At 39.9% G+C, this 72,089-nt stretch overlaps 1 protein-coding gene across 2 annotated transcripts; it reads right to left on the bottom strand.

Annotated features, from left to right (window-relative positions):
• Positions 1 to 17,015: 17,015 nt before the first annotated feature.
• On the bottom strand, positions 17,016 to 68,407 carry ARHGDIA (Rho GDP dissociation inhibitor alpha). Of its 2 annotated transcripts, none has more exons than XM_053705858.1 (6): positions 68,317 to 68,407; positions 63,348 to 63,551; positions 38,142 to 38,225; positions 36,685 to 36,761; positions 35,985 to 36,048; positions 17,016 to 18,366 (listed from the first exon to the last, which is right to left on the bottom strand). In XM_053705858.1, exons 2-6 carry the CDS (start codon positions 63,535 to 63,537, stop codon positions 18,167 to 18,169), a joined length of 615 nt encoding a protein of 204 aa, XP_053561833.1. In that variant the 5' UTR covers positions 63,538 to 63,551; positions 68,317 to 68,407; the 3' UTR covers positions 17,016 to 18,166. The 2 variants fall into 2 exon arrangements, with proteins under 2 accessions (XP_053561833.1, XP_053561841.1); XM_053705866.1 differs by having other exon boundaries at positions 68,246 to 68,318.
• Between the last annotated feature and the right edge of the window lie 3,682 nt (positions 68,408 to 72,089).

Genomic DNA, 72,089 nt, shown 5'->3' with positions numbered 1-72,089 from the left:
ATAAATGTTTGAATACATATATTTAGAACTTTATAAATAAAGTGCCCAACCATAGCTTAGAGTGTCACAGAAAATAAGACTTACTTACCCCAGGACACTCATCTACATGTTTGTAGAAAGCCAAACCAGTACTGAAACGAGAATCAGTAGAGGAAATGGTAAATATAAGAGTATATCGTCGATCTGAAAAGGGAGGTAAGAGATGAATCTCTACGACCGATAACAGAGAACCTTATGAAATAGACCCCGTAGAAGGAGATCACTGCATTCAATAGGCAATACTCTCTTCACATCCCTCTGACATTCACTGCACGCTGAGAGGAAAACCGGGCTCCAACTTGCTGCGGAGCGCATATCAACGTAGAATCTAGCACAAACTTACTTCACCACCTCCCTTGGAGGCAAAGTTTGTAAAACTGATTTGTGGGTGTGGTGAGGGGTGTATTTATAGGCATTTTAAGGTTTGGGAAACTTTGCCCCTCCTGGTAGGAATGTATATCCCATACGTCACTAGCTCATGGACTCTTGTTAATTACATGAAAGAAAATCCGCCTCCCAGTTGTCCACCCCTGGGATGTGGATTGCCGACAGACAAGGATGGACCTCCGACCACTGAATTATTTTGGAAACCTCTGTCATCGCCAAGGAACTCCTTGTTCCTCCCTGATGATTGATTTATGCCACTGACGTTATGTTGTCCGACTGGAACCTGATAAATTGAACCAAAGCTAGTTGAGGCCAGGAGAGCATTGTAGATCACTCTGTTCCAGAATGTTTATGGGCAAAAAAAACTGTCAGAGACCATATCCCCTGAGCCCTTTGGGAGCCCCAAACTGCTCCCAAGCCCAGCAGGCTGGTATCTGTTGTCAACACCTCCCAGGAGGGTCTGCGAAAAACTCGTTCCCTGGGAGAGATGGTCTAGAGACAACCACCAAAGAAGGAGACTCCTTTGTCTCCTGTGCCAATAGAAGTTGAAGGGACAAGTCCAAATACTTTCCGTTCCATTGTTTGAGCATGTCCAACTGCAGAGCTCTGAGATGAAAGCGAGTAAATGGGACGATGTCCATTGCCGCTACCATTAGACCTATTAACTCCATGCACTGGGCCATTGAAGGACGAGAAGATTGCAGAGCTCGACAAGTATCGATAATCTTTAATTGCCTGACTTCTGTCAGAAAAATCTTCATAGACAGAGAGTCTATGATGGTCCCTAGAAAGGTCACTCTTGTATGAGGAACTAAAGAGCTCTTTTCTAGATTCACCTTTCACCCATGTGACCTTAGGAAAGCCACTACCAGGTCCGTGTGTAATTTTGCTAGATGAAAGGACAGCGCCTGAACTAGAATATCGTCCAGATACGGCGCCACCGCAATGCCTCTTGAAGAAGCACCGCAAGAAGTGTGAAGATTCTGGGAGCCGTGGCCAGACCGAAAGGAAGAACCATAAACTGGAAATGCTTGTCTAGAAAGGCAAACCTTAAGAGCTTGTGATGATCCCTGTGAATGGGAACATGCAGGTACGCATCCTTTAAATCTACTGTTGTCATAAATTGACCCTCCTGGATAAAGGGAAGGATGGAACGAATAGTTTCCATCTTGCAGGACGGTACTCTGAGAAACTTGTTTAGACTCTTGAGGTCTAGAATTGGTCTGAAGGTTCCTTCTTTCTTGGGAACCACAAACAGATTGGAATAGAATCCCATACCTTGAACTTGAGGTGGAACGGGAACGATCACTCCCAGAGCTAAGAGGTCTTCTACACAATTTAAGAACGCCTCTCTCTTAGTCTGGTCTGCAGATAACCTTGAAATTAGAAACCTGCCCCTGGGAGGACAAATCTTGAATTCCAGATTGTATCCCTGAGACATTATTTCTATAGCCCAGGGATCCTGAATGTCCTGAACCCATGCCTATGCGAAAAAAGAAAGTCTGCCCCCTACCAGATCCTGTCCCGGATCGGGGGCATAACCTTCATGCTTTCTTGGAATCATTGGCCGCCTTCTTAGACTGCTTACCCTTGTTCCAAGATTGGGCGGGTCGCCAAGTAGATTTAGCATGTTCCTCCTTATTTGAGGAATAAGAGGAAGAGAATCCCTTGAAGTTTCGAAAGGAACGAAAATTGCTTTATCTTCCTTTTTGTATATTCTTCTTATCCTGAGGGAGAAGGTGACCCTTACCTAGGCCAAACAAGGTCCTTCCCCTGTAAGGAACAGCTAGAAGCTTTGACTTAGATGAAACGTCTGCAGACCAAGGTTTCAGCCATAAGGCCCTGCGAGCCAAGATAGAGAAGCTTGACATTTTGGCCCCCAACTTAATAACTTAAAAGGTGGCATCCGAGATAAATGCATTAGCTAGTTTAAGAGCTTTTATCCTGTCCTGGATCTCGTCCAGGGGAATTTCTCTCCTGAGGGCATCAGTCAGGTCATCAAACCAGTAGGCTGCCGCACTCGTAATGGTAGTTATACAGACCGCCGGTTGCCACTGCATACCCTGGTGTACATAAATCTTCTTGAGTAGACCCTCTAATTTTTTGTCCATTGGATCTTTAAAGGCACTGCTATCCTCTATAGGGATAGCAGTTCTCTTAGCCAAGGTTGAAACAGCTCCTTCTACCATAGGAACAGTTTGCCAAACCTCTTTAACTGAATCAGCTATAGCAAAACATCTTCTTGAAGATAGGAGAGAAAGGAATACCAGGTCTCTCCCATTCTCTATTAATAATTTCAGAGACCTTCTTAGGAACTGTAAAAACATCTGTAAAGGAAGGTACCTCATAATATCTGTCTAATTTGCTAGACTTTGGAGGGACAACCATCGCTGTGGAGTCACTATCATCTAGGGTAATTAAAACCTCTCTAAGCAAAAGACGAAGATGTTCCAGTTTAAACCTGAAAGATACCACTTCTGAGTCCGTCAAAGGTAACACCTCCTCCAAATCTGAGATTTCTCCTTCAGATGCTAGAGCAGGAATCTCTTCCTCAGATCTGAGAGAAGAGACTTCTGAGATAGCTACAACAGCATCAGAAACCTCGCTAACTGCAGAAATGGACTCTCTCTTGCGATGACCCTGCAATATTGGAAAGGCAGACAAAGCATCAGAGATAGTAGTAGACATAAGAGAAACTATGTCCTGTAGTGAAATTCCAAAAGGAACTATAGTAGACGTGCAGGGCACTGCTGGTGAGGGCGATAATTTTTGGGACACTTGGGGAGAAAGTTGATGCAGAAATTGACCCTCATCAGAGGACTCTTGGACAACATCTGTCTGAGAGGAGATTGGCTCAGCAAAAAGTTTATCCCTAAAATTCACAGTCCTTTCTATACATGTAGGACAGAAAGGGATTGGTGGTTCAACATTTGCATCAAGACATAAAGCACATGTAACAGCTTGCACCTCATCTTGATCCATCTTTTCACATAAAATATTCATATTGAGCAGAAAAAATACTGGGAATAGCAATAAAATAAAATTATCAAAACACGTTACTGTCTCTTTAAATTTAAACTGTTTTTCTCTCTCTTGACAAACTGCCAATTTTGCTGTAGCAATAAAATGGTAAAAAAAAAGTAATAATTAAACCTCTGCACCACAGCAACCTGCTGAGGGGCTCCTACCTTAACCAATGCTACCGGATCCCAGAAGACAACGATCTGTTACTGCAGTCTGCCAGAAAAACCGGACTAGGAACGCATCTGTGCTAAAAGCACATGAAAGGTGTCTACATGCTGCTCTAACCCAGAAAACCCCAGTACAGCACATCTGAAGTCCTGCAACTGCTTGGAAATAGTGCTACAAGCAGAGGCGCCAAAAATCAGGAAGTCCCGCCCTTCGTGGGCGTGCTGCAAGTCTATGTTTCCCTCTTAGAGAAAAAACTAAAGTGAAACCTCCATTGTAGTAAAAAATGAAATTTATGCTTACCTGATAAATTTATTTCTTTTACGATATGACGAGTCCTCTGATTTCATCCTTACTTATGGGATTACGCCTCCTGGTCAGCAGGAAGTGGCAAAGAGCACCACAGCAGAGCTGTATAAATAACTCCTCCCTTCCCTCCAGTCATTCGACCGAAGTTAGGAAGAGAAAGGAAAAGCCAAAAGGTGCAGAGGTGACTGAAGTTTAACAAAAATAAAGACCTGTCGTAGAAATTGACAGGGTGGGCCGTGGACTCGTCATATCGTAAAATAAATAAATTTATCAGGTAAGCATAAATTTCCTTTTCTTTTACAAGATATGACGAGTCCACAGATTTCATTCTTACTTATGGGATACAATACCAAAGCTATAGGACACGGATGAAAGGGAGAGACAAGACAGGAACCTAAATGGAAGGCACCACTGCTTGAATAACCTTTCTCCCAAAAACAGCCTCAGACGAGGCAAAAGTATCAAATTTGGAAAATTTGGAAAAAGTGTGAAAGACGACTTAGTTGCAGCCTTGCAAATCTGTTCAACAGAAGCATTATTTTTAAATGTCCATGAGGAAACCACAGCCCTAGTGGAATGGGCCGTAATTCGTTCTGGAGGCTGCTGTCCAGCAGTCTCATATGCAACACGGATGATACTCTTCAGCCAAAAAGAAAGAGGTAGCCGTAGCTTTCTGACCCCTACGTTTTCCATCAAAAACAACAAATAATGAAGATGTCTGACGAAAATCCTTAGTCACCTGCAAGTAAAACTTCAAGGCACGGATTACATCCAGATTATGTAACAGACGTTCCTTCTAAGGAGGATTAGGACACAAGGAAGGAACAACAATTTCCTGATTAATATTCTTATTAGAAACAACCTTAGGAAGGAAACCAGGTTTGGTACGCAACACCACCTTATCAAAATGAAAAATAAGATAAGGAGAATCACATTGTAAAGCCGACAGCTCAGAAACTCTACGAGCAGAAGTAGTAGCAACCAAAAAAAAAACTTTCCAAGATAATAACTTAAAGGGACAGTCTACCAAAGAATTGTTATCGTTTTAAAAGATAGATAATCCCTTTATTACCCATTCCGCAGTTTTGCATAACCAACAGTTATATTAATATACTTTTTACCTCTGTGATTACCTTGTATCTAGGAACCTTCTTCCAGCCCCCTGATCACATGACTGACTGTTTATTATCTATTGTCTTAAATTTTGGATTGCTTTGTGCTAAATCTTAAATAACCCCCTGTGCCTGAACACAGTGTTATCTATATGGCCCATGTGTACTTTCTGTCTCTTTGTGTTGAAAAGAGATTTAAAAAGCATGTGATAAGAGGCAGCCCTCAAAGGCTTAGAAATTAGCATATGAGCCTACCTATGTTTAGTTTAAACTAAGAATACCAAGAGAAAAAAAAGCAAATTTGATGATAAAAGTAAATTGGAAAGTTGATTAAAATTAAAAGTCCTATCTGAATAATGAAAGTTTAATTTATACTAGACTGTCCCTTTAATATCTATGAAATGCATAGGTTCAAACGGAACCCCTTGAAGAACATTAAGAACTAAATTCAAACTCCAGGGTGGGGCAATTGGTCTAAACACAGGCTTGATTATAGTCAGAGCCTGACAAAAAGACTGAATGTCTGGAACATCTGCCAAACGCTTGTGTAGTAAAATCGACAAAGCAGAAATTTGTCCCTTTAAGGAACTTGCTGACAACCCTTTCTCCAATCCTTCTTGGAGAAAAGATAAAATCCTGGGAATCCTAACTCTACTCCATGAGTAGCCCTTGGAGTCGCACCAATAAAGATATTTACGCCATATCTTATAATAAATCCTTCTAGTGACAGGCTTACGTGCCTGAATCAAAGTATCAATGACCGAATCAGAGAACCCCCGCTTGGATGAAATCAAGCGTTTAATCTCCAAGCAGTCAGCTGCAGAGAAACTAGATTTGGATGATGGAAGGGTCCCTGAATGAAGGTCCTGCTACAATGAAAGCTTCCACGGGGGCAGAGAGGACATGTCCACCAGATCGGCGTACCAAGTCCTGCAAGGCCACGCAGGCGCTAATAGAATCACAGAAACGCTCTCCTGTTTGATCCGTGCAATCACCCGGGGAAGGAGAGCAAACGGTGGAAACACATAAGCTAGGTTGAATGACCAAGGCACCGCCAAGGCATCTATCAGTTCGGCCTGAGGATCCCGTGACCTGGATCCGTATCTTGGAAGCTTGGCATTCTGACGAGACGCCATTAGATCCAATTCTGGTCTGCCCCATCTGAGAATCAGGGTGGCAAAGACCTCCGGATGGAGTTCCCACTCCTCCGGATGAAAAGTCTGTCTGCTTAAAAAGTCCGCTTCCCAGTTGTCCACTCCTGGGATGTAGATTGCTGACAGATAAGAGTGAGCCTCCGCCCACCAAATTATCTTGGATACTCCTGTCATCGCTAAGGAACTCCTCGTTCCTCCCTGATGATTGATGTAAGCCACAGTCGTGATGTTGTCTGAGTGAAATCGGATGAATTTAGCCGAAGCCAACTGAGGCCAAGCCTGAAGCGCATTGAATATTGCTCTTAATTCCAGAATATTGATTGGAAGCTGATACTCCGACCGAGTCCACACCCCCTGAGCTTTTAGGGAATTCCAGACCGCACCCCAGCCTAGTAGACTGGCGTCCGTCGTCACTATCACCCATGAGGGTCCTGCGGAAGCACGTCCCTTGGGACAGATGATCCAGCGAAAACCTCCAAAGAAGAGAGTCTCTTGTCTCCTGATCCAGATCTATCTGAGGAGACAAATTTGCATAATCTCCATTCCACTGCCTGAGCATGCTCAGTTGCAGCGGTCTGAGATGAAAACGAGGAAACGGAATGATGTCCATGGCCGCCACCATCAATCCAATTACCTCCATGCACTGAGCCACTGATGGCCGAGGATTGGACTGAAGGGATCGGCATGTATTCAGAATTTTTAACTTTCTGACCTCCGTTAAAAAGATTTTCATGGATACAGTGTCTATCAGAGTTCCTAGGAAAGGAACCCTCGTCTGTGAAATTAAGGAACTCTTTCCTAGATTCACTTTCCACCCGTGAGTCCTTAGAAAGGAGACGACAACGTCGGTATGAGACTTTGTCAGCTGATAAGACGATGCCTGGATCAGAATATCATCTAGATAAGGCGCCACTGCAATGCCCCGCGGTCTGAGAACCGCCAGCAGAGACCCCAGAACCTTCGTGAAGATCCTGGGTGCCGTGGCCAACCCGAAAGGAAGGGCTACAAACTGAAAATGTTTGTCCAGAAAGGCAAACCTCAGGAACTGGTGATGATCTCTGTGGATAGGAATGTGTAGATATGCATCCTTTAAGTCCACGGTAGTCTCATATTGACCCTCCTGGATAAATGGAAGAATTGTCCGAATAGTATCCATCTTGAAAGATGAGAAACTTGTTTAGACTCTGTAGATCTAAAATAGGTCGGAACGTTCCCTCTTTTTTGGGAACCACAAAAAGATTTGAGTAAAACCCCTGCCCCTGTACAGGAACGGGACAAATTACTCCCATGGTAGAGAGGTCTTTTACACAACGTAAGAACGCCTCTTTTTTTTTTTATCTGGTCTACAGACAATCGTGAAAGAAGGAACCTTCCCCTTGGGAAGGAATTTTTGAACGCTGATAACCCTGAGACACTATATCCAGTGTCCAGGGATCCTGAACATCTCTTACCCAAGCCTGGATGAAGAGAGAAAGTCTGCCCCCTACTAGATCCGGTCCAGGATCGGGGGCCGCCCCTTCATGCTGTCTTGGGAGCAACAACAGGCTTCTTGGGCTGTTTACCCTTGTTCAAGCCTGGTTAGGTCTCCAGACGGCTTTGGATTGAGAGAAGTTCCCTTCCTGCTTGGTGACAGAGGAGGATGGGACTCCTTTGAAATTACGAAAATTACTCTGTCGTCCCTTTTGCTTAGATGTTTTGTCTTGAGGAAGGAGATGATCCTTACCTCCCGTAATATCAGAAATAATTTCTTTCAAATCAGGCCCAAATAGGGTCTTTCCCTTAAAGGGAATAGTCAAATGTTTCGATTTAGAGGACACATCCGCAGACCAAGATTTTAACCATAAGGCTCTGCGCGCTAAAATGGAAAATCCTGAATTCTTAGCTGCCAATTTGGTGATCTGAAAGACAGCATCGGTAATAAAAGAATTTGCCAACTTAAGGGCCTTAATTCTATCCATTATTTCCTCTAAAGGAGTCTTTAGAGACTCTAAGGCGTCAAACCAAAAGAGGCAGCCGCAGTTGTGACGGTTACAATGCATGCCGTTGGTTGTAAAATAAATCCTTGATGGACATATATCCTTTTTAGAAGATCCTCCAGCTTTTTATCCATAGGGTCTTTGAAAGCACAACTGTCCTCTATAGGGATAGTCATACGCTTAGCCAGAGTAGAGATAGCTCCCTCCACCTTAGGGATAGTCTGCCAAGAGTCCCGAACGGAGTCAGCTTATAGGGTACATCTTCTTAAAAATAGGGGGAGGGGAGAACGGTATACCCGTTCTTTCCCATTCCCTAGTAATAATTTACGAAATTCTCTTGGGAACCGGAAATACATCTGAATAAGAAGGTACCTCTAAGTACTTGTCCATTTTACTTAATTTCTCTGGTGGGACCACAATAGAGTAACAGTCATCCAGAATCAATAAAACCTCAAGCAGTAAAAGGCGGAGGTGTTCAAGTTTAAATCTAAAAGACATGAGCTCCGATTCTGTCGGGGGCAAAGCACTACCTTGATCAGACAGTTCCCCCTCAGACAGGATCTCCCTACCCCCCAAATCAGAACCCTGGGAAGGTACATCGGAGATAGCCATTAAAGCATCAGAAGTCGCAGGGACTACATGAGTCTCTGTCCTGCTGCGTTTGCCTTGTAACCCTGGCAACTTAGATAAAACTTCTGTAAGAGTTGATGACATAACTGCAGCCATATCCTGCAGAGTGAAAGAAGCAGACGCTGTTGTACTTTGCGTTGCCTGAGAGAGTGGTATTGGCTGTGACACTTGGGGGGACAGCTGCTGCATATTCTGAACCTCTTCAGCATCCTGAGCAGCATCCGCTACAGACAAACTTTTATTAAAGAAAATGTTATCCCTGAACTGTAAAGTCCTTTCTGTACAAGGAGGGCAAAAAGTAACAGGAGGCTCCACATTTGCATCAATGAATTTGTATCAGTAAAACACACAGTACCCCTTGTAATTGAAAAAGAAAAAAAAACTTTAGCCAGCAGAGCACCCTGTAACAGCGCTACTGCGGCGCCTACCTGCCCCCACGCTACTGACACAGATAGTGCACAAACTCTCTAACGGTGTCGACCGCTTGCTCAAAGTTACACCATGCGGTCCAGACAAGCGCTGAGAGTAACGTCCTTATTCAACACTCCGTGAGAGACAAGTGCGCGGCTTCAGATACATCTGGTCTGAATCGCGCAAAGGAAGCCCCGTCTCTGAAAAGTCCCGGAGAACAACGATCGTCAGTGCACCTAACACACACACATGCTTCTAATAAAGCAGTACTTGTATTTGCCAGCACAGATTAAATACCATCAAAACAAAACCCCAGCGTCATAAAACAGCCACCAACAATCGCATCAGGAGCCCATCCAACTTCGCAGCCCCACTATGCGATCTTACCCCAACAAACTGTAAACTCCCTATGTTTTACCTCAGAGTTCAGTTTGAGAGTCAGGGGTACCAATACAGCCCACCATCTGAGATAAACTTCCAGCCCCAGAGACAAAACGGCTGCACATACCTGGAAGCTGGGTAACCGCTTAATTAGTCCCACAACCAAGAGGTCCTGCAGTATCCTCCTGAAGATCTGTGGAGACAGAGGGTCTTAGTTACCACATGCTAAGACCATTATCTGAAGGGCAGCACACATCAATGGGAGGCACAGAGAGAATATGGACCCTCCAGTTCCCAATGCTTTGAAGCCACCAGATTCTTCTCTTTTGATAACTGAAGAGACTGATCTGGTTTAGACACCCTAAGAAAGTAGCACACATAGGCACTACAGAAAAAATAATAAACTCTTGATTGAAGAATCTAAACTAACACCTCACTTTACCTCTTCCTATCACTAACACGGGCAAAGAGAATGACTGGAGGGGGAGGGAAGGGAGGATATATATATATATATATATATATATATATATATATATATATATATATATATATATATATATATATATATATATATATATATATATATATATATATATATATATATATATATACACACACACACACAGCTCTGTTGTGGTGCTTTTTGCCACTTCCTGCTGACCAGGAGGCGTAATTGCATAAGGATGAAATCCATGGACTCGTCATATCTTGTAAAAGAAATACAATTAGCAACATAACTCCAGCCCCAATGCCTGCACCAAATCACTGCCCGCACCAAATCACTGCCCAAATAAGACTTTTATTCTGAAAGTCTGACACTGTCCCCACATAAATAAGGCTTCCCATTAACCCCTTATGTGCCATAGTGCTAAGTTAAACACTTAGACTCCTTAAATCCCAGAAAAGGTATCACTTACCTCAAACACTGCCTGGCAGTAGGGCAGTTCCCAAGACTGAGAGGTCCTCTCCCTCACATTGGCCTGAGAGATAAAGTCATGCTGAGTCAGAAAGAATCTCAGGCTGAAGGAAATGGGGCAGCTGAAAATGTGAGGCGCAGTGAGAATTATGTCCCACAAGTTCCCATAGCTCTAAAGCCACAAAACTCTACTGTAGAGACTGATATGGACCAAGACTACACCCCAGAACAAAGTAGCACTCTCTGGCACTATTCATAAAATAAAAAAACTCTTGATTGAAGAATCTAAACTAACACCTCACTTTACCTGCTCCTATCACTAACGTAGGCAAAGAGAATGACTGGAGTGGGAGGGAGGGGAGGAGCTATTAACAGCTCTGCTGTGGTGCTCTTTGCCTCTTCCTGCTGACCAGGAAGTGAATATCCCATAAGTAATGAAGATGATCAATTAACTCATTGTGTCTTTAAGAAGAAAAGCTGACTGGAAAATATCACAATATCTGTATTAAAAAGTAAGCTCACCATTAAAAAGTAAGTTATAGCGCATTTACTATAACTGATTAATTAAACTCCATCTAATATATAAAAAGTTTAGTATTCTGGATCTCTTAATACAAAGGGGAAGGTTTACTATGACTTAATTGCTGAACAATTACCTTTAGTATTGGCAGGGTATTGCATCTGCCAATTAGCTCACTGGCCAAGTCTGATTTAGACCAGCAAGTCTCTGCAGCTCCTCAGGGACACGAAACCCAAATGTGTTTTTTTAGGATTCAAATAAAGCACAAATTTAACAATTTTCCCATTTACTTCTATTATCAAATGTTGCTTCATTCCCTTGGTATCCTTTGATGAAGGAGCAGCAATTCACTACTAGAAGCTAGCTTAACACTTCTGGTGAGCCAATGACAAGGGCACATATGTGCAGACACCTCTCAGCTGCTAACCCTAATAATGTTTTGCTGCTCTTAAGCCTACCTAGGTATGCTTTAACAAAGCATACACCAAGAGAACAAAGCAAATTAGATAATAGAAGTAAATCAGAAAGTTGTTTAACCTTTCATGATTCAGACACATGTAAGTTTAATTCTGAATTTAATGCAGAAGTTAAACAAAATTGCAGGATCAATGGTGCCAACATTACAATGCTGTAAGAACAATTCATTTTTTGCTCTACAAAGTAAAAATTAATCTTTCAAGATTCTGGTAGAACCTATTTTATGCTTTGTCTCAAAAATTCTGAAATGTACAAGATAGCTGTCATTTTTGGCAAAGTGGCTAAAAACATAAATTATGCTTGCCAGATAATTTCCTTTCCTTCTGTATGAGGTGAGTACACGGCTTCATTCCTTACTTGTGGGAAATACAGAACCTGGCCACCAGGAGGAGGCAAAGACACCCCAGCCAAAGGCTTAAATCCCTCCCCCACTTCCCTCATCCCCCAGTCATTCTGCCAAGGGAACAAGGAACAGTAGGATAAATATCAGTGTATAAATGGTGCCAGAAGAACAAAACAAAAATTTAGGTCCGCCCAACAAAGAATACGGATGGGGGCCGTGGACTCTCCCTCATCCAGAAGGAAAGGAAATTATCTGGTAAGCATAATTTATGTTTTCCTTCTTAATATGAGGAGAGTCCGTGGCTTCATTCCTTACTTGTGGGAAACATACCCAAAGCTCTAGAGGACAGTGAATGAAACGGGAGGGTAAAAAGCAAGGCGGACCCTATTCTGAGGGCACCACAACCTGCAAAACCTCTCTCCCAAAAGTTGCTTCAGCTGAAGCAAAAACGTCAAACTTGTAAAATTTTGAAAAGGTATGTAAGGAAGACCAGGTAGCCACCCTACAAATCTGATCCATAGAAGCCTCATTCTTAAAGGCCTAAGAGGAAGCCACAGCTCTAGTTGAATGAGCCTTAATCCACTGTCTCATAAGCTAAGCGAATAATGCTCCTTAACCAAAAAGACAAGGAAGTAGACGAGGCATTCTGACCCTTACGCTCCCCAGAATAGACAACAAACAAAGAAGAAGTCTGTCTAAACTCCTTTGTAGCCTGGAGATAGAACTTCAAGGCCCGAACCACATCTAAATTATGAAGGATTAGGACACAAGGAAGAAACCATAATCTCCTGATTGATGTTGCGATCTGAAACCTTAGGAAGAAAACCTAACCCAGTACAAAGAACAGCCTTATCAGCATGGAATACTAGGTAAGGGGGCTCACATTGCAAAGCAGCCATCTCAGATACTGTGCGTGCCAAGGCAATAGCCAGTAGAAAAAGAACCTTCCAAGACAGTAATTTAATGTCAACCCTCCACCTCGATCAACTCAGATAAGGAGCACTAGTAGGTAGCAGCTCTAGCAACCGCAGCAACAGCTGCTGCCGGTTGAAATATCCCGTATGCTGAAACATCTTTCTTAATGGAGTTTCCAGCTTCTTATCCATGGGCTCCTTAAACAACAAACCATCCTCAAGTGGGATAGAAGTGCGCTTAGCAAGTGTGGAGATAGCGCCATCCACCTTAGGGACGGAACCCCACAACTCCAATTGAGAGTCCGGAACCACAAATAGTTTCTTAAAAGGGGAAAAAGAACCGAGCCTTTCCCATTCATTCTTAATAATGTTCGCCATCTTTACAGTAACCGGGAAAGTCTGTGGTACAACCCTGTCCTTGTAGACCTTATCTAATTTAGGAATACAAGGTTTCACAGGTAATTTAGGTTCTGGAACCTTTAAAGTAACCAAAACTTCCTTTAGCAGAACGCGTAAGTGTTCAATCCTAAATCTAAAGTCTGGTCCCTCCGCAGCTGGAAGCTTAGAGGCAGCAGAAGTATCAGGTGTCTTCATCAGCAGATATTCTTGTATCAGATAAATCCAATAAGCTAGTAGATGATCCCTGGGAAGGATAGCAATATTTGACCTTTCGATTGTGCTTAGCAGGGCGAGGTAAAGCACTAAAGGCCGCAGACACTGCCTTTTGTAACTGTTCAGTAAAGTCTTGGGGTAAAAGGGCCCCTCCAGACGGAGGATTAGGAGTGCTACGGGAAGCTGCATGTGTATTAGGAGATTACTGTAGGGTGCGCACCTCACGGGACGGAGACTCTTTAGAGGTGCACGGCTAAGTAGTACTAAACATATTCGATTGATATAATTACTTTATCAAGGCACGTGGAACATAATTGAGAATACGGGTATACCGTGGCCTCCTCACAATATAGACAGGCATTAGATTTAGGTAAAGAGGGAGTACCCTCTAACAGAGTCCTCCATAGCTTGCGCTTATCAATAGGACAATAGAAAAGATAAATGGCACCTTTATACCCCCAATGGCTGGAGCACTCACCACTTCCTATGACCCAGGCCCAACAGAGAAACTGCTTTGTCTACGTAAAAACCACACGGTCAGGAAGGAGAGGAAATCGGTGAGACCACACCCGGTCACGTGGTGCACCATGCAGGACTGCCCCTGGTACAGCTAAAAGCATGCCAAGCCTAAATCTGTATGCTTCAACATCTGCCTGAGCCTCATCTCATGTCACAGCATAAACACAATATTTACAATATGTGATTAATCTCCCCTGTTCAATAATCCCCTTCCGGAAACATTAACCCTTGATTAAATTTAGATAAAAGGAGTCACACTGTGACCCTGTCTTCTTGCGTTATCATATGTATAAAAAAAAAATAAAAGAAATGAAACAATGTTTCTGGAATCTATGCTGTGGAACAGAAACACAGCCCCTCAAGTTTGACAGTCTTGTAGCATCGCTCCTGACATGGACTTGAGTGAAAAAAAGCAGGCAGTAAAACTTGTCAACACTGATTGCTTAGGAGCTGTTAATACGAGTCTGGATGGGTTCGCAGAAAGACTCTCCCTGCATCTCCAGACTAACATTCATCAATGCTCTCACTGAGGCGCTGACAAGGGACAGTACACTGTAAAATTGTTTTTCCATAAATGTATTTTAAATGACTTGTTATACCAACTGCAGAGTATAAAATATTTGAGAAATTGCATTTTCGGATTTGTGTATCTGAAGTAGCTGGTTTTGTGCTTTGAAACCACAGCCTATAACAATGGGTTGAGCTTCAGGTAATATCAGATCTCATTATGTTATCACTTTTATGTACACACACTAGCTTCCTTATCTTATATTTGTCTGGAACACCAAAGCTCAATACATAGAGAGAACAATGGAAAATTATCATTTTATTACTTAACTATCATGCCCCCCACTGAGGGTGTAATCTCTTCTGCTGGCTGTGTTTACTTAGGCTTGTCAATAGCGTATACGCCAGTATCAAAACTTTCAGTATAGGTTGGGAAACCACAAGCTAAATCAGCCATTTCAAATGCTGAAATATGAGTAAAGGAGCTACTTGCAACCAATTTAATACACTAGCAGGTAAAAAGGATCATTGGGAATAATTTAAAGGGGAGAAAGTTTTTGGGTGAACTGTCCCTTTAAAACTCCAGTCCCATTCCGAAGGGTAGATACCCTCCACAAGAAACTACTCCGTATCTTATGACACTTTTCCAATCTCCTGTGACAAAAGGCAAAGAATGACTGGGGGATGAGGTAAGTGGGGGAGGTATTTAAGACTTTGGCTGGGGTGTCATTGCCTCCTCCTGGTGGCCAGGTTCTGTATTTCCCACAAGGAATGAAGCTGTGGACTCTCCTCATATTAAGGAAATATGTGCTTACTTTAGCCCTAATTGTAGTTAAACTTGAAAGTGCTGTAAAATATAAAAACACACAAGTCACGATCCAGTAAACATGGTGTTGCAACCTAGTAATGTGTCCTGACCGTGGTTTGAAGAACCCTGAGATGGAAAGTGCTTTAAAATTGCATGCTCTAATATAATGCGGTTATCAAATTTCCTTTCTTCTCTTATCCTTTATTGTAACTTGGTTTGTTTCCATGACAGCATATCTATGTGGGCTCAGAAGTGTGCACATAACTTGAGCATTATGTATATATTATTATTGTAGACACTTATGCCATATAGAGCCCAAGCTACGTACATTAGGACATTGTATGGTCATACTTGTATATCATCAAGTGCAACAAAGCAGTTTGGGTTGCTAAATTTGGAAAATGGGGGGCATTTTCAATCTAATAAAAACTTTAATAAAATCACACTTTTTAACCCTTTAAAGAGAGAACACACAGATTTTTATTTTGCTACACAATTACCAAACAAACTCTGCCATATATGTTCATTGTTTATTTTACCCCATTTTTGACTGACATTTGTGTGGTTTCCAGTTTTGTAACTAAAAAGGTGCACACTACAGACTTCATAAGCATAACCCTGCTGCATATCTGTGCCTAAATAGTCTCAGCAGGTAGATCTGATAAGGAACTGAAAAGCAATAAATGCCTACTTAGTTCACTGAGGCAAGATTAAAGGGCTACTAGAGTCAAAATGAATTGTCCATGATTTAAATTCATGCAGCATTTTCCATGAACTGTGAAATTCTTACAACTGTATGAGAGGGTAGAGGAGCTCTGCTGACATAGCACTATTCAACAAACTTGTTGGCTGACACCAGGTGTGTTCCAGCCCTCTCATGCACGCAGCTCTGTATAGCAAAACACTGCAAGTAAACTTAGGGTTAAGTTTCTGTGAAAATACCAGTTTGCTAAGAGCAATTGCTTTATTCCAGAGGCATAACCCCCAGCCCTCATTTTAAAAGCGACATGAAACCCATTTTTTCTTTCTTACATGATTTAGAAAGAGCATGCAATTTTAAACATATTTCTAATTTCTATTATCTATTTTGCTTCATTCTCTCAATATCCTTTGCTGAAAAGCATATCTAGATAGGCTCAGTAGCTGCCGATTGGACGCTGCACATAGATGCCTCATGTGATTGGCTCACCCTTGTGCATTGCTATTTTTTCAGCAAAGGATATCTGAAGAATGAAGCAAATTAGATTATAATTGGAATGTTATGCTCTACCTGAATCGTGAAAGAAATTTTTTTGCATTTAGTGTCTCTTTAATGGGTTGCTTTAGGGATTGTATTTATAAACTCTAGAGCCCAAGTGCAGTAAAAAAAAAGAAAAAAAAAAAAAAAAAAAAGACTGCCCATATGAAATAAATTTAGGGCAGATTTACAAATAATTTGAGATTCTGCAATGGACACTAACTAGGTGTGAAATTCATTCTTCTGTGGACATTGTAAACAGAGGTATAGATTGTGAGGGCGGCAGCAAACACAGCTGTCCAGTCATAAAGGGACAACTCAGCTCTACATAACCCCAGGGGGTTCCTACATACAAGCATAAGTGACAGGTCAGATCATTCCAGAGAACTAGCTGCTAATTCTGCTATCTGATAAATAGTTGTTCCTCATAAGTGTTGTGTAAGTTTCAGTTAAACTTCATCAGAAACCTTATTTTTAACTGCCACAGTTACCCAATCCTTCAGTAATATTAGCAGTCAGCATGTAGTACAGCGGTTGTGACAAAGGCAGCAAAAGCCAAGCAAGAAGCAATATGTAGCCAGTTGGAATACTTTATTTCTCATAAAAAGGAAAGCAGATGACAATCGCTATCATGCTAATCTGGCTGGAGAACAGGGTACAGACAAACCAAATACAAAAAAACAAAACAATTCTGTGGGCAGGGAGACCACCCCTTCCCTACACCCCAGACTCTCCAAATACACGGTTTCCCCATTGTGGAATGGTGAACTCAGGAGTACGAGCAGAGGAGGAACTCTTCCTGTGAAGACCTATCAAGGCAATAAATATGGAAAACCCAGCACACCCTTATTACATTCTCCTGGGTATAAGGCAGCCCTGTCAGGTCAGGACTCCACATTCAGATGTCAGTTCTAGCAACGGTACAGTGCTTCCCATACTAAACCCTTTAAGGTGTTATCATGCAGGCCAACTTTAGCCTAGAGGTGCAATAGAATAAAGTGGCACATCAAATAATAAAGCACATAAAAAAACTGGCCATTCCAGCTCCTTAGTACCCCTAAAGGGTGGGGCTGACAGAAAATGCATTTGTTTTAGATTGGTCCTACACAATCTGTGCTGGGAGTAGTATGCACATAGGTAAGTGCCATTAAAGGGCAACTTCACTAATTCACCCTCGAGAACAAGGGCAGCTGAGAACGCACAGGTGGATCAACTCAGGAGATACTGCAAAGGGCAGGTACTCCCATCTGGTGGGCCCTTCTACATAGAGGAATTTTATGAGCAATATTGAGCCTCCTGCAACAGATGCAATTATTAAGGCAACATGGTTATAAGAAAAGGGAGGGGGTAAATAAAAAACATTTTAATATGAGCAGGAACGGAAGGCGATGTCAGAATTTGGGATGAAGCTTACTGGAGGAGAGTGCAGTCAAGAATTTCCCTGCTCATAGTGGCTGTGATTTCTCAGCTGGAGCTCTTCTCTGAGTAAAGGAGGAACCTGCACACAAAGTGGCTCTCTCCTCCCAGGTCTCCTGCAGTACAAGTAACGGGAAGGCAGAGCTGGGCAAGGCAGAAATGTTATAATCCCACTTGGCATTTTTAGGGTTGGGAGAATCATGGGGGAGACAGCACATGGTACAGAGATGGAACTTGAGCTGGCAGCACTTCAGAGAATGGGAGGAGCAGAATCATTAGGACCCCAGGGAGGCTGCTCTGGGAGGCACCTTAGTTCTTCCATTCTTTGCTGATGTTCAGGTTCCAGTCCCAGGAGAGATGTTTGGTTTTGTCATCATCAGTGAACAAAGACTTCATGTGGTAACAACCTCTGGCTAGCATGCCCTTGGGGGTCTCTTCTATTGGAGTAAGAAACTCGTATTCGTCCACACGAGGACCATAACTTCCAACCATGTAGTCCGTCTTGTCCACTGCAATAAAATGACAAATCAGGAGAATGCAACATACATAAATCCTTACAACATTAATTAAAAGGTGTTCATCCACTAAAGCTACCTATTACATACACCTATAATTAAAAAGTAGATTTTTAATTTACTTTTTTTTTGTTTAGACCCTTTAATGTCTTTATTAATGTTCTACGGAGGTATTGAAAAAGGGGCCACTAAAGACAAGTGATGGTAAATCCTAGCATTTTTGATACGCTAGGATTTACCAGTGCTACAAATAAATGGGGATTTTCAGTCATGAAGAATAAAAAAAAGTTTATGCAAAGCTGAGCGCTTCCAGGCCACCCACGACAAAACGCTCCCCCCCCCCCCCCCCCCAATAAGGCGACGTTTTCACCTCTTATCCAATAGCCATGCGGTCCAAAATGGCATTATGCTAGCACGCTATTGGCTAAGAGGACACTATTGACAAAAATTTTTTTTTCGTGGGCGGCCACAGGCACTCAGCTCCGCATAATCTCACTGCAAATAAAGGAACTTTCAGCATAATAGGTCACATATAAACATGTCATTTTGCATTTAAATGTATTACATGCTGTTTTCTATCTATGTAAATTAAACATTTTGTATGAAAAAGTCAAAGCTAAATAGGTTTTAAATGACACAAACCCACAGAAAATGCATATTTATTCACAACTAATACTAGAGTTGTTTACTGGCTGATATGGACATAACCACAACGTTCACTCAGAACTGTGTCATGCAGCCGTACACCCAGTCCTGTCTTGAAAGGGAAACTACCCATTAAAGGACTTAGTTCAATATTTCTTCATAGCACTACCTTCACACTCCTCCGTGCCAGGAAGGCAAAGAATGACTGGGGGATTATGGGAAGTGGGAGGAATACTTAAAGGGACACTGTACCCAAAAATTTTCTTTTGTGATTCAGATTCAGCATGAAATTTTAAGCAACTTTCTAATTTACTCCTATTATCACATTTTCTTAATTCTCTTGGTATCTTTATTTGAAATGCAAGAATGTAAGTTTAGATGCCGGCCCATTTTTGGTGAACAACCTGGGTTGTCCTTGCTGATTGGTGGATAAATTCATCCACCAATAAAAAAAGTGCTGTCCAGAGTACTGAAACCAAAAAAAGTTTAGATGCCTTCTTTTTCAAATAATGAAAGCAAGTGAACGAAGAAAAATAATAGGAGTAAATTAGAAAGTTGCTTAAAATTGCATGCTCTTTCTGAATTACAAAAGAAAAAATGTGGTTTCAGTGTCCCTTTAAGTTTTGCTGGGGTGTCTTTGCCCCCTCCTGGTGGCTAGGAGCTGAATTTCTAACAGTAATGCATGGAATAGTGGACTCTCCATGCCATTGGAAAGAAAAAAACGCAGATTTAGTAAATTACCTCATCAGTTTTTAAAAATACATTGAAGGGTAAAATAAAAATAAACTACTTTTTAAAATTTAGGTTGATAGATACTTTTTGTAATAAAAAAATAAAAAAACATAATTTATGCTTACCTGATAAATTCCTTTCTTCTGTAGTGTGATCAGTCCACGGGTCATCATTACTTTTGGGATATTAACTGCTCCCCTACAGGAAGTGCAAGAGGATTCACCCAGCAGAGCTGCATATAGCTCCTCCCCTCTACGTCACTCCCAGTCATTCGACCAAGGACCAACGAGAAAGGAAAAGCCAAGGGTGAAGTGGTGACTGGAGTATAAATTAAAAAATATTTACCTGCCTTAAAAACAGGGCGGGCCGTGGACTGATCACACTACAGAAGAAAGGAATTTATCAGGTAAGCATAAATTATGTTTTCTTCTGTTAAGTGTGATCAGTCCACGGGTCATCATTACTTGTGGGATACCAATACCAAAGCAAAAGTACACGGATGACGGGAGGGATAGGCAGACTCTTTATACAGAAGGAACCACTGCCTGAAGAACCTCTCTCCCAAAAATAGCCTCCGATGAAGCAAAGGTGTCAAATTTGTAAAATTTGGAAAAAGTATCATCCTCTGAATCAGACATGTTTAACACACTAGCAAATAAACTTGCAACTTGGAAATACAATTCAAATAGAATAATATTAAAACGTACTGTGCCTTTAAGAAGCACAGAAGATCTATGACAGTTAAAAATTAATAAATTGAAACAGTTATAGCCTCAATCCTTGTAAACAACACAACTTTAGCAAAGGTTTAATCCCATTAGCAAAGATAACAATTTCTGAAAGCAGGAAACAAATTACAGAATAAAAGTTTTTATTTCAGTCAAACTATAATTCTCACAGCTCTGCTGAGAGAAATTACCTCCCTCAAAATAAGTTTTGAAGACCCCTGAGCTCTGTAGAGATGAACCAGATCATGCAGGGAATACAATGAGTTGCTGACTGAAATATTTGATGCATAGTAAAAGCGCCCCTCCCCCACACACACAGCAGTGAGGGAGAACAGAAACTGACAGAAAAAACAGATTTAAGCAACTGCCAAGTGGAAAAATGGTGCCCAAACATTTATTCACTCAGTACCTCAGCAAATGAAAACGATTTTACATTCCAGCAAAAACGTTAAACATAATCTCTAGTTATTAAACAGCTTTATGTCTTTCTTACAGTGTAATTCTAGTGAAGTACCATTCTCCCAGAATACTGAAGTGTAAAGTATACATACATGACATTATATCGGTATGGCAGGATTTTCTCATCAATTCCATTGTCAGAAAATAAAAACTGCTACATACCTCTATGCAGATTCATCTGCCCGCTGTCCCCTGATCTGAAGTTTACCTCACTCCTCAGATGGCCGAGAACAGCAATATGATCTTAACTACTCCGGCTAAAATCATAGCAAAACTCTGGTAGATTCTTCCTCAAACTCCGCCAGAGAGGTAATAACACACTCCGGTGCTATTTTAAAATAACAAACTTTTGATTGAAGATATAAAACTAAGTATAATCACCATAGTCCTCTCACACGACCTATCTAGTTGCTGGGTGCAAGAGAATGACTGGGAGTGACGTAGAGGGGAGGAGCTATATGCAGCTCTGCTGGGTGAATCCTCTTGCACTTCCTGTAGGGGAGCAGTTAATATCCCAAAAGTAATGATGACCCGTGGACTGATCACACTTAACAGAAGAAAGGTTTATTACATTTGGCCTCCTCGTTCAAGTCCGTTTGCATGTAGCAGTGTAATAAAGTGATCACTGAGCAGCAAAATGTTATCAATAGTTTTTTGTTTTTTTTAATACATAAAACCTTTGCTGCCAGCAGAGCAAGTCAGCATTTATTATTAGGTGCTGCCAGTCAGGCTACAGATTTGCTGAGCCACAAGTGAAATGGCACAATTAGGTAGAGATGAGTACAATGACAATAATGCAGCCGCTGTTAGAATGTAGTGAGTGTCTAGTGTAATGGTTACCGTTACTCCAGCCGCAGAGTAGTAAAACCTGTTTGTTATTCTGCCTGGCAACACCAGAAATAGTCTAAACAGGAATAGCAAATGTTCATGCGTGTCATTGTCTCAGTCAGTCACATAAGAAAACTAAATAGCTGCACATTTAATAAATACTTAAAAAGACACAGTCTTCAATAGAATTTTTATCGTTTTAAAATAGATAATCCCTTTATTACCCATTCCCCAGTTTTACATAACCAACACAGTTTTATTAATATACTTTTTACCTATGTGATTACCTTTTATCTAAGCATCTTCTGACAGCCCCCTGATCACATGACTGACTTATCTATTGACTTGCATTTAGTATTGTGTTGTGCTAAAGCTCAACTTCTTGGGCGTGAACACATTCGGCTAGATTACGAGTTTTGCGGTATGAGTGAAAAAGCAGCGTTAAGGCTCTTTTTCACTACCGCTGGTATTAAGAGCCTTGCAGGTATAGCTGTACCGCACACTTTTTTGTCTGTAACGCAACGTAACTACCGCAGCTTTCCAAAAGTCCTTTTTCAATGGGAATTCCTTTTCACCGGTATTGCGAGTCTGCCTGGAAGGCCAAAAAGTGAGTGGTACAGCCTATACCGTCAAGATCCATACCATAAGCTGAAAGTCAGTAGTTATGGGTTTTATGCTGCAACGCCGTAACAAAACTCATCGTAGCAAAACCCTAATCTGCCGCTTCAGACATCGCCGACACTATAACAAACATTAACCCCTAAACCGCCGTACTCCCGCACCGTAAACACTAGTTAAATATTATTAACCCCAATCTGTCCCTAAAATCGCCGCAACCTACTTTACTGTTATTAACCCCTAATCTGCCGCCCCCCAACGTACTAAAGTTATTAACCCCCAAACCTAACCCTAAACACCCACTAACTTGAATGTAATTATAATAAATCTAAATAAAACATACTATTAATAACTAAATAATTCCTATTTAAAATTACTTACCTGTAAAATAAACCCTAAGCTAGCTACAATACAACTAATAGTTATATTGTAGCTATCTTAGGTTTTATTTTTATTTCACAGGCAAGTTTGTATTTATTTTAACTAGGTAGACCAATTATTAAATAGTTATTAACTTTTTACTAGCTACCTAGTCAAAATAAATACAAAGTTACCTGTGAAATAAAACCTAACCTGTCTTACACTAACATTACACTACAATTAAATCAATTACATTAAATACAATTAACTACATTACACAAAACAAGGAATGATCAAATATTTAAACTAATTACACCTAGTCTAATAGCCCTATCAAAATAACCCCCCCCCCCCCGAAAAAAAAACTAAACTGCCAATAGCCCTTAAAAGGACCTTTTGCGGGGCATTGCCCCAAAGAAATTAGCTCTTTTACCTGTAAAAAAAAAAAAAAATACAAACAAACCCCCCCCCCAAATAAAATCCTATCTAAAAAACCTAAGCTCCCCATTGCCCTGAAAAAGGCATTTGTATGGGCATTGCCCTTAAAAAGGACATTTAGCTCTTTTTCCGCCCAAACCCTAATCTAAAAATAAAACACACCCAATAAACCCTTAAAAAAAAAAAACTTAAGGGTTTATTGGGTGGGGTTTTATTTTTAGATTAGGGTTTGGGCGGAAAAAGAGCTAAATGCCCTTTTAAAGGCAATGCCCATACAAATGCCTTTTTCAGGGCAATTAGGTTTTTTAGATAGGATTTTATTTGGGGGGGGGGGGGGTTGTTGTGTGGGTGGTGGGTTTTACTGTTGGGGGGGTTGTTTGTATTTTTTTTTTTACAGGTAAAAGAGCTGATTTCTTTGGGGCAATGTCCCGCAAAAGGCTCTTTTAAGGGCTATTGGCAGTTCAGGCTAGGGGTTTTTTTTTTAATCTGGGGGGGGGGGGGGGGCTTTTTTATTTGATAGGGCTATTAGATTAGGTGTAATTAGTTTAAATATTTGATCATTTCTTTTTTATTTTGTGTAATTTGGTTAATTGTATTTAATTAATGTAACTTATTTAATTGTAGTGTAATGTTAGGTGTTAGTGTAAGACAGGTTAGGTTTTATTTTACAGGTAACTTTGTATTTATTTTGACTAGGTAGCTAGTAAATAGTTAATAACTATTTACTAACTAGTCTACCTAGTTAAAATAAATACAAACTTGCCTGTGAAGTAAAAATAAAACCTAAGATAGCTACAATGTAACTATTAGTTATATTGTAGCTATCTTATTTTACAGGTATGTATGTATTTAGTTTTAAATAGGAATTATTTAGTTATTAACAGGTTTTATTTAGATTATAATTACATTAAAGTTAGTGAGTGTTAGGGGTTAACTTTAGTATAGTGGCGGCAGATTAGGGGTTAATAAGTTTAATGTAGGTGTCGGCGATGACGGGGCGGCAGATTAGGGGTTAATAAATATAATGTAGGTGTCGGATGGCAGATTAGGGGTGTTTAGACTCAGGTTTATGTTAGGGTGTTAGGTTTAAATATAAATTTTCTTTCCCCATAGGAATCAATGGGGCTGCGTTACGGAGCTTTACGCTGCTTTATTGCAGGTGTTAGGCTTTTTTTTAGCTGGCTCTCCCCATTGATGTCTATGGGGAAATCGTGCACAAGCACGCAAAACCAGCGCTGGTACTGGAGTGCCTGCTAACGCTGGGTTTTTGTAAACCTGTAATAGCAGCTCTATAGGGAGGCGAGCGGTGACAATAACTTGCAAGTTAGAACCGAGCCGCTCATAACGCAAAACTCGTAATCTAGCCGATAGTTCATGTGGGCCATATAGATGACAAACAGTTTCATGTTGTGAAAATCAAATACAAAAAGCATGTAATTAAGAGGCAGTCTATTGAGCCTTTGAAATAGACAGAAATTTATAGGTTTAAATATTATAAAGTATATTAATATAACAATGTTGGTTGTGAAAAGCTGGGGAATGGGTAGTAAAGGCATTATCTATCTTATTAAACAATAATTTTAAATGTAGACTGTCCCTTTAATGTTGTGTATCATTCAACTGTAGTTTCATGCTAATCAGATGCCTGGCAGACCATGCCCTTCAAGAAATTTCTACACAATGCATGCAAACATCATGGCCTAGCTTTCTGTGTAGCGCTTTCCTAAATCTGAAGTAAAACCGTTAACCTAGTTTAAAGTCACAGAAAAGCATATGGCTTGGTAGTATACTCCACACTGTATTAGTGTGACAATATTTAGCATAAAGGACCATTACATATTGAAAAGATCTCTCATAGCTAAAGGAACACAATAGTGAATAGTATGCAGGGGTCAGTATACTACTAAGCTGTTTTAAATCTATCACATCTAAAAAAATGTTTAGGTTATTTCAGCGACTGGCACAAACATGCCAATTTCTCAGCTTGCAGTTCTGACACACTGCAAGCGATGCGGTGTTAGGCGAAGCAGCTGCTTCGCAACGCGTCGCATTGCTTCTGAAGTTCAAATATTTAAACTGAGCGCTCAGCTATGCAACCTGACGCGGCTGAGAGCACAGAGATGAAAAGGCAGGACACACTATGTGCACACAGCCGCATCATCACACTGCGCCACTCTGTGTGTCACAGCCTTTATAGGCAGATCTTTTTTATGCTAGTGTGATATACACAGAGTGCATCAGTCAGCTATTGGACCAGAACAGTATGCACATGCTATTGCTTGATTTTATTTAAAGAAGGGGACTTAAAGGGACAGTGTACTGTAAAATGTCACCCTTTAAACATTTTCCTAATAATCCATATTACCTCATGGGGTATATTAGATTGTTTACAAATACGGTTCCTTTGCCTTTATGTTGTTATTTAAAATACTAGATTTTTCTCACTGCCACATATACTATATAATATGAATACTGCAGTATTCGCTTTCAGAAAAGCTATGTGAACAAGAGTCAGTAGCACTAATCAAACTGCCAGTGGAGGTGGGAAAGATGTTTCTATCTAAAATAGTTTGTTTTGCTTATTGAACCCCCCTCAACCCATAATTAACTTTTCATTACCTAACTTTTGGTGTTTGTGTATAGAGAAAAACAAACATGAGCATGTCTTCTCTCTGCAGGCTCAGCCTATTTAAATGAGCTTGTCCTTGAGAACAATGGGTGATGGTTTTAATGACCAAAACCAGCTATTTTAAAAACATAAATAAACCAAAGAACAATTTCCCCTACATTTAATACCCTGCTGCAGGTATAACAAATAATTAAAGTAACAGTCTACAATAGAATTTTTATTGTTTTAAAAAAGATACATAATCCCTTTATTAACCATCCCCTAGTTTTGCATAACCAACACAGTTCTAATAATATACTTTTTACCTCAGATTACCTTGTATCTAAGCATCTTTTGCAAGCCCCCTGATTACATGATTGACTGTTTATTATCTATCAACTTTCATTTAGTACTGTGTTGTACTAAATCTTAAAGGGACACTGTACCCAAATTTTTTCTTTCATGATTCAGATAGAGCATGCAATTTTAAGCAACTTTCTAATTTACTCATATTATCAAATGTTCTTTATTCTCTTGGTATCTTTATTTGAAATGCAAGAATGTAAGTTTAGATGCCGGCCCATTTTTGGTGAACAACCTAGGTTGTCCTAGCTGATTGGTGGATAAGTTCATCCACCAATCAAAAACTGCTTTCCAGAGTTCTGAACAAAGAAAAAAAGCTTAGAAGCCTTTTTCAAATAAAGATAGCAAGAGAACGGAGAAACATTGACAATAGGCGTAAATTAGAAAGTTTCTTAAAATTGCAAGCTCTATCTGAATCACGAAAGAAAAAATTTGGGCTCAGTGTCCCTTTAAATAACCCCCTGTGACTGAACACTGTGTTATCCATATGGCCCACATGAACTAACACGTCTCTTGTTGTGAAAAGCAATTTAAGAGCATGTGGTAAGAGGCTGCCTTCAAGGGCTTAGGGCATATGACCATACCTAGGTTTAGTTTCAACGTAGAATACCAAGAGAACAAAGAAAATGTGTTAAAAGTAAATTGGAAAGTTGTTTAAAATTACAAGTCCTATCTGAATAATGAAAGTTTAATTTTGACTAGACTGTCCCTTTAAAGTGAAGGTAAAGTTCTCTTTATCGCATTATAAAATTTTACGTGTCCCCCTAAATGAATGGTACTTTCATTCATCATTTTTTGTAATTATCAATATAATTAGAGTTTTCGCTGTTTCTAATTACCTTTATCCTGTCCGTAAATTCAACCTGGTTTTAATATATATTTTTTTTTATGCAGGTCATGTTTTTTGAGCATCCAATGGAAATTCTGGCCATTAGGCGGCCGTCAATCTACGTCATCCTTCTCCAGGATGATCTGCACATACATTTAATATTTCTTGTTAGTCTGGTAAAACAAGCGTGCTCCCGTTTCAAGCATACTTATTCCAATTGTTATTGAATAATACGTAGTACACTTTCTTGAAACGGCACCAATCGCGAAGACCCAAATCCGGACTGATACAATTTTAACAAACGGAAACAATTTCTTCAATATAATTCTAAGTAAGTTTATTGTAAAAATTAGAATAAATGACTGACAAATCTAATGTAGGCTACAACAAATTATTATTAAAAACAAAGTTTATTATATCTACGGAATCACTATGGAATCAGTATTCTATGCACATGCGCAGTTCGTGGGATACTCATGAACGCACGTGGGTGACACATATAGAGCGGGTGGGAGCGCTCTATACGTCATTCTATCTGAAATAAGGAAATGGCTAATGGGAGGAGTCAGGAACGGCACGGTATAGAAATTGAAAACATGTTTATTGATTATATATATTTATATAAAATCGTTTTGGGAAAAGAAGTTAGCGATTATATTGTTTAAAGTGTGACTAATTCAATTGTGTATAGAGAGGTCAAACGTTACCTTCACTTTAAGGAAATACGACTTTGCAGTTCAATTTACCTTTAATTGCCCACGCCCTTCTATATCAATCAGTATAACTACAAAGTGTTGTTTACCTCTGTGATCATGTAAAAGGCCTAGCTAGAAGCAGCTACACATCACCCCAATGTTTAATAGTGTGGGTAGCAATTATTCAGACTATTGAGTAGTAGTATATCCAACAGCAAACGGTATACTGAAAGACCTCCTTGCCCTTGTGCAACAGTTGTGCATGTACAGCACACACTAAATATTTAGTTTGCAAAAACAACTTGGTTCAGCAAGAAGCTCCCCCTACTGTCCACTGTATTCAATTGTTAATTAACAGTATTTTCCTAGCCACATATATACACACACACACTATATATATATATGTTTTTTTTAAATAATTGATGCTGCTCTTTATAACTGTAGCATGCCAGTGATCAAAATGTGTAACCAAACCTAATATCAGATTTGAAGTTTTCTAATACTTTTTTTTTTTTTTTTAAATAATTATACAGCCAAAAGGGCTGAGTTCCAAAGGGCTTGACATTGTATTTGTGATCCTTTGCCTAAGCACCAAGTATAATAACAAGACAGCATTCTCCACATAAAAATTCACCAGCCGGATGGCATAAAGTAAACCCATTTTTTTCTTTCATGATTCAGATAGAGCATGCAATTTTAAACAACTTCCTAATTTATTCCTATAATTTTTCTTCGTTCTCTTGCTATCTTTATTTGAAAAAACATAATTTATGCTTACCTGATAAATTTATTTCTCTTGTAGTGTATCCAGTCCACGGATCATCCATTACTTATGGGATATTCTCCTTCCCAACAGGAAGTTGCAAGAGTATCACCCACAACAGAGCTGCTATATAGCTCCTCCCCCCGCTGTCATATCCAGTCATTCGACCGAAAACAGAGAAAGGAGAAACCATAGGGTGCAGTGGTGACTGTAGTTTAATTAAAATTTAGACCTGCCTTAAAAGGACAGGGCGGGCCGTGGACTGGATATACTACAAGAGAAATAAATTTATCAGGTAAGCATAAATTATGTTTTCTCTTGTTAAGTGTATCCAGTCCACGGATCATCCATTACTTATGGGATACCAATACCAAAGCTAAAGTACACGGATGATGGGAGGGACAAGGCAGGATTAAGCGGAAGGAACCACTGCCTGAAGAACCTCTCTCCCAAAAACAGCCTCCGAAGAAGCAAAAGTATCAAATTTGGAAAAAGTGTGAAGCGAAGACCAAGTCGCGGCCTTGCAAATCTGTTCAACAGAGGCCTCATTTTTAAAGGCCCAGGTGGAAGCCACAGCTCTAGTAGAATGAGCTGTAATCCTTTCAGGGGGCTGCTGTCCAGCAGTCTCATAGGCTAGGCGTATTATGCTCCGAAGCCAAAAGGAAAGAGGTTGCCAAAGCTTTTTGACCTCTCCTCTGTCCAGAGTAAACGACAAACAGGGCAGCTGTTTGACAAAAATCTTTAGTAGCTTGTAAGTAAAACTTCAAGGCACGGACTACTTCCAGATTATGTAAAAGACGTTCCTTCTTTGAAGAAGGATTAGGACACAATGATGGAACAACAATCTCTTGATTGATATTCTTGTTAGAAACCACCTTAGGTAAAAACCCAGGTTTGGTACGCAGGACTACCTTATCTGCATGAAAAATCAGATAAGGAGAATCACATTGTAAGGCAGATAGCTCAGAGACTCTCCGAGCCAAGGAAATAGCCATCAAAAACAGAACTTTCCAAGATAAAAGTTTAATATCAATGGAATGAAGGGGTTCAAACGGAACTCCTTGAAGAACCTTAAGAACCAAGTTTAAGCTCCACGGGGGAGCAACAGGTTTAAACACAGGCTTAATTCTAACCAAGCCTGGCAAAATGCCCGGACGTCTGGAACCGCTGCCAGACGCTTGTGCAAAAGGACAGAGCAGAAATCTGTCCCTTTAAGGAACTAGCTGATAATCCTTTGTCCAAGCCCTCTTGGAGAAAAGACAATATTCTAGGAATCCTAACCTTACTCCATGAGTAATTCTTGGATTCACACCAATAAAGATATTTACTCCATATTTTGTGGTAGATTTTCCTGGTAACATGCTTTCGTGCCTGTATTAAAGTATCAATGACTGACTCGAAGAAGCCACGCTTTGATAGAATCAAGCGTTCAATCTCCATGCAGTCAGTCTCAGAGAAATTAGATTTGGATGATTGAAAGGACCTTGTATCAGAAGGTCCTGTCTTAGAGGCAGAGTCCATGGTGGAAAGGATGACATGTCCACTAGGTCTGCATACCAAGTCCTGCGTGGCCACGCAGGTGCTATCAGAATCACCGATGCTCTCTCCTGTTTGATTTTGGCAATCAGTCGAGGGAGCAGAGGAAACGGTGGAAACACATAGGCCAGGTTGAAGAACCAAGGCGCTGCTAGAGCATCTATCAGCGTCGCTTCTGGGTCCCTGGACCTGGATCCGTAACAAGGAAGCTTGGCGTTCTGGCGAGACGTCATGAGATCCAACTCTGGTTTGCCCCAACGATGAATCAACTGAGCAAACACCTCCGGATGGAGTTCCCACTCCCCCGGATGGAAAGTCTGACGACTTAGAAAATCCGCCTCCCAGTTCTCCACGCCTGGGATATGGATTGCTGACAGGTGGCAAGAGTGGTACTCTGCACAGCGAATTATATTTGAGACTTCTAACATCACTAGGGAACTCCTGGTTCCCCCTTGATGGTTTATGTAAGCCACAGTCGTGATGTTGTCCGACTGAAATCTGATGAACCTCAGTGTTGCTAACTGAGGCCAAGCCAGAAGAGCATTGAATATCGCTCTTAACTCCAGAATATTTATTGGAAGGAGTTTCTCCTCCTGAGTCCACGATCCCTGTGCCTTCAGGGAATTCCAGACTGCACCCCAACCTAGAAGGCTGGCATCTGTTGTTACAATTGTCCAATCTGGCCTGCAAAAGGTCATACCCTTGGACAGGTGTACCCGAGACAACCACCAGAGAAGAGAATCTCTGGTCTCTTGATCCAGATTTAGCAGAGGGGACAAATCTGTGTAATCCCCATTCCACTGACTCAGCATGCATAATTGCAGCGGTCTGAGATGAAGGCGCGCAAATGTCACTATGTCCATTGCTGCTACCATTAAGCCGATTACCTCCATACACTGAGCTATCGAAGGGCGCGGAATGGAGTGAAGAACACGGCAAGCATTTAGAAGTTTTGATAACCTGGACTCCGTCAGGTAAATTTTCATTTCTACAGAATCTATAAGAGTCCCTAAGAAGGAGACTCTTGTGAGTGGGGATAGAGAACTCTTTTCCTTGTTCACTTTCCACCCGTGCGACCTCAGAAATGCCAGAACTATCTCTGTATGAGACTTGGCAACTTGAAAGCTTGACGCCTGTATCAGGATGTCGTCTAGACACGGAGCCACCGCTATGTCTCACGATCTTAGAACCGCCAGAAGTGAGCCCAGAACCTTTGTAAAGATTCTCGGGGCTGTAGCCAACCCCGAAGGGAAGAGCTACAAATTGGTAATGCTTGTCTAGAAAGGCAAACCTTAGAAACCGATGATCTTTGTGAATCGGTATGTGAAGGTAGGCATCCTTTAAGTCCACTGTGGTCATGTACTGACCTTCTTGGATCATCGGTAGGATGGTCCGAATAGTTTCCATTTTGAAAGATGGAACTCTGAGGAATTTGTTTAAGATCTTTAGATCCAAAATTGGTCTGAAGGTTCCCTCTTTTTTGGGAACCACAAACAGATTCAAATAAAAACCCTGTCCTTGTTCCGTCCGCGGAACTGGATGGATCACTCCCATAACTAGGTCTTGCACACAGCATAGGAATGCCTCTTTCTTTATCTGATTTGCAGAAAGCCTTGAAAGATGAAATCTCCCTTGTGGAGGAGAAGCTTTGAAGTCCAGAAGATATCCCTGAGATATGATCTCCAACGCCCAGGGACCCTGAACATCTCTTGCCCACGCCTGGGCGAAGAGAGAAAGTCTGCCCCCTACTAGATCCGTCGCCGGATAGGGGGCCGTTCCTTCATGCTGTCTTAGAGGCAGCAGCAGCAGGCTTTCTGGCCTGCTTGCCTTTGTTCCAGGACTGGTTAGGTTTCCAGGCCTGCTTAGATTGAGCAAAAGTTCCCTCTTGTTTTGAAGCGGAGGAAGTTGATGCTGCACCTGCCTTGAAATTTCGAAAGGCACGAAAATTAGACTGTTTGGCCTTTGCTTTGGCCCTGTCCTGAGGAAGGGTGTGACCCTTACCTCCAGTAATGTCAGCAATAATTTCCTTCAAACCAGGCCCGAATAAGGTCTGCCCCTTGAAAGTAATGTTGAGTAATTTAGACTTCGAAGTCACGTCAGCTGACCAGGATTTAAGCCATAGCGCCCTACGCGCTTGGATGGCGAATCCGGAATTCTTAGCTGTTAGTTTAGTCAAATGAACAATTGCATCAGAAACAAATGAGTTAGCTAGCTTAAGTGTTCTAAGCTTGTCAATAATTTCAGTCAATGGAGCCTTGAAAGATGAAATCTCCCTTGTGGAGGAGAAGCTTTGAAGTCCAGAAGATATCCCTGAGATATGATCTCCAACGCCCAGGGACCCTGAACATCTCTTGCCCACGCCTGGGCGAAGAGAGAAAGTCTGCCCCCTACTAGATCCGTCGCCGGATAGGGGGCCGTTCCTTCATGCTGTCTTAGAGGCAGCAGCAGCAGGCTTTCTGGCCTGCTTGCCTTTGTTCCAGGACTGGTTAGGTTTCCAGGCCTGCTTAGATTGAGCAAAAGTTCCCTCTTGTTTTGAAGCGGAGGAAGTTGATGCTGCACCTGCCTTGAAATTTCGAAAGGCACGAAAATTAGACTGTTTGGCCTTTGCTTTGGCCCTGTCCTGAGGAAGGGTGTGACCCTTACCTCCAGTAATGTCAGCAATAATTTCCTTCAAACCAGGCCCGAATAAGGTCTGCCCCTTGAAAGTAATGTTGAGTAATTTAGACTTCGAAGTCACGTCAGCTGACCAGGATTTAAGCCATAGCGCCCTACGCGCTTGGATGGCGAATCCGGAATTCTTAGCTGTTAGTTTAGTCAAATGAACAATTGCATCAGAAACAAATGAGTTAGCTAGCTTAAGTGTTCTAAGCTTGTCAATAATTTCAGTCAATGGAGCTGTATGGATGGCCTCTTCCAGGGCCTCAAACCAGAATGCCGCCGCGGCCGTGACAGGCACAATGCATGCAAGGGGATGTAAAATAAAACCTTGTTGAATAAACAATTTCTTAAGGTAACCCTCCAATTTTTTATCCACTGGATCTGAAAAAGCACAACTGTCCTCAACCGGGATAGTAGTACGCTTTGCTAAAGTAGAAACTGCTCCCTCCACCTTAGGGACCGTCTGCCATAAGTCCCGTGTAGTGGCGTCTATTGGAAACATTTTTCTAAATATAGGTGGTGGGGAAAAAGGCACACCCGGTCTATCCCACTCCTTGCTAATAATTTCTGTAAGCCTTTTAGGTATAGGAAAAACATCAGTACACACCGGTACCGCATAGTATTTATCCAGCCTACACAATTTCTCTGGTACTGCAACTGTGTTACAGTCATTCGGAGCAGCTAATACCTCCCCAAGCAACACACGGAGGTTCATCTCTGAATCAGGATTCCCCGAATCAGAGATGTCACCCACAGACTAAAGCTCTCCGTCCTCATGATCTGCATATTGTGACGCAGTATCAGACATGGCCCTTACAGCATCTGCGCGCTCTGTATTTCTCCTAACCCCAGAGCAATCGCGCTTGCCTCTTAATTCAGGCAACCTGGATAATACCTCCGACAGGGTATTATTCATGATTGCAGCCATGTCCTGCAAGGTAAACGCTATGGGCGTCCCTGATGTAATTGGCGCCATATTAGCGTGCATCCCCTGAGCGGGAGGCGAAGGGTCTAACACGTGGGGAGAGCTAGTCGGCATAACTTCCCCCTAGTCAGAATCTTCTGGTGATATTTCTTTTATAGTTAAAGACTGATCTTTACTGTTTAAGGTGAAATCAATACATTTAGTACACATTCTCCTATGGGGCTCCACCATGGCTTTCAAACATAATGAACAAGTAGTTTCCTCTGTGTCAGACATGTTTTAACAGACTAGCAATGAGACTAGCAAGCTTGGAAAACACTTTAAACAAGTTTACAAGCAATATAAAAAAACGCTACTGCACCTTTAAGAAACACAAATTGTCAAAATTTGAAATAACAGTGAAAAAAGGCAGTTACACTAACGAAATTTTTACAGTGTATGTAACAAGTTAGCAGAGCATTGCACCCACTTGCAAATGGATGATTAACCCCTTAATACCCAAAAAATAATAAGACAAACTTTTTTTTTTTTTTTTCAGTCTCTACAGCTCTACTGTGGCTTTTTACCTCCCTCAAAAACGACTTTGAAGCCGTTTGAACCCTCCAGAGATGTCCTGGATCATGCAGGAAGAAGCTGGATGTCTGTATCTGTAATTTTTGCTGTGCAAAAAAACCGGCAAAATAGGCCCCTCCCACTCATATTACAACAGTGGAAAGCCTAAGGAAAATGTTTCTAGGCCAAATTCAAGCCAGCCATGTGGAAAAAAAACTAGGCCCCAATAAGTTTTATCACCAAATACATATAAAAACGATTAAACATGCCAGCAAACGTTTTATATTATATTTTTATAAGAGTATGCATCTCTATTAATAAGCCTGATACCAGTCACTGTCACTGCATTTAAGGCTTTACTTACATTAGTTTGGTATCACAGCAGCAATTTCTAGCAAATTCCATCCCTAGAAAAATATTAACTGCACATACCTTATTGCAGGAAAACCTGCACGCCATTCCCTCTCTGAAGTTACCTCACTCCTCAGAATATGTGAGAACAGCAAAGGATCTTAGTTACTTCTGCCAAGATCATAGAAAACGCAGGCAGATTCTTCTTCTTCTAAATACTGCCTGAGATAAACAGTACACTCCGGCACCATTTAAAAATAACAAACTTTTGATTGAAGAATAAACTAAGTATAAAACACCACACTCCTCTTACGACCTCCATCTTGGTTGAGGCTTGCAAGAGAATGACTGGATATGACAGCTGGGGGAGGAGCTATATAGCAGCTCTGTTGTGGGTGATCCTCTTGCAACTTCATGTTGGGAAGGAGAATATCCCATAAGTAATGGATGATCCATGGACTGGATACACTTAACAAGAGAAAGCAGAAATCTAAGCTAAGGAGCCAAACCATTTTTGGTTTAGCACCCTGGATAGTGCTTGCTGTTTGGTGGCTATATTTAGCCACCAATCAGCAAGCACAACCCAGCTGCTGAACCAAAAATGGGCCGGCTTCTAAGCTTAGATTCTTGCTTTTAAAAATAAAGATAGCAAGAGAACGAAGAAGTAAATTAGAAAATTGTTTAAAATCGCATGCGCTATCTGAATCATGAAAGAAAAAAATTGGGTTTACTATCCTTTTAAGCTATTCACACAGTACAGACTAATTGCATTATATAACAAATTGATTTAATGATAATTTGTGCAACAAACACAGAAACCATTTAATATCAGCTCATTTTAGTCTGGTGGTCAGTACATGCAGACGATCTGAGAAACCGTCAAGCTATTAAAAAATAAAATAAATCTAGCTTTAAAATTGTTTAATATATTTTCTTTTTCTTTTAACAATAAGGAGGTCTGAACTAAGTTCTTTTTTGTTTTTAATATTCCCAATGTCTATATTTGCACCTATTATGCTGTAATACTAAGATTTCTGGAGCAGTAAGGCCACTTATAGTGTGTTCAGCTTATTTATATACTTTTGTTCACAATATAGCCTATTATCCATATATCACTTTTTATGTTGCTCTCCAGTCACCTAATGGTTTGTCTGTTACGCCTGTTCTGCATTTAGCGTATCAATGCCGTTTTCATGTCAGCATGTAATTATGGTCATAGCTTTTCAAAGTTTGCCCATCTTCTTTAACTAGATTGGTAACAACGTGTGTGTGTGCCTGAAAACCCAAGAGTGGCCTATAATATAATCGCAACATTTCATTTGAAAAATTGGTGGTTGACTATATTTCTCAATAGAGAATGTTTATTGTAGTCACATTATTTTCAACAGTGTCAGTTCTTTTTCTCTCTATTGTTATTAGTACATATGTTGTAATGCTTTTTTTTTTTTTTTTTTTTAAGAAAACACCTAACACATGCGTCCTTTTACACAAATGCACACTATTGAACAGCCCCAACTGACTTACCTTTTACTCCTTTCCTGAATGTCTGCTGCTGATATCTCAAGCCAGACACAATCTCCTTGTTCACCTGTAGGAAAAGGCACCTGTTATGTTTTTGTAATTTATAGGTCCTTTCTAATATTATAAGTGTTTCAGTTTACAATAACAAAAAATAAAAAAAGAATCACACAGAAAGTAAACTGAGAAAAGAAAAAACAATAGTAAAGAATCAAGTGGCTAGAAACTTTGTGCGTAATACTGAGAACAGGTTTAGAACCACAGTGATTGTTCTAAAGACAAGAGTCACAGGTTCTGTTACCAATAGTCCAACACATAAAGAATGACTCATGTAAAGTCCAACTCATCACTTGATAGCATGACTAAGTTCTGAAAACACAACAGCATTTACAGTTGCCAACTAATAACCTATTATATTGCATCGATAATCTTCTGCCTATATGAACCTAAGGACAATAGGATTAACACTTATGAAAACCTATGGCTCATCCCGTGCAGGAAGGCAGGGGAAAACCAAGTACTCATCAGGTCCCAATGGCACATCAAACCTCCCTGCTCCCCTCACCCAAATCCCTAAACTCAATCCAAGGGCTCCAAATATTTTAATAAATTAATCTGTGACAAATACCTTTGTACCTACTGTATAATGTAGTTTAGACAATCTACTGCCCCTTCAATTGTCAACACACCACCGTCCATATCTCACCTTGAAGCTGATCTTAATCCTGTACTCCACCCCTTCTTTCATCATGAATGACTCCTTCTTAAACTTCTCCAAGTCACCTAAAATAAGGGTAAGACATCAACTCATGAGATCTAGTTATCTGGTCAGACAGAATGCATGAGGCAAGAACAGAATAGGAGCAATGCAGCACTTTAGGATACAACAGGACTATGACCAGAAGCATCAGGAGCAGGACCAAACTAGTTTAGAGAAGGATACAGGGAAGAAGATTAAAGGGACATTGTACACTAGATTTTTCTTTGCACAAATGTTTTGTAAATTATCCATTTATATAGCCCATCTGGGGGTATTTTTGTAAAAATGTATAGTTTTGCTTATTTTTAAATAACATTGTGCTGATTGTCAGACTCCTAAACAAGCCCCAAAGTTTTAGATGTATACAGACTTCAGGAATGTTTCTGTTTGTATAATGGGTCTTTTCATGTGCAAGGGAGGGGGAAGGGTCTGCTCTCAGTCCCTTTCAGTGGGTGTCCCACCCTTAACTTAATAGAGCTAAATTTGGAGCTTCTAAGTAAGTTTTTAAAAGGTTTTATACTGGATTTTTAGATCAGTATCAGTGCATATTCTTCTTTATAGTAGTGACTGTTAAATGCAGTTAAAGGGACAGTCTACACCAGAATTGTTATTGTTTATAAAGATAGGCAACGCCTTTACTACCCAGCTTTGCACAAACAAGTTATATTAATATACTTTATAACCTTTAAACCTCTAAAATTTCTGCCCGTTTCTAAGACACTAAAGACAGCCTCTTATCACATGCTTTGTTATTAGCTTTTCACAACAGGTGACTGCTAGTTCATGTGAGTCATATAGATAACATTGTGCTCATGCCCGTGGATTGTGGCAGAGACTGCACTAATTGGCTAAAATGCAAGTCAATAGATAATAAATAGCCATGTGATAAGGGTGCTATCTACAGAGGCTTAAATATAAGGTAATCACAGAGGTTATATATTAATATTACCATGTTGGCTGTGCAAAACTGGGGAATTGGTAATAAAGGCATTATCTATCTTTTTAAACAGTCAAATTTATGGAGTAGACTATCCAGTTAAATGAAAATTGTTGTATTCTGTCCCTTTAAAGTAAAAGGACAAACAAATCATTTCTATCTTTCATATGAAATGGGATAATTTCAATTTATAAATACAGTTTAAATTGAAATGGTTAACCTAAATCTGTTTAAAATCATCCGATCGATAGAGATTATATATATATATATATATATATATATATATATATATATATATATATATATATATATATATATATATATATATATATATATATATATATATATATATATATATATATATATTTTAGCATAGGAACATTAGTTTTTCAAAAGAAGAGGATATTGTAAATTACCCACATTTAGATACAAAAACAAAAAGGTACATATGACCCGTTAGTATTACCTGTCAGATCCAATTCCAGGGGAAGTGGAGCAGATGTGCACACCAAGGTTAATTTGGTGACTACAACATTTGGAGCCTTTGGATCTAAGGGGAAAAAAAAAAAAAAAAAAAAAAAAAAAAGAAACAAAAAAGGAGTTTTTAAAGTTTCATAATATATTGCAGCAGTTGGAAAAAAAAAAAAATTATTAAGTTTAAAATGTCTCTTGAATAAATGTGTTTTGCTTTTGATCTAACATAACAAAATAAGGTAAAAATGTAGTAAAGAAAAAAGGTGCATTTCACACAAGAATGTCTTAGGATAGGAGTCACAGCTTTGCTAGCTAGGGGGCGGGATTAAAAAAAAATCCTTGAGAGCCATTTATCAATCAATTCACTGCTCTATTTGTTATCTTCAAACAGGTCTTCGTGCTGGCTGCACTGTGTTAAAAGGACATGAAACCCCAAAAACATAATTTATGCTTACCTGATAAATTTATTTCTCTTGTAGTGTATCCAGTCCACGGATCATCCATTACTTATGGGATATTAACTCCTCCCCAACAGGAAGTGCAAGAGGATTCACCCAGCAGAGCTGCTATATAGCTCCTCCCCTAACTGCCATTACCAGTCATTCGACCGAAAACATGCAGAGAAAGGAAAACCATAGGGTACAGTGGTGACTGTAGTTTAATGGAAAAATTACCTGCCTTAAAGTGACAGGGCGGGCCGTGGACTGGATACACTACAAGAGAAATAAATTTATCAGGTAAGCATAAATTATGTTTTCTCTTGTTAAGTGTATCCAGTCCACGGATCATCCATTACTTATGGGATACCAATACCAAAGCTTAAGTACACGGATGACGGGAGGGACAGGCAGGCTCTTTATACGGAAGGAACCACTGCCTAAAGAACCTTTCTCCCAAAAACAGCCTCCGAAGAAGCAAAAGTGTCAAATTTGTAAAATTTGGAAAAAGTATGAAGAGAAGACCAAGTTGCAGCCTTGCAAATCTGTTCAACAGAAGCCTCATTCTTAAAGGCCCAAGTGGAAGCCACAGCTCTAGTAGAATGTGCTGTAATTCTCATAGGCTAACCGTATTATGCTACGAAGCCAAAAGGAGAGAGAGGTAGCCGAAGCTTTTTGACCTCTCCTCTGACCAGAATAAACGACAAACAGGGAAGACGTTTGTCGAAAATCCTTAGTTGCCTGTAGATAAAATTTCAGGGCACGGACTACATCTAGATTGTGTAGCAGACGTTCCTTTTTCGAAGAAGGATTAGGACACAAAGATGTAACCACAATCTCTTGATTGATATTCCTGTTAGTGACCACCTTAGGTAGGAACCCAGGTTTAGTACGCAGAACTACCTTGTCTGAATGAAAAATCAGATAAGGAGAATCACAATGTAAGGCAGATAACTCAGAGACTCTTCGAGCCGAGGAAATCGCCATTAAAAACAGAACTTTCCAAGATAACAACTTGATATCAATGGAATGAAGGGGTTCAAACGGAACCCCCTGTAAAACATTAAGAACTAAGTTCAAACTCCATGGTGGAGCAACAGTTTTAAACACAGGCTTGATCCTAGCTAAAGCCTGACAAAAAGCTTGAACGTCCGGAACTTCTGACAGACGTTTGTGTAAAAGAATGGACAGAGCTGAAATCTGTCCCTTTAAGGAACTAGCGGATAAACCCTTTTCTAAACCTTCTTGTAGAAAAGACAATATCCTCGGAATCCTAACCTTACTCCATGAGTAACTCTTGGATTCGCACCAATATAAGTATTTGCGCCATATCTTATGGTAAATCTTTCTGGTAACAGGCTTCCTAGCCTGTATTAAGGTATCAATAACTGACTCAGAAAAACCACGTTTTGATAAAATCAAGCATTCAATTTCCAAGCAGTCAGCTTCAGAGAAATTAGATTTTGATGTTTGAAGGGACCCTGGATCAGAAGGTCCTGTTTCAGAGGTAGCGACCAAGGTGGACAGGATGACATGTCCACTAGATCTGCATACCAAGTCCTGCGTGGCCATGCAGGCGTTATTAGAATCACTGATGCTCTCTCCTGTTTGATTCTGGCAATCAATCGAGGAAGCATCGGGAAGGGTGGAAACACATAAGCCATCCCGAAGGTCCAAGGTGCTGTCAAAGCATCTATCAGAACCGCTCCCGGATCCCTGGATCTGGACCCGTAACGAGGAAGCTTGGCGTTCTGTCGAGACGCCATGAGATCTATCTCTGGTTTGCCCCAACATCGAAGTATTTGGGCAAAGACCTCCGGATGAAGTTCCCACTCCCCCGGATGAAAAGTCTGACGACTTAAGAAATCCGCCTCCCAGTTCTCCACTCCCGGGATGTGGATTGCTGACAGGTGGCAAGAGTGAGACTCTGCCCAGCGAATTATCTTTGATACTTCCATCATTGCTAGGGAGCTTCTTGTCCCTCCCTGATGGTTGATGTAAGCTACAGTCGTGATGTTGTCCGACTGAAACCTGATGAACCCCCGAGTTGTTAACTGGGGCCAAGCCAGAAGGGCATTGAGAACTGCTCTCAATTCCAGAATGTTTATTGGTAGGAGACTCTCCTCCTGATTCCATTGTCCCTGAGCCTTCAGAGAATTCCAGACAGCGCCCCAACCTAGTAGGCTGGCGTCTGTTACAATTGTCCAGTCCGGCCTGCTGAATGGCATCCCCCTGGACAGATGTGGCCGAGAAAGCCACCATAGAAGAGAATTTCTGGTCTCTTGATCCAGATTCAGAGTAGGGGACAAGTCTGAGTAATCCCCATTCCACTGACTTAGCATGCACAATTGCAGCGGTCTGAGATGTAGACGTGCAAAGGGTACGATGTCCATTGCTGCTACCATTAAGCCGATCACCTCCATGCATTGAGCTACTGACGGGTGTTGAATGGAATGAAGGACACGGCATGCATTTTGAAGCTTTGTTAACCTGTCTTCTGTCAGGTAAATCTTCATTTCTACAGAATCTATAAGAGTCCCCAAGAAGGGAACTCTTGTGAGTGGAAAGAGAGAACTCTTCTTTTCGTTCACCTTCCATCCATGCGACCTTAGAAATGCCAGTACTAACTCTGTATGAGACTTGGCAGTTTGAAAGCTTGAAGCTTGTATCAGAATGTCGTCTAGGTACGGAGCTACCGCAATTCCTCGCGGTCTTAGTACCGCCAGAAGAGCACACAGAACCTTTGTGAAGATTCTCGGAGCCGTAGCCAATCCGAATGGAAGAGCTACAAACTGGTAATGCCTGTCTAGAAAGGCAAACCTTAGATACCGGTAATGATCTTTGTGAATCGGTATGTGAAGGTAAGCATCCTTTAAATCCACTGTGGTCATGTACTGACCCTTTTGGATCATGGGTAAAATTGTCCGAATAGTTTCCATTTTGAACGATGGAACTCTTAGGAATTTGTTTAGGATCTTTAAATCCAAGATTGGCCTGAAAGTTCCCTCTTTTTTGGGAACCACAAACAGATTTGAGTAAAACCCTTGTCCTTGTTCCGACCGCGGAACCGGATGGATCACTCCCATTAATAAAAGATCTTGTACGCAGCGTAGAAACGCCTCTTTCTTTATTTGGTTTGTTGACAACCTTGACAGATGAAATCTCCCTCTTGGGGGAGAGAATTTGAAGTCTAGAAGGTATCCCTGAGATATGATCTCTAACGCCCAGGGATCCTGGACATCTCTTGCCCAAGCCTGGGCGAAGAGAGAAAGTCTGCCCCCCACTAGATCCGTTCCCGGATCGGGGGCCCTCGATTCATGCTGTCTTAGGGGCAGCAGCAGGTTTCCTGGCCTGCTTGCCCTTGTTCCAGGACTGGTTAGGTCTCCAGCCTTGTCTGTAGCGAGCAACAGCTCCTTCCTGTTTTGGTGCAGAGGAAGTTGATGCTGCTCCTGCTTTGAAATTACGAAAGGAACGAAAATTAGACTGTCTAGCCTTAGGTTTGGCTCTGTCTTGAGGCAGGGCATGGCCTTTACCTCCTGTAATGTCAGCGATAATTTCTTTCAACCCGGGCCCGAATAAGGTCTGCCCTTTGAAAGGTATATTAAGCAATTTAGATTTAGAAGTAACGTCAGCTGACCAGGATTTTAGCCACAGTGCTCTGCGTGCCTGAATGGCGAATCCGGAATTCTTAGCCGTAAGTTTAGTTAAATGTACTACGGCATCTGAAATAAATGAGTTAGCTAACTTAAGGGCTTTAAGCTTGTGTGTAATCTCATCTAATGGAGCTGATTCAAGTGTCTCTTCCAGAGACTCAAACCAAAATGCTGCTGCAGCCGTGACAGGCGCAATGCATGCAAGAGGTTGCAATATAAAACCTTGTTGAACAAACATTTTCTTAAGGTAACCCTCTAACTTTTTATCCATTGGATCTGAAAAGGCACAGCTATCCTCCGGGATAGTGGTACGCTTAGCTAAAGTAGAAACTGCTCCCTCCACCTTAGGGACCGTTTGCCATAAGTCCCGTGTGGTGGCGTCTATTGGAAACATCTTTCTAAATATCGGAGGGGGTGAGAACGGCACACCGGGTCTATCCCACTCCTTAGTAACAATTTCAGTAAGTCTCTTAGGTATAGGAAAAACGTCAGTACTCGCCGGTACCGCAAAATATTTATCCAACCTACACATTTTCTCTGGTATTGCAACTGTGTTACAATCATTCAGAGCCGCTAACACCTCCCCTAGTAATACACGGAGGTTTTCCAGCTTAAATTTAAAATTTGAAATATCTGAATCCAGTTTGTTTGGATCAGAACCGTCACCCGCAGAATGAAGCTCTCCGTCCTCATGTTCTGCAAATTGTGACGCAGTGTCTGACATGGCCCTAATATTATCCCCAGAGTGATCACGCTTACCTCTTAGTTCTGGTAATTTAGCCAAAACTTCAGTCATAACAGTAGCCATATCCTGTAATGTGATTTGTAATGGCCGCCCAGATGTACTCGGCGCTACAATATCACGCACCTCCCGAGCGGGAGATGCAGGTACTGACACGTGAGGCGAGTTAGTCGGCATAACTCTCCCCTCGTTGTTTGGTGAAATATGTTCAATTTGTACAGATTGACTTTTATTTAAAGTAGCATCAATACAGTTAGTACATAAATTTCTATTGGGCTCCACTTTGGCTTTAGCACATATAGCACAGATATCTTCCTCTGAATCAGACATGTTTAACACACTAGCAAATAAACTAGCAACTTGGAAATACTTTTCAAGTAATTTACTATAATATGAAAACGTACTGTGCCTATAAGAAGCACAGAAAAAGTTATGACAGTTGAAAATTAATAAACTGAAAAGTTATAGCATCAAATCTTTGTAAAAAACACAATTTTAGCAAAGGATTGCTCCCATTAGCAAAGGATAACTAACCCTGATAGCAGAAAAAAAAATACAGAAATAAACGTTTTTTTTTTTTTTTTTATATCACAGTCAACTACAATCTCACAGCTCTGCTGTGAGTGATTACCTCCCTCAAAACAAGTTTTGAAGACCCCTGAGTTCTGTAGAGATGAACCGGATCATGCAGGGAAGACAAACTTCTGACTGAATTTTTTGATGCGTAGCAAAAGCACCAAAAAAGGTCCCTCCCCCTCACACATAACAGTGAGAGAGATCAGTAAACTGTCATAAATTAAATAAAACGACTGCCAAGTGGAAAAAAATAGTGCCCAAAACATTTTTTCACCCAGTACCTCAGAAAATTAAACGATTTTACATGCCAGCAAAAAACGTTTAACATTAATAAATTGAGTGTTATTAAAAAGCCTGTTGCTAGTCCCTGCAAATTAGGCTAAAGTTTTATGTATACAGTATAATTCCAGTGAAGTGCCATTCCCCAGAATACTGAAGTGTAAAATATACATACATGACAGCCTGATACCAGTTGCTGCTACTGCATTTAAGGCTGAGTTTACATTATATCGGTATGGCAGAATTTTCTCATCAATTCCATTGTCAGAAAATAATAAGCTGCTACATACCTCTTTGCAGATTAATCTGCCCGCTGTCCCCTGATCTGAAGTTTACCTCTCCTCAGATGGCCGAGAAACAGCAATATGATCTTAACTACTCCGGCTAAAATCATAGAAAAACTCAGGTAGATTCTTCTTCAAATTCTACCAGAGAAGGAATAACACACTCCGGTGCTATTATAAAATAACAAACTTTTGATTGAAGGTATGAAACTAAGTATAATCACCACAGTCCTCTCACACATCCTATCTATTCGTTGGGTGCAAGAGAATGACTGGTAATGGCAGTTAGGGGAGGAGCTATATAGCAGCTCTGCTGGGTGAATCCTCTTGCACTTCCTGTTGGGGAGGAGTTAATATCCCATAAGTAATGGATGATCCGTGGGCTGGATACACTTAACAAGAGAAATGTAATTTTATGATACAGATAGAACATACAATTTTAAACAACTTTACAATTTAATTCTATTATCAAATTTGCTTCATTGTATTGTAATTATTTGCTGAAGAAATAGCATTGCACTACTGTCAACTAGCTGAACACATCTAGTTAGCCAATCACAAGAGACAAGTGTGTGCATGCACCAATCAGCAGGTGTAGATTCCTCCAGAGTCTTGCAACTGTGCATAAACCTTCCATTCGGCCACCACTAACCAATGCTCACAAGCAGAAACGGCTGCATTGGGCAGATAAAGACATGAAGACTAATTTTCAAACAGTTCTGTTCACTGATATGTGCCATGCAACCCTGGATGGTCCAGATGGATGGAGTAGTGTATGGTTGGTGGACGGCCACCCTGTTCCAACAAGGCTGCGACGTCAGCAAGGCGGTGGTGGAGTCATGTTTTGGGCTGGAATCATGGGAAGAGAGCTGGTCGGCCCCTGATGGTCCCCGAAGGTGTAAAGATGACCTCTGCAAAGTATGTGGAGTTCCTGACTGAACACTTCCTTCCCTGGTACAGAAGGAAGAACTATGCTTTCAGTAATAAAATCATCTTCATGCATGACAATGTATCATCTCATGCTGCAAAGAATACCTCTGCATCAATGGCTGCTATGGGGATAAAAGGAGAGAAAGTCATGCGGCTAGATTTGGAGTTTGGCGGTAAAAGGGCTGTTAACGCTCCGCGGGTTTTTTTCTGGCCGCACCATAAATTTAACTCTGGTATCGAGAGTTCAAACAAATGCTGCGTTAGGCTCCAAAAAAGGAGCGTAGAGCATTTTTACCGCAAATGCAACTCTCGATACCAGAGTTGCTTACGGACGCGGCCGGCATCAAAAACGTGCTCGTGCACGATTCTCCCATAGGAAACAATGGGGCTGTTTGAGCTGAAAAAAAACCTAACACCTGCAAAAAAGCAGCGTTCAGCTCCTAACGCAGCCCCATTGTTTCCTATGGGGAAACACTTCCTACGTCTGCACCTAACACCCTAACATGTACCCCGAGTCTAAACACCCCTAACCTTACACTTATTAACTCCTAATCTGCCGCCCCCGCTATCGCTGACCCCTGCATTACACTTTTAACCCCTAATCTGCCGCTCCGTAAACCGCCGCCACCTACGTTATCCCTATGTACCCCTAATCTGCTGCCCTAACATCGCCGACCCCTATGTTATATTTATTAACCCCTAATCTGCCCCCCACAACGTCGCCGACACCTACCTACACTTATTAACCCCTAATCTGCCGAGCGGACCTGAGCGCTACTATAATAAAGTTATTAACCCCTAATCCGCCTCACTAACCCTATCATAAATAGTATTAACCCCTAATCTGCCCTCCCTAACATCGCCGACACCTACCTTCAATTATTAACCCCTAATCTGCCGACCGGAGCTCACCGCTATTCTAATAAATGTATTAACCCCTAAAGCTAAGTCTAACCCTAACACTAACACCCCCCTAAGTTAAATATAATTTTTATCTAACGAAATAAATTAACTCTTATTAAATAAATAATTCCTATTTAAAGCTAAATACTTACCTGTAAAATAAATCCTAATATAGCTACAATATAATTTATAATTATATTATAGCTATTTTAGGATTAATATTTATTTTACAGGCAACTTTGTAATTATTTTAACCAGGTACAATAGCTATTAAATAGTTAAGAACTATTTAATAGTTACCTAGTTAAAATAATAACAAATTTACCTGTAAAATAAATCCTAACCTAAGATATAATTAAACCTAACACTACCCTATCAATAAAATAATTAAATAAACTACCTACAATTACCTACAATTAACCTAACACTACACTATCAATAAATTAATTAAACACAATTGCTACAAATAAATACAATTAAATAAACTAGCTAAAGTACAAAAAATAAAAAAGAACTAAGTTACAGAAAATAATAAAATATTTACAAAGATAAGAAAAATATTACAACAATTTTAAACTAATTACACCTACTCTAAGCCCCCTAATAAAATAACAAAGCCCCCCAAAATAAAAAATTCCCTACCCTATTCTAAAATACAAATATTACAAGCTCTTTTACCTTACCAGCCCTGAACAGGGCCCTTTGCGGGGCATGCCCCAAGAATTTCAGCTCTTTTGCCTGTAAAAAAAAACATACAATACCCCCCCCCCCAACATTACAACCCACCACCCACATACCCCTAATCTAACCCAAACCCCCCTTAAATAAACCTAACACTACCCCCCTGATGATCTTCCTACCTTGTCTTCACCATGCCAGGTTCACCGATCCGTCCTGGCTCCAAGATCTTCATCCAACCCAAGCGGGGGCTAGACATCCACTGAAGAAGTCCAGAAGAGGGTCCAAAGTCTTCCTCCTATCCGGCAAGAAGAGGACATCCGGACCGGCAAACATCTTCTCCAAGCGGCATCTTCTATCTTCTTCCATCCGATGACGACCGGCTCCATCTTGAAGACCTCCAGCGCGGATCCATCCTCTTCTTCCGACGACTAGACGACGAATGACGGTTCCTTTAAGGGACGTCATCCAAGATGGCGTCCCTCGAATTCCGATTGGCTGATAGGATTCTATCAGCCAATCGGAATTAAGGTAGGAATTTTCTGATTGGCTGATGGAATCAGCCAATCAGAATCAAGTTCAATCCGATTGGCTGATCCAATCAGCCAATCAGATTGAGCTCGCATTCTATTGGCTGATCGGAACAGCCAATAGAATGCGAGCTCAATCTGATTGGATCAGCCAATCGGATTGAACTATATTCTGATTGGCTGATTCCATCAGCCAATCAGAAAATTCCTACCTTAATTCCGATTGGCTGATAGAATCCTATCAGCCAATCGGAATTCGAGGGACGCCATCTTGGATGACGTCCCTTAAAGGAACCGTCATTCGTCGTCTAGTCGTCGGAAGAAGAGGATGGATCCGCGCTGGAGGTCTTCAAGATGGAGCCGGTCGTCATCGGATGGAAGAAGATAGAAGATGCCGCTTGGAGAAGATGTTTGCCGGTCCGGATGTCCTCTTCTTGCCGGATAGGAGGAAGACTTTGGACCCTCTTCTGGACTTCTTCAGTGGATGTCTAGCCCCCGCTTGGGTTGGATGAAGATCTTGGAGCCAGGACGGATCGGTGAACCTGGCATGGTGAAGACAAGGTAGGAAGATCATCAGGGGGGTAGTGTTAGGTTTATTTAAGGGGGGTTTGGGTTAGATTAGGGGTATGTGGGTGGTGGGTTGTAATGTTGGGGGGGGGTATTGTATGTTTTTTTTTTACAGGCAAAAGAGCTGAAATTCTTGGGGCATGCCCCGCAAAGGGCCCTGTTCAGGGCTGGTAAGGTAAAAGAGCTTGTAATATTTGTATTTTAGAATAGGGTAGGGAATTTTTTATTTTGGGGGGCTTTGTTATTTTATTAGGGGGCTTAGAGTAGGTGTAATTAGTTTAAAATTGTTGTAATATTTTTCTTATCTTTGTAAATATTTTATTATTTTCTGTAACTTAGTTCTTTTTTATTTTTTGTACTTTAGCTAGTTTATTTAATTGTATTTATTTGTAGCAATTGTGTTTAATTAATTTATTGATAGTGTAGTGTTAGGTTAATTGTAGGTAATTGTAGGTAGTTTATTTAATTATTTTATTGATAGGGTAGTGTTAGGTTTAATTATATCTTAGGTTAGGATTTATTTTACAGGTAAATTTGTTATTATTTTAACTAGGTAACTATTAAATAGTTCTTAACTATTTAATAGCTATTGTACCTGGTTAAAATAATTACAAAGTTGCCTGTAAAATAAATATTAATCCTAAAATAGCTATAATATAATTATAAATTATATTGTAGCTATATTAGGATTTATTTTACAGGTAAGTATTTAGCTTTAAATAGGAATTATTTATTTAATAAGAGTTAATTTATTTCGTTAGATAAAAATTATATTTAACTTAGGGGGGTGTTAGTGTTAGACTTAGCTTTAGGGGTTAATACATTTATTAGAATAGCGGTGAGCTCCGGTCGGCAGATTAGGGGTTAATAATTGAAGGTAGGTGTCGGCGATGTTAGGGAGGGCAGATTAGGGGTTAATACTATTTATGATAGGGTTAGTGAGGCGGATTAGGGGTTAATAACTTTATTATAGTAGCGCTCAGGTCCGCTCGGCAGATTAGGGGTTAATAAGTGTAGGTAGGTGTCGGCGACGTTGTGGGGGGCAGATTAGGGGTTAATAAATATAACATAGGGGTCGGCGATGTTAGGGGTAGCAGATTAGGGGTACATAGGGATAACGTAGGTGGCGGCGATTTGCGGTCGGAAGATTAGGGGTTAATTATTTTAAGTAGCTTGCGGCGACGTTGTGGGGGGCAAGTTAGGGGTTAATAGATATAATACAGGGGTCGGCGGTGTTAGGGGCAGCAGATTAGGGGTACATAAGTATAACGTAGGTGGCGGTCGGCAGATTAGGGGTTAAAATTTTTAATCGAGTGGCGGCGATGTGGGGGGACCTCGGTTTAGGGGTACATAGGTAGTTTATGGGTGTTAGTGTACTTTAGGGTACAGTAGTTAAGAGCTTTATAAACCGGCGTTAGCCAGAAAGCTCTTAACTCCTGCTATTTTCAGGCGGCTGGAATCTTGTCGTTAGAGCTCTAACGCTCACTGCAGAAACGACTCTAAATACCAGCGTTAGAAAGATCCCATTGAAAAGATAGGCTACGCAAATGGCGTAGGGGGATCTGCGGTATGGAAAAGTCGCGGCTGTAAAGTGAGCGTTAGACCCTTTAATCACTGACTCCAAATACCAGCGGGCGCCCAAAACCAGCGTTAGGAGCCTCTAACGCTGGTTTTGACGGCTACCGCCGAACTCTAAATCTAGCCGATGGTGTGGCCTCCATCCTCCCCTAACCTCAATCCTACTGAGAACCTTTGGAGCATCCTCAAGCAAAGATCTATGAGGGTGGGAGGCAGTTTACATCCAAACAGCAGCTCTGGGAGGCTATTCTGACAGCTTGCAAACAAATTCAAGCAGAAACTGTCAAAAAACTCACAAGTTCAATGGATGCAAGACTTGTGAAGCTGATATCAAATAAGGGGTCCTATGTTAAAATGTAACGTGATCTGTTAAAATGTTTAAAAAGTTAAAATGTTGTTCAAAGTTTGATTGAAATAGCTTTTGATTTCAGTAAATATGCTGAAAACACAAGATATGACAATTTCAAGGTTTTTTACAACCTATAAAGTGTTTTGAAACTTACTGTGCTTAATAATTTGGAACAGTGCTTTGTAAGTTTTTTATTTTGAAAAAAAAATACTGTTATCATTAGGAGGTTTGTTCAATAAAATTTGAATTGTACTCTTAATAGTTGATAACATGAGAATTATGCTGACTGTTGTTTACATCAATTATTTAGGTAAATGAGAAAGATATCATTGGCATAATAATTTGGAACAGGGTGTGTATATATATATATTTATCTGCAAACACATTTATTAAAAAAATATATATATCTAGCCGTTCATTAATCTGAAGTAAGACGAAGTGCCTACAAATTGAACAAATATACTACTCTCCATAGCAGTGGGCACCTTGTAAAAGCACAGAATGCCCTACTGAAGGTGGTTTGTAGAAGATATCTGTTAAAGCCAATTAGGAAGACGTAGCAAAGTCACAATTTTAGAGCTAAATTTACTGTGCAAAACTAAACATTTTAGATAAAATCAAGGTGTCTACTGTCCCTTTAATAAAATGGCTGAGACTCTCCAGTATAGAATATTAAGTGTATTGTAAGCCTGAGCAAATTAAAGGGATACTAAACCCAAATATTTTCTTTCATGATTCAGATAGAGCATGTAATTTTAAGCAACTTTCTAATTTACTCTTATTATCAAATTTTCATTCTTCATTCTATCTTTATTTGAAAAGCAAGCAAGCTTAGGCGCAGGCTCATTTTTGGTTCATACCTGGGTTGCACTTGCTGATTGGTGGCTAAATGTATTTATCCAACAATCAGTAAGCGCTACCCAGGGTGCTGAATAAAAATGGGCTGGCTCCTTAGCTTAGATTCCTGCCTTTTCAAATAGAGATAGCAAGAAAATGAAGAAAAATTAATGGGAGTAAATTAGAAAGTTGCTTAAAATTGCATGCTCTGAGCCATGAAAGAAAATATTTTTGTGTTTTGTATCCCTTTAAAGGGAACTTTAACACTTGCCATCAATGAACTAAACATACTTTTGCCATCATATATCTTTGCCAATACAGCAAAGGCCATTTTGCATTTAAATAATGTCTACCTTAATATTTTTTAATCTAAAAGGCGATATTCCCCCTCCTATGGCGATCGCTTCCAGACACTGACAAGGGGGCTGGGCACATTCTTGGTTCTCACGTCATCCCCCCTGTGAGCGCGCACGCAATTGGGAATAACATTTTCCCCCACTGGCACTAGAATATCCACTCAGTTCACTATCAAGAGAAAGGGCATTTAAAAAATATTAAACCGTAATGGATGTTTTTGTAGTTTGTGGCTATATATAGATAGGAATGCACGGACCTTAATTTAGTTACCTATAAAAATATATTAGATGATATATAATAATGATCCCTTGCTGAGCTGTACACTAGAGGTGCTGTGTGAACCAGTCGCTCATCTCTCTAAGTTGTACTATGGGTCTGCTGCTTAGTCGGAGAGGAAGCACATCAGAAGTAATGTAAACGAACTTCAAAGAAAAAAATACTCCTATGCACAGGCTCTTCCGGCAACACAGATGAGCGCATCACCTGACCGCATATCTCCTCGTAACGTGTGTTACAACATGGCGGCTCCCTATCTAACACATAGGCTACAGTTTAGAGGAAAAGTTCAAAAGGGTAAAATATTACAATAACAGGTCAGATGCACATAATATTGCGAGTATGGAGGTTGTTGCTGCACACACTTTATATTTATTGAGATGATTTCTTGAATGACGAGGTGTTTAGGATCCCTTTAAGACTGATCTGAAAAACACATTTTGAGCAACTAAGAAACCCACCTTATTACATTTTTTTTATAATTTGCTACATAAAAAAAAAAGTTTGGACAAATACTGTATATTAAAGGACTATGGTTTTATGATCACTATAACGTTAAAAAAATCTAATATTGGGTGGCCAACAAAGTATTTGATCACCTTCCAAACATATTTCATGAATAAACTTCACTTCCTTGAAGTGTGTCAGGATGAATTATTATTATTATTATGTTTCTCTGCGACCTACTGATTCCCACCCCATGTGCAGAAGACAACACCTTGTCATCCTCTGATTTCCAACTTTTGTCTTTTAGTTGAAGAGCAAGACCTAAAGTCCATTTGTATATGTGTAACATGCGTTCTTACAAACAAGGGGTAACATGATGACCCTTTAATGTAAGAACAAAATAGCAAGACAATATCTGTATCTGTTCCAAGTATATAATTTGTGTTTACTTTGGGGTAAATTTACTATCTGCAGGAGGACAGGTTTGCAACTAGTGAACCTGTCTGCCTGCAATTGCCACTTGCAATGATGTTTGATCACACGGCAAAATTCAACATTGCACAAAAGAATTTTTGTGCAATGCCATTCCTTGCTCGGGCACAACCAATTGCACTAGAGAAAGGCATGTCATTCACTTCGAACAAGTGTGTGTCAGGTTGATTGATTTTGCCACTTCTGAGGTGGCAGATAGGGGGAAAAAAAAGAAGCAGGTTCCGCTACTTAAAGGGACAGTTAACAGCTTAGTCATCTTAAAGTCTTACTCTAGATTAAGCTGCAAGTATCGTCCTGCACCCTTTCTATATCATGCAGCAGTAACAGTAAAAAAAGTTATTGTAAAATGAATATTGTTTCTGGTCAATTTGAAATGGTTGCCAAGCTCAGCCCAATGATGACATCATGATTTGGGCTGCATTAAAAGCTTCACCGACTCACTAATTGGATTGAACATACTGTAAACTCTATTCAGCAGAGTGCATAGATGCAGACCAGATCGTGATGCCATCAGTGGGCTGAGCTTGGCAGCCATTTCAAAGTGACCAGAAACAAATTTAAAATAAAGTTTTTACTGTTACTGCTGCATGATATAGAAAGGAGTGCAGGAGGCTATTTACAGCTTAATCTAAAGTAAGACTTTTAGATGACTAAGGTGTAGACTGTCCCTTTAAATATGTGGCAGCAGGCTCGCTTATACGAACCTGCTCCACATAGCTGAAAACGCCTTAATAAATCTAGCCCTATATTTAAGGATATATATTATTATCACCCTTAATTGAGACCCATTAGGCTAAGTTTGTGCACTGCCCTAATAAATAAAGGTGTAGTATGCAGCCAGACAAAAAAGCCAACATTTTCCTTTTAGGATTCATATAGCAAACAAGTTTTTAAAAAGTTTAACAACTTATCAAATTTACTTCATACTCTTGGTTCCCTTTTTGTGGAAAAGCTCAGGAGTGTCACAACAGTGCTATATGGCAGCAATTTTGCAAGAATGTTAAACTCTATGAAAAACACTGACATCTAGTGTTCAAAAGCATTAATGCAAAACCACTGCTATACAGTTATCCAGACAGGTGCACACTACATACCTGGGTATTCTGTTCCACAAAGACAAAATAAAAATAAATTTGATAACAGAAGTAAATTAAACAGTAAATACATGCTAGACAGTGATATATTAAAAGCTTGCCTTCGAATAATATGAAGATATATTTTTACAATGCTATCAGTTTTAACCCCTTCACAACCTTATGACGTTCTATGCCATCCTAACCACACTGGGCTTTAAAGCTCTTATGATGGCATAGAACGTCGTAGGCTCTTCCTAAATGGAATTGTGGGTGGGAGGGCATACGTAGTGTCATAGGCACTCCCCCCTGACCCGATCCCAATATTGAAATAACGCGATCACATGAATGATCGCTTGATTTAAATTTTTTACTTATTAGTTTACATATAAGCACGGACGGGACGCGGTTAATTATTGAAAAGTGCAAACTTTGTTTAGTTCAAACATGGGGGTACACATTATTTTATATAGTTTACTATTTATCTTGGTTTGTGCAAACAAAGCTGGGTGGAATCCCTTTTTGGACAGCCACTTATTGCAGGTTTTATATCTGTCCCTAACTGTCCTCAGTAGGCAAAACAGGTAAGGAGCAATTTAAGTTTAAATATGGCGGTTCCTATTACTTTATAGAAACTCAGTACAATTTAGAAAACCAACAATTTTCAGAGTTAAATTACAGGAAAATGGAACAAAATTAATATGAAGTATATTGCAAAGTTTAACAACTACATATAATTAAACATTGTTATAGATTTTACATTATACGGTTTAATATCTGTAAGAAACTTGTACACTGATTTTTTTTTTAAAATTAAATAAATCATCCCTTGTAGAGTTTCACTGTGTGCCAATGAAGATATGAGCACTTTTATTACCAGCGATTCCATCTTGCATTTAGGGACATAGCTTATGTGTTGTAATGGTGAGGTCGCGGCTAGGCGGAGTTTAGGTGCCATTTTTTTACTTTCAGAACGGCGCCAAACTTTTTGAAATATCTTAATATTAATACAGACTGTCCCTTTAACGAATCTAGTGACATAATGGTATGTCCATATATAAAATCAGTTGGGGGAGTAACTCTTTCAACCCCCTACCTTCACTGGGAGTGTTATTTCTTCCATTAAGGTTACCAACAACCTACTTAGAGCAAAATCAAAAGGCCACTTCTCTCTGCTTATCCTCCTTGATCTGTCTACAGCCTTTGATACTGTTGACCATGCTCTTTTGCTCCAAACCCTCCAATCAATTGACATATGAAACACAGCCCTCTCGTTCTCTTACTTCCTAACCGTACCTTTAGTGTAGCCTTCTCTAGGGAATCATCTGCCCCTTTACCACTTTCTGTTGGGGTAACTCAAGGCTCTGTTCACTTCTCAATTTATACGACATTGTTAGGTTCCTTAATAAAGTCCCACTGGTTTCAATATAATTTTTATGCTGCTAAACACATCTACCTCTCTGCACCAGACCCATCTCCTTCCTTGTCAACCCGTGTTACTAACAGTTTCTCCTATCTCTTCCTGGATGTCCTCTCACTACCTTAAAGGGACACTAAACCCAAAAAAATTATTTCATGATTCAGACAGAGAATACTATTTTAAACAACATTCCAATTTACTTCTATTATCTAATTTGCTTCATTCATTAGATATCCTTTGTTAAAGAAATAGCAATGCACATGGGTGAGCCAATCACATGAGGCATCTATGTGCAGGCACCAATCAGCAGCTACTGAGCCTATCTAGATATGCTTTTCAGGAAAGAATAGCAAGAGAATGAAGCAAATTAGATAATAGAAGTAAATTAGAAAGTTGTTTAAAAATGGTATTCTCTCTCTGAAACTTGAGGGAAAAAAAATGGGTTTAATGTCCCTTTAAGCTAAATCTCTCTAAAACTTAGCTCCTTATTTTCCCTCCTTCCAAAATCTCCACCCCCCCCCTTTTTCTATAACTGTAGATATCTCCATTATCAAACCTACCCCACATGCCTGATGTCTTGGGGTCACAGATCTTTATCTTTTTCACTCCCCACATCCAATCTCAAATTGTGGAACTCTGTCTCGCACCACAAGATTCTCCCCTATTTCTGAAAGTTACAAAGGCTCCCTAAAGGCTCTGCTGTTCAGGGATGCATACAACCTACGCTAACCTTTCCTAATCCCAGTTCCTCTCCTCTGTTCTCCCCTTGAACCCCCTAGCATGTAAGCCTTTGGGCCCAGCTATTTGCAGATCACATTCATTAGAGCGGATTACAATAGTTACTCTAGGCAGGGCCCTCTACCCCCTTGATCCCTTTAAATGTTACCTTGTATTATACCATGCCTATGTTAATAGTGCTGTGGAATCTGAATAATAAGAATAATAAGAATAAGAATAATAAGAATAAGAATAATAAGAAGAATAATAAGAATAATAATAATAAAATTAGTGGCTCTGCAACATATATTCTGCAGAGGGGTATGTAAAGCACAAATATATGGAAACAGTTTTGGAAATCATTTTACATTAGGTTAAAAAAAATAAAACCCTAAATGAAGTAAAAAAACAAAGAAAGAAAGTGATGTAATAAATTCCAAATAATACTGCTGTGTTGTGAAAAAGAAAGTCACACTGAGAGAGACTTCTAAGCCTGTACGTAGTTGTGAAGACAGGCTAACAAGTGTAATTACGTGAGTTCTGGGACCAAGATACACAAATAACGGTTGTAGATAAAGTCAGTTAAATTGACCCAAAGCCGTATAGTCAATTTAGACTATGTACAGGTTTAGAAGTCTCTCTGTGTGATTTTCTTTTTCACAACACAGCAGTATTTGGAAGTTGAAATAACTCCTGGCCATATACATCACTTTCTTTCTCTTTGTTTTTTTATTATATTCCCTACCGAGTGGTGTTTTTACCCCCCTTTTTGGGTTGGAAAATAGTTAATAACCTTTTAAAGGTACATGCCCACAGACGCTTTTTGTTACTCTGGTTGCACAACTTCTTGATCTATAGTGACAACAAATTGCAACTGGAATTCCATAAAAATGGAGGACTTACTTAACATGGATAATACATACTCATTCAAGGACATAGATTAGGATAATTTGGACTGTCTAGATTTGGAAGATGTCTTTAATTATGATTCACCTATATTTTCCTACCTATGATATTAAAGATCAAACATTCATAGATAGGTGGAACCAGGCCCTTACTGATTGTTCGTTAAAGCTTATTTCCCTTCTTATTGAGTATAAATATATATTGCTATGTGATGTTAAACATAAGATCGCCAATATTGAATTGGATATGTACAAGTTCACCAACTGTGAGGTATACACTAAGTTTGAACAGATCTATAAATAAACCATGGAGGAATCTAAGAAATTGGTAATACAAACAAAACATACTAAATTTCTAAAAGACCAGAAAGATTACTCATTGGGTATTGTTTGGAGACGCAAACAACGCTATAGATCATGGTTCAATCAGGAGAATAGCGACAAAACACATTACAAAAAAAAACACAAAAATAAGAATAAAAATAGAAGGCAATATAGGCGTAATAATCAGTCAAAACAAGATGCGAGTCTGGACTCAGAGAGTAATCCTAAAAAGGTTACATTTTCTGATTCCGAAAATGAACAGATGAGGATAGATTCACATCTAGTTTTGAAGGCGCCTCAGGGGGGAGAGGAGATTAACTCTGAACTGAATGAGCAAGCTAATGTATCCTTGACTAATAGCTTGGGAGCAAGCACACATAAAAGTATCTTAAAAGGGCATCCAGATCAGAGAGCCAGACCAAATACTAATGGTCCCACACCAACTCATATTCAGTTACAGAAGTACAATACTAATCCCCAGGTTTTTCAGGAGGCCCCCAAACAATTCCAGGGGGGAGGGCAAACCGTAGAGGTTACCAACAGCAAGGGAAATGTGAAACAGATGAGATATACCCTGAGAGGGAAAAATACCAAGATAAAGAAACACCAATAAATATGGTAATTTAATATTTCTACATATCAATTGACAGAAATTGAAACTAGATTGCTTAATTTGGGTTTTGTCCCTTCGAGGAAATTTAATCTTTTTCAGACTATCCTTAATCTTAATAAATTGATCAGAGATTTAACACTTATATTATATTTCCAAGACAGTGTACAGTTGCATCTAGAAGAAATTGGAACTTCTAATACTAGCACAGCTGATGGTAATATTTCTTTTGTGGATACATGTACTATAGTAACACTTGGTGGGGCTCTATTTATCATTCCAATTCTCCTATATTTTCTCCTAAAAGTTCTCATGAGAAATAATTCTCCTATTTATCATTCAAAAATACTCCTAAAATTGGGCAGGTTCGACTGTAAAATTCTCCTACTCTGTTCTAACTCTCCTTGGAGAACATGTTCTCCAAAAAAAAAAGGGTTAAATTAGATATTTTTAGTCGTATTTCATATAGTTCTCCTCATAATTCTCCTAGTTACAAATTTACCATTTATATTCTCCTGTGGAGGACTGACAGTTCTCCTTCAAGTTCCTACCTTAAAGTTCTCCATAGTTAAAGTGGAGAACAGCATTAGAAATCTATTCTCCAACAGTTGTAGAAGCAGTTACACACAAAAAAAAAAAAAAGGGTTCTACAAGGTGCAAAAATTATCTATAACAAAGCACAATAATAATGGTTATTGGAGTGCAATAATAATTTATGATGGAGTAAAAAAAAAAAATATATAACAGAGCACAAAAATGATATCTATTGGGGCATAAAAATAAGATATTAAAAAAAAAAAAAAAAGCGCTAAAATTGAAGCACAAAAACAATGAAAATGTAGATCTATTTTCTTATATGAAAGTTTGCTGAAGAGGGGCGTTAACAAAGCTACTAGGAAGGCTGTATAAAGATTTCTATTGGTTTATATATGATTGACATGGAGAATAGTTGCTTATTTTTAGTGATAAATAAGGAGAAGATAATAATCCGACTGGAGAAATTTATCATTAGTTCTCCCCAGCTCTCCCATGGAGAAAAAACAACTTTTTTATGATAAATATGGGCGCACATGTGCTCCTCTCCTAAGGAGAGCTGTGGAGAACTGATAGGAGAACAGAAAGGAGAATTCCCCAAATGATTGATAAATGGAGCCCTTGAAGATCTATGTAGTGATAATAAGGATAAAGAACCACCTCAGGTTTCTAAAATTAAACCCAAAATCACAATTTTATCCAACACAGGCAAGAGGTAAACTACTTGAAATATTTCATGAAAGGGTCATTGAAGACCTTACTGACCTCTCTGATTCACTGGATTCCAATCCTCCAAATCTTACGAACAAACAAAGAGAGGCCTTATTAAATCTCCAAAAAAAATATAATTAGAAAATAGTGATTAGGCAGTCTGACAAAGGAGGGAGTGTAGTGGATACGATATATTACACTAACGAGGCACTGAGACAACTTAGTGATACTGACACCTACATAGTCCTATCTAAGAATCCTACTATGGCATTCGCAAGAAAATTATCTTTTGGATCAGGAGGTGGAGGAAGGTCTAATGGATCAGGAAACAGCTAGACAGTGCATGGTCACTGATCCAGTGACACCTATCTTCCACCACCTCCCAAAAGTTCATAAAAGTTTGACAAACGTAAAAGGGAAACCCATAGTGGCTGGTATTGGATCTTTATTAGAGCCACTATCCAAATGGGTTGACAACTTTTTGCAGCCTCTGGTTCTTTTGCTTCCTAGTTACATTAGGGATACTTCACATGCACTACAACTTATAGAACCAGTAAGTTGGAGGGAGGAGTACAGTTGGCTAACAGTTGATGTGGTGTCCCTGTACTCCTCCATCCTGCATATCCATGGCTTGAACGCTATCACATTTTTTCTAAATCTATTTACAGATTAGTCATTGGACTCTAAAACCCCGATTGTGAGAATAGTTAAATTCTTATTGGAGCATAACTAAAATGTTTCAGGGGCGCTACTACCTCCAGAGACATGGAACCGCGATGGGGGCCAAGTTTGCCCCCTCCTATGCCAATCTGTTTATGGGTTGGTGGGAGAGGGGCCACGTCTATGGAGGTAGTACCGCCCCTTTAGAGCATATAGTCAAATATGTTAGATTTATTGATGACCTACTTTTTGTATGATCATCAGACTCACAGACTGCCAGTGATTTTGTTGCAACCCTGAATAATAATGGATGTAGGACTTGAGTTTACTTATGAATGGCAGAAAAACAAAAATTAAATTTTTTGGACATCTCCCTTTTAGGAGACGGAAAAGTAAGATAGTCTCTGCTCTCTATCGAAAACCTATTTCAGGCAACAGCCTTTTACATGCTCGAAGTTGTCATCCACAACATGTATTTAAGGGCATTGCAAAAAGCCAATTTTTACAAGCAAAGCGGAACTGTTCCCTGGAGGAAACTTTTCGTCTAGAGAGCAGAGACCTGAGAACACGAATGTTAAAGAGGGGCTAAGCAAAAAAAGTCATAGACAAAGCATTTTTTGAAAGCAAGGATGTGGAAAGGAAGAACCTGTTAGAAAGGAAGAGAGAATCCACAAGTAACACTAAATTGTCTAATCAATGTAAACCCAAATTTATTACATCATATTCGAACCAATATGAGGATGTGTTTCGAATAATTAAGAAATAATATCTCTAACAAACGTACATGCTCTGCACTTTCTACACACTTTATAGATTTTCACCATCAGGATGTGACCTCTTTTAGGTGGCAGGCTATAGAACAGGTCAGGACACCACCAAGGGGTGGAGACAAGCTACCCATACTTTGTAAACAAGAAACATATTGGATTTTCAAAACAAAGTGTTTGTTACCATTGGGTTTCAATTCAGAGTACGATATTATCAATTATTGCCAGAAGTAAATGATACCACTTATTTCCCATAATTAGGTACCTAGGTAGCCGTATTCTTTCAGGTATTAATACAAAGTAACTGATAAGATACAATATGTCTGACTAGAGAGTGTATTTTCCAACACTACATCTTAATGTATGTTTCGAGAGTGTTGCAAATAGATTACTCATTCTATTATTGTGCAATAACTGTATAGAGGAACTATCAGTTAACTCCAATAATATTGGTTCAGTATTAGAAATTACTTCTTAACCAAATAAAACACCAGATACACTGATAGAGATACATATCCATATAACACAGAGTACTACTCCCTGATACTTTTTCCATAGGTTACCTATAGTATATTCCTATGGTAATTTAGGAACTTATTATGGTATATATAATTATCTTTAATAGGATTTATCAAGTACACACACTTATGTGTCCATACACATGTACGTGTACATATGGATTTATCTATGTTTCATTGATTATTTTTCTTTATCTTATATTGTTGTTGACCTCACTATAATTAAGAATGACTAAATATACATTATATCTATTATTTTCTCCTGTTGCTGTTGTAACATAGTTTAGCGATATATTGTTTTCAACTGTATGACACTGTTCAATATACTACTAGACTTATCTAATTGTACCTAAGCACTTTAAGTAATGAATTTGTATATATGTAAATCCTACATGTTAGTAGGTTTACATAGGATTAAGTTTTTGGCTATTTGTTTTTAACCAATGAGGACATGGTGTGTTTAGCTTAAAAGGGAGCACCCCCTAACAGGTGTTATTCTATGATTACAGTCAATATGACCGAAACCGGTCAGATTCAGCTTTGCCTTTAAGCTTATCCCCATGTTTTTGTATGTTCACATACATTTTTAATGGAATAAAGTGATCTGTTTTTTCTACTACTTGGCTTCGTTTTTGGTACTTTTTATTACCTAAATGAAGTAGTTTAATCTTCCATTAATATTGAATGTAAAAAAAAAATGTAAAAATAATTCCAGGCTTGTACTGCAATACAGATGAGTTTTAGATTTATGAGCACTGTGCCAAAGTATTAGTGTGAAGAGACCAAGCGTACCCGTCTGATTTTTTTTCCAAACAGGCCAAAGTCCAAAGAAAAGAGAAAGTAAATACATATTCAGAGGCAGAACCAAACAATCTAGTGCACATATCAATTACCGAGACAGAGACAAGGCTTTTTTAAAAAAATAATAATATATAAACAGAACAAGAAAGAAAATAAAAAAGGGACGACGCCACAGAAGACGTGACTTGGGGAAGTCACAAGGAAAGACTAAAGCAGAGGCATTTTTTTTTTAAACTTAATTTCTTTGTTATATAATAAAAAGCAACAACTATTCCACAATATAAAACCCATCTCCCTTTCCCATCACATATGTTTGCATTGCTTTTGGCCACTCTACTCAGGATATAGCTATAAGCCAACATGAACACATCTGCACAAATTGCTGGGGACAAATCCAATAAAGGGGGCTGGGAGAAATATATAAACACACATATCTATCTTACACACACCTCAGTATACTCATGAAGAAAGCAGCAATGTTTTTACAAGAGGATACCAAGTGGACTTTACACCACATCTGAATGATGGAATTTAAAAGGGACATTAAATAAGAGGGAAACACATTTTACAAAATAGTTTCCCCCTTTAAACTACAATTTTTATATACATCATGTTTTCTTGCAGTTAATAAAGCTCACCAAGGAAAGAACATTAATAGGTAACAAATCGACATTCACTGGAATTCCAATTATACAAAGTATTTAGGCAACAAAAAGATGACAAGATATGACAGTTGGGGCCATGGAATTTACTTTAAACTTATGGAGGGTCTTACTTCCTAAAAAGATAGGTGTATTCAGTGAAAGGTTCCAATCTTAGGAGCACCCAATTTCATTTGTGTCCCGAAGTGGATGCAGTAAGTCCCCAGAGTGCCCACAAGCAATCTTTACAGAGAAAGGCAGAAATCTTAGTATCCCGAGTGCTACGCTTACACACACACATAGTTACAAGCAACAGAAATACTGGAATTTCAGTAAATAAAACCGCCTTTATTAACCCCTTCACGCTGTTAGGATGTTCCATCCCATCCTAACGCTGTTAGGACGGAATGGAACGTCCTACCATATACGGCGTCCTGCAGTTTCCCCCTTTGACATAGGCAAGGATCGGCCTAGCAGCTTAGGCAGTGCCCCAGGATCCGTTCCCAGCCTTGAAATTGTGTGATCGTATCAACGATTACGAGATTACATTTTTACGAATAGTGTTTACATCGGAACCTCGTTCTGATGTGAACACTTTTATACCGGCACAAAGGGGTTAAGAAATGTAGTATTAAAACACGAGTGGGAAGCTGTGGGTCTAGCGTGCTTTGGCTTCACACTGCAGCCTTAAAGGGACAGGAAACCCTAAAATGTTCTTTCATGATTTAGGTAGAACATACAATTTCAAACAATTTACTTCTATTATCAAATTTGCTTCATTCTCTTGTTATCCATTGCACTACTGGCAACACATCTAGTTAGCCTATCACAAGAGACAAATGTGTGCAGGCACCAATCAGCAGCTAAAGCTAGCTCCCACTAGTGTAGGAAAATGTGTGTATTCTTTTTCAACAAGGGATTCCAAAAGAATGAAGCACATTTGAAAAAAAGAAGTGGATTTAAAAAGTGCCTTAAAACAACACTGTATTTGAATCATGCAAGTTTCATTTTGCCTTTCCTATTCCTTTAAAGTAAATGTCAAGTTTGATGAATCAGTTCCCGGTATTGAAAAACCCTATTAAAAACAGGGGCACTTTCATTCATCAAACTTTACATTTTACTCGTTTTGTTAAAATACTTTTTTTTATCTTGAAAGCTGCTCCAGCGCTTCTCCTGCCCGTCGCAAGCCTCTTCATATGTCAAAAATGACGAATTCGGCTTCCTCCAATCATGGCATTGCCTCAGGCAATTATTCCCCTGGGGGGGGTGCCGTGATTGGAGGAAGCCGTATTCGTCATGAAGTGACGAGCGTCAGGAGGGGGAAATCACTGGAGCGGCTTTCAAGATTTAAAGGTAAGTAATTTTAACAAAACGAGTGAAATGTGAAGTTTGATGAATAAAAGTGCCCGTTTTTAATAGGGTTTTTAAAAACTGGGCACTGATTCATCAAACTTGACATTCACTTTAATCATAGACCACAGCTGCAATCATAATTTAAAGAAAAATCAAATGCCAAGCAGTTATTGCAATAGACTGATACATAGTATAAAAAATATATATATATATAAATAATAATAAAAATAATAATATATAGGGCCTTACCCACAGCGGCAGGGACAGGACCAAGTAGAGTCTCTTTGTACTTGCGCAGGCTTTCATCGTCCTGGTCTAGCTCCTGGATCTCTTTGATGCTTTTCTGGGCTGGAGGTTTGTAGTTAACAGAGTGTTCATCTTCTTCATTTTCAGCTGCAATCTGTGCCAACTGCTCGGTGGTGGGCTCGTGCTCTGCCATGTCAGAGTGGCAACCTTTAAGCAACAAGAGAATAAATAGCTGAAATATAAAAACTTAAGACAATGAATTACCTGGCTAGAACAAGAAAACTTTATTTAGCTTAGATATGCACAATTAAAAATACACAGAATTAGTCATTTGAATGCAGCAAGGAGACAACTACCCAATGACCATAGTGATTTAACTACAATATAATGTCGCCTAAAAAAAAAATCAAAAAAATCAAAGGAATAAAATGGGTAAAATATTGGACAACATAAGGCTCTCTTTCTAAAATCTGACACATGTATTAAGGTTCTTTACACCTCAAGTTTATGAACGTTAATGAAAAATGTTAAAATGTCAAGAATACAAAAGATAGAGGGCGCCACATGGTGCAGATCAAACTAGCAAGGAGTAGGACATGGAGGTAAGCAAAAAACCTACTCACGTGATGGAATGCACCAATGTGCAGTACAAGCAGACCGGATACAATGACAGCAACGCGTTTCTCTGTGTCACAGCACGGTTTCATCAGGCTATGATAGCCTGATGAAACCGTGCTGTGACATAGAAACGCGTTGCTGTCATTGGATCATAGCCTGATGATACCGTGCTGTGGCACGGAGAAACACGTTGCTGTTGTTTTTAATAAACTTTTAAGATTTGTTATCTCGCTGCTGCACTTTTTCCTTTCAGATCTACAACATTTTTGCCATCCCTGTGGCTTCCACACATCTACTACTGTGCCCAGGAGAGCATTGGCTTCCATCTCTGTCCGTGGCTTGAGACCCTGTGGGAACTACACTGCATCTCTGGACTCCCTCTGGTGGGACGAGGATTTGATCAGTTCCAGGTGCCTAGGAATCTGCCAGGTGACTCATTGGATCCGGTCTGCTTGTACTGCACATTGATGCATTCCATCACATGAGTAGGTTTTTTTGCTTACCTCCATGTCCTACTCCTTGCTAGTTTGATCTGCACCATGTGGCGCCCTCTATCTTTTGTATTCTAGATGTATCGATCTTGTGTCGTGGCGTGACACACCAGAGGAGCTGCCTGAGAATGTTCTTGGACTTTTCTTGTTTTTGGATAAGTTCTCTATCAGGACTTTTTTCCGTTATCACTACATCTGCATATTTGCTTTGTTTAATGTTATAGTATTTAATTTGTCATTTGATCATTGTGCAACGTGTGTTATATATTTTAATCTTTGCATATTCTTAGTGTTTGCTGATATCGCTAATTTTTTATATACTGGTGACTGAGATCTATATATATATATATATATATATATATAAAAAATATATATAAGGACAACGTCCAAAATTGTTTAAATAAAATGGCCAGCAAGTAAGAAACCAGGTACCACATGGATTAGGAAGAAAGAATTCAGACGCAGGAAGACAACAAGGACACCAAATAAGAGTAAGCAGTCATACAAAGAACCAACAGGGGGACTACAGGAAGGAAGTAGGTAAGGGGATACAGTCTGTGCAGCATAGTGCACATAAAGAGGATACATAAGCATTGCAAGAGGCAACAAGGAGAAGCCAATCTAAATAGAACTAGCAAGAGTTGACAGGCGAGCGTTGATTAAACTTCAAGCAATATGCTCAGCCAAAAGGAGAGCAAAGAAAGTTAATCTTATAGTTCCAAACAGTAAAGTGTGAGTATAGGTTTCTGGGGGCAACTATAGGAAGGAATTAAATGATGTACACAGGAGGGGTCAGTAATAGCAACGAGAAGCTCAACTAACAAGAAGTCAAGTTACATTGGAGAGGAAAACTGAGAAGCTAACATATATAGGACCCGGAGAATAAACATGGGGGTTGGTGAGGGGTATAAAAAGCCAATTTAAAATATCTGTCAAAAGACAGATCATGGGAAGCAATTACAAAGTTAATGTGTCATGCAAAAAAAAAAAAAAACCCACACAAGAACCATCCAACAATGGGGAGAATAAAGACCAGATATTGGGCTGTAGTAAGAAGCTCAGCAAGTGGGTGAAGAATATGGGCCAATTATGAGTATATCAACTAACATAACCAGCACAGACAAATAAAACAAAATTGTTGTGTGGAGGAAATGGCAGCTAAAAAAAATTCTGCTAGTGCAATCAACAGGTGAAGAACAGAGAAAGATCTCTAGCAGCAATGAGACCCTGCACGTGCGCTATCAACAGGGGAAGAACAGAGAAAGATCTCTAGCAGCAATGAGACACTGAGCTTGTGCTATCAACAGGAGATCTCTAGCTGCAATGAGACCCTGAGCTTGTGCCATCAACAGGCGGAAAACGGAGGAAGATCTCCAGCAGCAATGAGACCCTGAGCTTGTGCCATCAACAGGCGGAAAACGGAGGAAGATCTCCAGCAGCAATGAGACCCTGAGCTTGTGCCATCAACAGGCGGAAAACGGAGGAAGATCTCCAGCAGCAATGAGACCCTGAGCTTGTGCTATCAACAGGGGAAGAACAGAGAAAGATCTCCAGCAGCAATGAGACCCTGAACGTGTGCTATCAACAGGGGAAGAACAGAGAAAGATCTCCAGCAGCAATGAGACCCTGAACGTGTGCCATCAACAGGGGAAGAACAGAGAAAGATCTCTAGCAGCAATGAGACCCTGAGCGTGTGCCATCAACAGGGGAAGAACAGAGAAAGATCTCTAGCAGCAATGAGACCCTGAACGTGTGCTATCAACAGGGGAAGAACAGAGAAAGATCTCCAGCAGCAATGAGACCCTGAGCGTGTGCTATCAACAGGGGAAGAACAGAGAAAGATCTCCAGCAGCAATGAGACCCTGAGCGTGTGCTATCAACAGGGGAAGAACAGAGAAACATCTCTAGCAGCAATGAGACCCTGAACCTGTGCTATTAACAGGAGATCTCTAGCTGCAGTGAGACATTGAGCTTGTGCTATCAACAGGAGAAGAACAGAGAAAGATCTCTAGCAGCAATGAGACCCTGAGCTTGTGCTATCAACAGGAGAAGAACAGAGAAAGATCTCCAGCAGCAATGAGACCCTGAGCTTGTGCTATCAACAGGGGAAGAACAGAGAAAGATCTCTAGCAGCAATGAGACCCTGAGCTTGTGCTATCAACAGATCTCTAGCAGCAATGAGACCCTAAACGTGTGCCATCAACAGGGGAAGAACAGAGAAAGATTTCTAGCAGCAATGAGACACTGAATTTGTGCTATCAACAGGCGGAAAACAGAGGAAGATCTCTAGCAGCAATGAGACACTGAGCTTGTGCTATCAACAGGCGGAAAACAGAGGAAGATCTCTAGCAGCAATGAGACACTGAGCTTGTGCTATCAACAGGAGAAGAACAGAGAAAGATCTCTAGCAGCAATGAGACACTGAGCTTGTGCTATCAACAGGAGAACAGAGAAACATCTCTAGCAGCAATGAGACACTGAGCTTGTGCTATCAACAGGGGAAGATCTCCAGCAGCAATGAGACCCTGAGTTTGTGCAATCAACAGGGGAAGAACAGAGAAAGATCTCCAGCAGCAATGAGACACTGCTTGTGCAATCAATAGGCAGAAAACAGAGGAAGATCTCCAGCAGCATTGAGACCCTGAGCTTGTGCTATCAACAGGGGAAGAACGGAGAAAGATCTCCAGCAGCATTGAGACCCTGAGCTTGTGCTATCAACAGGGGAAGAACAGAGAGAAAGATCTCCAGCAGCATTGAGACCCTGAGCTTGTGCTATCAACAGGGGAAGAACAGAGAAAGATCTCCAGCAGCATTGAGACCCTAAGCTTGTGCTATCAACAGGGGAAGAACAGAGAAAGATCTCCAGCAGCATTGAGACCCTAAGCTTGTGCTATCAACAGGGGAAGAACAGAGAAAGATCTCCAGCAGCATTGAGACCCTAAGCTTGTGCTATCAACAGGGGAAGAACAGAGAAAGATCTCCAGCAGCAATGAGACCCTGAGTGTGTGCTATCAACAGGGGAAGAACAGAGAAAGATCTCTAGCAGCAATGAGACTCTGAGCGTGCGCTATCAACAGGGGAAGAACAGTGAAACATCTCTAGCAGCAATGACACCCTGAGCTAGTGTATTCAACAAGGGGAGAACAGAGAAAGATCTCTAGCAGCAATGACACCCTGAGCTAGTGTATTCAACAAGGGGAGAACAGAGAAAGATCTCTAGCAGCAATGACACCCGGAGAAGAGAAGGTCTCTAACAGCAATGAGAAAATCAGCTAGCATACTCAACATACTCAGAATTGAATAATAGAGAGCAGCAGTAAGAAGCTCTGCTAACACACCCAGCAGGATGGAATAAGAGTGAGATCTGGAGTAGCAATAACATTCTTTACTAACACGCCCAACAGGATAGAACAGAAATGGGTTAGGCACCAAGAAGCTCAGTGAAGAGTGAACACATCCAGCAAGAGATAATAGGTCTGGGCAGCAAGGAGCTCGGTTAATACACCCAACTGAGTGTAACACGAACACACCACGCATGGTATAAGAGACAGGACTGGGGAAGCAATAAGGTGCTAGACTAACTCATAGGTTTAGGGAAGCAATAACCCGCTGATGGGGGTAAATAAGGACAAAGATGAGAAGGTCATTACATATACACAGCTGAAGGTTTACAGGGAGGGCAGCCAGTGTCACAGGCGAGAGGCCTCCATGACAGGGCAGCGGGTGGTTTGACAGCGATCACACACAAATACTGAAAGGGGGGATACTACAGATGCTGAAAAGATATAATACCTCACGGTGTCACCTATGTCGCCGTAAGACCAGGCACTACCTACTGCCCTGCTCACATCCGCCACACTTACCGTTCCTGCTTCTGTTCCTCGCGCTCTAGACTCCCACCCTCAGGAATGGCGAATGACGGCCGAACACGCCCCGCTGCGCGCGCTCCTAGCGTTTCCTGACAACGCGTGACTTCCGCTACTGCCGCCATCTTGCTACTCCATGGAGCACAATAGTAGTGGTAACCTATCAGGTATTTGTAGCTGTGCGCTATAAGCTTTGTTTTGCCGTTTGGATCAAGTATATAGCGCTTATGATAAGCGAAGTTATTCAAGTTAGTCAGTGCTGTTCTTTGTGAAGTTACAAGGAATCCAGACGTGACTGTTAAAGAAGGGGCACCAAACTCAAACATTTTCTATTATAATTCAGATAGAGCATGCATATCTAAAAAGCTTTCTTATTTAATTATATTATCAATTTTTCTATGTTCTTTTGTTGAACATCAGGGAGGTAAATTCAGAAATGTACACCTGTCTGTAGCATTATATGGCAGCATCTTTGGAGGAATACGTTTGTAAGACCACTAGGTGGCAGCACTTTTTTCCTGCCATGTAGTGCTCTAGACATGTACAGCTATCTACCTAGATATGATTTCAACAAAGAATATCTTTATAACAAAGCATATTTAGAAGTAGACTGGAAGCATTTTGTTTTAAATTGTACACTCTAAATCACAAAAGAAAAAAATTGGGTTTCAAGTCCCTTTAAATTTTAAAATGTATCATTTAAGTTTATCAGTACATTGTGTACTACATAAAGGAAACAAATCATATATATATATATATATATATATATATATATATATATATATATATATATATATATATATATATATATATATATATATATATATATATATACAGGTATATATATATTCTCTGTCTTACTAGCCCTGACAAAGCCCTATGCTTACGTTTCCATGGGAGGGGGGGGAACGTATGTTGATGATTGGATAATCTCTTCCATGAGACATCGCAATTGCTGATTATTGGATACCTTAGTAACTTGATCGGCAGTTTGGCATATGTACAGCTCTAGGCACTCTATGGGCTCTATTTATCATCATAATTCTCCTACTTTTGGGCCTATAATTACGCTGTCGGATTTATTCTCTGATTTATTTACTCAATTTATGCCCAAAAATGATCAAATGCGACCGCAAAATTCTCCCACTTTAGTCTAGCTCGCCAAGGCGCACATGTGCGCCAAATATATCGTTAAAATGCTTTATTTCAGTCATATTTAGAGAAATACTCCTAAGTAATCGCCAAAATTCACTCAAAATTCTCCTATAAATACGACTGTGAAAGTACTCCACAACCATTGTGGAGAACATTGAATTTACTCCTTTACTTTCTTCAGAGAATATGGAATTCTTCTTGATTTTGGCTGCTATTTCCTTGGCACGGTCCCCTGAAAATTGTTTAAATTATGGAAATATGCCTTTATGGAAACACCAAAGAGTCTATAATAATATGAATAATAATTAATTTAAAAAATATGAATGTGAAAGCAACATCATTTTTTTTATGATGTAATTAATAAAAATGTATTGTTTAAAGGTGTATTGGTGTCCTAATCAATTTTTATCAAGATAAGAGATTATCATTGTAAAGACAGCAATATCACAACAATGTAAGATAGTTAACACAAGGGAGATTTTGGATTATCTAATACATAAGTCTGCAGGGGGTGTGTTAAGACTCAAAGGTATTATTGTTTAAAAACAAAATACATTTTTTAATTAATAAGCTGTATTAACAGTGAAAAAAGTGGTATTTAACAATATTAAAAAAAAAATACATTAATCATTCTGAAAGTTTTGGTTTTCAATAGTTACATTTGAATATATTTAGGTATAAAAAGTCTGGATTTTACAGGGCAAACGTTAGTAGAAACAATAAGATTTAAATGAAATAACTAATAAGTGTTTAATTAAGTCAATAAGTAGTCGTAATTCAAAGCTGTTAGAATGATAAATAAGGCGCATTAAAAAAAATGATGGCGAGATTTATCATTAATCCGCCGCATCTCGACCATGCAAATTGGCATTTAATTACTACCGGTTTAATGATAAATATTGGCGCACCTGTGCTCCTCTCCAAGGGCGAGCTGTGGAGAACTGATAGGAGAACTGAAAGTCGTATTTCAGAAAATAATGATAAATCGAGCCCTATGGGCTCGATTTATCATTCATATTCTCCTAGATTTTCTCCTAAAAGTTCTCATGAGAAATAATCCTCCTATTTATCATTCAAAAATGCGCCTAAAATTGGGCAAGTTCGACTAAAATTCTCCTACTCTTTTTAGTTAGTCGTATTTCATAGTTCACCTCATAATTCTCCTACTTACAAATTTATCATTTATATTCTGCTGTGGAGGACTGAAAGTTCTCCTGCATGTTCCTGCATTAGCTGTTCTCCATAGCTACAGTGGAGAACAGCATTAGAAATCTAAGGTGCAAAAATTATCTATAACAAAGCACAATAACAATGGTTATTGGAGCGCAATAATTTATGATGGAGTGAAAAAAATATATATAATGGAGCGCCAAAATAATATATAACAGAGCACAAAAATTATATCTATTGGGGCATAAAAATAAGATATAACAAAGCACTAAAATTGAAGCACAAAACAATGAAAATGTAGATCTATTTTCTTATATGAAAGTTTGCTGAAGAGGGGCGTTAAAGCTACTAGGAAGGCTGTATACAGATTTCTATTGGGTTATATATGATTGACATGGAGAATAGTTGCTTATTTTCTTCTTAAATGGAAAGAGTCCACAGCTGCATTTATTACTTTTGGGAAATAAGAACCTGGTCACCAGGAGGAGGCAAAAACACCCCAGCCAAAGGCTTAAATACTCCTACCACTCCCCTCATCCCCCAGTCATTCTTTGCCTTTTGTCCCAGGAGGTTGGCAGAGAAGTGTCAGAATTTAATTTGTCTCTTATGGAGGGTAGTACTCTTCGACATGGGACAGGAGTTTTAAGTAATCCTGTCAGTCTCTCAGTGAGGGCTTGGATGAAAGTTAGAGTCCGGAGATGCAGGAAGAATCTTTCTGCGAAACCATCCCGACTTATGTTAATCAAGCAATCGGCGTTGTCGAACTTCGCTCCGCTGCCTGCTTTCTTCTCTCGAGTCCATGGCGGAGGCGATGGTACTATCCGTTACACTAGAAGGGCCGTGTTCCTGTTCCATGGCGTAGATTCCGGTAAGATAGTTTAATTTTCTTTCTTCATGAATGTACTGTAGTAATGTTTTCCCGAGAGGCTACCACCTTGTGGGACTAACTTAACATAAGGGTCTCAGTGAGTCTCCTTTAGTATCTTGGAATCAAGGGTTAATATCTCCTGAGAGGGGTTATTGAACAGGGGGGGGGGGGGTTAATCATGTTTGTTATGTGATTCAATCTGCTTAGGTGTAGTGTTAAATGGGCTCATGGCTTGGAACATAAAGGCCTTTGGAGGTGACGCGACCTTATGGTTGGGCGTGCTTTTTTAGACTATACGGTTTCCCTCCTGACCAGGCGTGATTACGTTCAGTTCTCCATTTCCGCATTCCTGACTGTGTGGCAATGGAGAAATTCTAGTTCACAGGGGTCTGGTTCATAGGAGGTGGTGAGTGCCCCAGGCATTGTGGGTGTCAGGTGCCGTTTTGTTTTGTCTTAAAATAGTCCATATTGCCATATTCTCTATCCAGTTATGGAGGATTTTGATGCTGAGACTGTTCAAATTTCAGACTCAGTTATGGAGGATTCTGATACTGAGACTGTTATTGCAGATTCAGAT

This window comes from Bombina bombina, chromosome 1 (genome assembly GCF_027579735.1).
Source record: "Bombina bombina isolate aBomBom1 chromosome 1, aBomBom1.pri, whole genome shotgun sequence".
NCBI lineage: Eukaryota > Metazoa > Chordata > Amphibia > Anura > Bombinatoridae > Bombina > Bombina bombina.
The sequence above is the reverse complement of the archived record's forward strand: the minus strand, read 5'-3'. Positions and strand labels throughout refer to the sequence as shown.

What these genes read in the sequence shown, in the direction of transcription:
- ARHGDIA (XM_053705858.1), bottom strand. Translation starts at nt 63,537, where the DNA reads ATGGCAGAGCACGAGCCCACCACCGAGCAGTTGGCACAGATTGCAGCT. An exon ending in GGATTAAGATCAGCTTCAAG is followed by an intron (nt 36,049 to 36,684) that starts GTGAGATATGGA and finishes CTTTTCCTACAG; the next exon opens with GTGAACAAGGAGATTGTGTC. An exon ending in ATTCAGGAAAGGAGTAAAAG is followed by an intron (nt 18,367 to 35,984) that starts GTAAGTCAGTTG and finishes ATTTTATTGCAG; the next exon opens with TGGACAAGACGGACTACATG.